The following is a 72,089-nucleotide window of genomic DNA, read 5'->3' as shown; positions in this document are numbered from 1 at the left end:
AATGGAGTTATTTTGGTGAAGTGTTTGAAGCGGCGGGCAGCGGCCCGTGAAGCACAGATAAGACGGCTGCGACTCCCTCACAACACAAAACTGGCGCCGCCTCAGAGGCAAACGCACGGCGACAGCGCACCAAATTAACGCCAGCTGTCGCTCTGCTGCGTCTAACCACACCCTCCTGTACACTTTCCACCAATTAGGAAAAGCTAATAATTTTTACAACAAAAAGTTATACCACTGCCACTGCTATTTGTTTATTACTAACCGGTTTTCGGCTTGTAAGTCACGGTTGATGAGCCTCTCGCTTGTCAGCTTGACATCTCAGGCAGCCAAATTTCTGCCATGTATAATATGCAGAATAATTGAAAGGAAAATTGATCATTTGTTAGATGGCACTGAGTATGGCTTTAGGAAAGGTGAATGTACCAGAGAGATAATTATGACGTTGCGCTTTACGATATAAGCAAGGCCTAAGAAAAATCGTGACACATTCGCAGGATTTGTCACCTAGAAAAAGCTTTATAAAATGTTAAATGGTACAATATGTTTAAAATCCTCAGCAAAATGGGGCTACGATATAACAAAAGACGAATGTTATACAACATGTACAAGAACCAAGAGAGAAGTGCTCGGATTAAAGAGGACGTAAGGTGAGATGCGAGCTCTCTTCTCTACATTTCAACCTGCAGCAATGAAGGAAACAAAAGAGAGTTTCAGGAATGAGATTGAGATTCACAACGAAAGGATATCAGAAATTAGACTGCTATCCTCTCCAAAATTTAGGATGAAGTACAGGGTCTGTTGAATGGATATTCTGCTGAAGGTATTGAGAGTAAACTAAACTAAGGTAAAAGTACAGAAAACAATAGAAATGAGGTTAATGGCATACTTAACATCAAAATTTGGGTCCATCAGCAGACGAGCTGAAAGAATTCTGCTACCTTGGACGCCAGCTCCATGACGGACGAAGCACGGAGGCCATAAGAAACTGTCTAACACAGGCAAAGAGAGCGTTCTACGTCAGAAGTAGTACACTAGTATCAGTCATAATAATTTCTGAAAATGGTCGTATGGAGCACAGAACTGTATCAAAGTAGATCATGGAAAACCAGAGAGGAAGCTAATCGAAGCACTTGAGATAAGATGTTACGGATGGTTGCTGGAATTTTGTGGATTGATAAGATAGTAAAGGCAGTTTTCCGCCGTTATGGCTCTACATAATTGACACTGAAGGGATATTTGGGAAACAATAACTATATGAAGGCACAGGATGATAATACATGCGTCGAGACAAACTAGAGGGAGATACTGAGAGCCAAAATTGAGGGGAAAACATAAACTGGAATATATGTGATAAATAATGGAGGACGTTGGGTAAATACACTGTCATCACTCGTGTTATGTATCAAATACGTTACATTAACATTTATCTTTAACGGTGGGCCATCAACTAGTTAACTATATAGGCCGATTCTGCATTACGCAAAAGACATTTCTACTATATCCTAGTATATACTTAGGATTTTATAATTAAATAATAAATTAAAAAATAACGTTAGATTGAGAATTCGAAGAATTTACCTTAGGATTATTTGATTAGGAAGGGGGAAAAAAGGATTTAACCATCAGTGCCATTCAAAATGCGAGGCCTTGGTAGTGCACTTCGAGCCACTCGTCCTCTGCGTTGTATACTGATTTCTAATCCTGATTGGCTGATTGTAGAGACACATCGCCAAATGAAACTGGAGTCGTTACCTTAAGTCTGTTTTCTCTACTACACTGTTCTAATTACTATTCTATTATAATAGAAGTCCTTCTATAGTACCATGTGTGTAGTTAATGTATTTCATATATATACAGTCTAGTGATCTAGTGATACTACTTCCGTACTACAGCTATTCCAGGTTTAACGTGCTTATTTAAGGTACACCCTGGCACGATTATAGCCAGTTATAGTTGTTGTGTCTAGACAAGACAGCCTAGACACAATGAGAGGAAGCCGAAAGGCACGCGCTTAAACTCACGCAGGCTGGCGTGAGGTCTGAAACAGGATACGTAATGAATGCTATAAAGAAAAGTACGTAGCTTCTGGAATACTTAACTTTAATCCACATTTGTAGAACATCGCTCTTGTACAGATATAATTTCCATTTTTATATACACTGGTAATGGCGCCTTGCTACGTCGTAGCAAATGTAGCTGAAGGCTATGCTAACTATCGTCTCCGCAAATGAGAGCGTATTTGTCAGTGAACCATTGCTATGAACGTCGGCTGTACAACTGGGGCGAGTGCCAGGACGTTTCTCTAGACCTGCCGTGTGGTGGCGCTCGGTCTGCTATCACTGACAGTGGCGACACGCGGGTCCGACGTATACTACCGGACCGCGGCCGATTTAAAAGCTACCACCTAGCAAGTGTGGTGTCTGGCGGTGACACCACAATAGTTTACAGATTTTTCATCTCGGTGTCTCTTGGTTTGGGAGCTGTTCGCCGTCAATGTGTCCCATTTTGCATCCACTGCATCGCTCATTGATTATAAACTGTAGCTGTCAGAGTCAGTATGTTCGTTCTGTTCTGTGTTGCGTACTCCATACGGGTCAGGTTTATCTCGGGTAACTGTCTGTCTGCTTCATCTGTACGGTCTTGTTTATTTATTTATTGTTCCGTGGGACCAAATTAAGGAGAAGTCTCCATGGTCATGGAACGAGTCAATACATGAAATTATAACACGATAGTAGAAACAGATAAAATGAAATATAAGAAACGTATTCAGGCGACAATTCGTAGGTTTAAATAACGAAAATCAATAATGTAACACTGAAATTCGCTTAATTTTTCAGCTCTTCCAGGAGCTCCTCGACAGAATAGAAGGAGTGAGCCACGAGGAAACTCTTCAGTTTAAACTTAAAAGTGTTTGGGCTACTGCTAAGATTTTTGAGTTCTTGTGGTAGCTTATTGAAAATGGATGCAGCAGAATAGTGCACTCATTTCTGCACAAGAGTCAAGGAAGTACATTCCACATGCAGATTTGATTTCTGCCTAGTATTAACTGAGTGAAAGCTGCTAACTCTTGGGAATAAGCTAATATTGCTAACAACAAACGACATTAAAGAAAATGTATACTGTGAGGGCAATGTCAGAATTCCCATACTATTGAATAGGGGTCGACAAGAGGTTCTTGAACTTACACCACATATAGCTAGAACAGCCCGTTCTTGAGCCAAAAAGACCCTTTTTGAATCAGAAGAATTACCCCAAAAAATAATACCATATGTCATAAGCCTATGAAAATATGCGAAGTAGACTACTTTTCGTGTTGAACTGTCACTTATTTCAGATACTGTTCTAATGGTAAATAAAACAGCATTTAGTTTCTGAACAAGATCCTAAACATGGGCTTTCCACAACAGCTTACTATCTATCCGAGCGCCTAGGAACTTGAACTGTTCCGTCTCGCTTACAATATGCCCAGTCTGTCTGATCAAAATATCGGTTCTTGTTGAATTGTGAGTTAGAAACTATAAAAACTGAGTCTTACTGTGATTTAGCATCAAATTATTTTCACAAGCCACGAACTTATTTCATGAACTACATTATTTGATGTTTCAATATTACACACAAGATCCTTCACTACCAAGCTGGTGTCATCAGCAAACAGAAATATTTTTGAATCACCTGTAATACTAGAAGGCATATCATTTATATAAATAAGAAACAGCAGTGGCCCCAGCACCGACCCTTGGGGAACGCCCCACTTAACAGTGCCTCATTGGAACTGAACATCACTACCACTCTCAATATTGCGGAGAATTATCTTCTGCTTTCTGTTCTTAAAGTAAGAGGCGAACCAATTGTAAGTTATTCCCCTTACTCCATAATGGTCCAATTTCTGCAGTAATATTTTGTGGTCAACACAGTCAAAAGCCTTCGTTAAATCAAAGAAAACACCTAGAGTTCGCAACCTTTTATTTAATTCGTCCAAAACCTCACAGAGAAAAGAGAATATAGCATTTTCAGTTGTTAAACCATTTCTAAAACCAAACTGTACATTTGACAGCAAATTATTTGAATTTAAATGCTCCAGTAACCTTGTATATACAACCTTCTCGATAACTTTAGCAAACACCGATGGCGTTGAAATAGGTCTATAATTGTCAACATTATCCCTGTCTTCCTTTTTATAAAGTGGCTTCACTACCGACCACGCCTAAAGGAAAAGTTACAGATATGGCTAAGTACTGGGCTAACATACATTATATCCATGAAAGTTCTTGGTCTTTAGTGATTTAATTATTAACTCAATCTCCCTCTTGTCAGTATCATGGAGGAGCATTTCAGGTAACAGTCTCGGAACACTTTTTTCTACAAGCGCGATATGATTCCCTGTTGGCACTAGGTTTCTATTTAGTTCACCTGCTATATTCAGAAAGTGATTATTAAATACTGTACATATATGCGACTTGTCAGTAACACGGACATCCCACTACGCACTGATTCTATATCCTCGACCTGTCTCTGCAGACCAGCCACTTCCTTTACGACTGACCATATGGTTTTAATTTTATCCTGCATACCACATACTTTTAGCCACCCAGGCTGCCTGTTTGTGGTAGTACCCTGTTTTGAACGTTCTAACGGAAAGCAACTTTCAAAGAGCACGAGAAAAGTCTTGAGGAAAGCATTATTTTTATCGTCTACTGTATCAGCACTATAAACATCTTGCCACTCTTGTTCCTTGATAAGGTTTACAAAGGTCTCTACAGCAACTGGATCAGCTTTCCTAAAAAGTTGATAACTATATTTAACATGTGTTGCAGCACAAAAATCTTTTACAGTTAAAACTTGTGCATCATGATCTGAAAGACCATTCACCTTGTTGCCAACAGAATGCCCTTCTAGTAATGAGGAATGAACAAAAATGTTGTCTATGGTTGTTCTACTGTTCCCTTGCACTCTCGTTGGAAAGAATACGGTTTGCATAAGATTATATGAATTAAGGAGGTCTACCAGCATCCTTTTCCATGCAAAATCACTTATACAATTAATATTGAAGTCACCACATATAAATAACTTTTTTTATTTCCTATAAAGTGAACCAAGTACTAACTTTAGCAAAAATGTTGTGAAATCGGAGTCTGGGGATCTATAAATAACAACAGTTAGAAGTTTAACTACACTAAATTTAACCACACCTGCACAACATTCAAACACCTTTTCAGTGCAGTACTTTGAAACATCAATTGACTCAAATGGGATACCGTTTTTCACATACATGGCAACTCCCCCACACCGCAAAGAGCCCCTAGAAAAGCTGCCAGCCAACCTGTATCCTGGTAAAGGAAGCCTCTGAATTATCTCCTTATTTAAGAAGTGTTCAGATATACCAATAATTTCAGAGTCAACATCTATAAGCAGTTCACTAACTTTATCTCTAATACCTTGTATATTTTGATGAAATATACTAACTCCCTCATTGTTTCTATGAATTCGGCATATAGTATGTGTGACGTATTGTCAGTGTCTCTATTAAGGTCTTTCCATATGTCTGGGTCTCTCATGAAATCGTAGACGTCGTCGTGTATGAAACTTATTTGTTGCGTCTGCATGTGTAGTGTGAAATGGAGAAGTATATGCTCAGGGATTGTTTATTCCCCACAGAAACACTCTATTCGCTACGTTGCATTCGATGAAGGTGCATTTGGTAGGTGCACTGCCCTGTAAAACAGTGTGTCATGTCTTGTCTGTGGTCTGCATGGTGCATTTTCAACCGCTCCCGGATGTCGGGGAAAAGGGAGTAAAGCTACTGCCCCTAACACTAGTTGCCCAGTCACGCTAGCGCACATTCACTCATCACAGTTTTAGGTGGCAGTTATCCCTTAAATCTTTCCCCGTTAATGCCATTACTCTGTTTAGTACTGCGCTGCTCACTTACGGATTGCTAGGTTAACCGGCTGTATTATCTGCACCACGCACAGCGCTACCACTAATGTCACAACGGTTCTGATCGATTTGAGACAGAGTTCGTGGGCCAATGTGCTCGCTGCGAAACATACCACTGATTCGAACATGGCACACTGACACTTTCGTATTGCCCACAGTGAAAGTCTGTGAGTGATTGCGTGGATCCACGCGAGTTTGTGTACAGGTTTCTTGGACTTATCAGTTGTCTATTTTATGTATTGGTTAAACGTCAGTCGTTCGTCAGTCTGTACCCGTAAGTACCTGGTGAGATATTTTCTGTGAATATGTTTATTGTGCCGTTTTATAATCGGGTCTCTCTGTAGTTTTCTTGTCAGTAATATGTAGACTGTCTTGCTCGGAACCACAGTGAGTTTGTTTTTCAGGCACCATCTATCAGTACTGTATAGAATGCCAGTAACTTTGGTTTCCAGTTCTCTTCTTGAGTTTGCTGACACCACAGCAAACTGATCATCGGCATAAGTGACACTCCAATCGATTTCTGATAGGAGTATCTTAATGAAAAGATCCCATAATATTTGCTCATAGATTGAACCCTCCGGGCAGTCTTTTGCGATTCTCTTTATCACTTTCAGCTGCTCTATTACTAGAGTAATCTAATAGACTATTGTACAGAGTTGCCAGTACCTGCAGTTCTCGTAGTCTCGCGTACATCGCGGGTCACCGGAGGTTGTCAAGCACCCAGCGGTGTCTACGGTGATGGCCGGTATGTACTGGCGGCTAACTTTGTGTACTAATTCGAGTGCCAGGTTGATTGCATAGGCAGTAGATTTATTTTCACGGGAACAATATAGCAGTATGCTGAATCCAAGGAGCCGTCTGTGATCTTGTAATCGGCTACGCAGAAGCCGCTTCTGGGCCTTAGCAAGGTGTTGATCAAATAAATTGGCCTACACGACTTGGGACTGGCCGAGACTTTGTATTCCGGTTTACTGATGATTACTGGATTTGGGAACTGTCTGGCTGTAGATACTCTTCCCAGTCGTTGGCTTCATTTATTAGCTGAGATAAGAATAAGGTAATCTGTGGTGTTATTCGTTCAATTCTCCCGGGGTGAATGCCATCCGGGCCTGATGCTTTTTAACGTTTCAGTTTTTCTGTGGTGGGACCACCTCTTCCTGTGCCAAACGCCCGGTGACGGCGCCCGTTGTGTATTGTGTCTGTATTATAACTCTCAAACTGGTCTGGTATGGACCATCTTATTGCAGTTGTCATCGGGAAGGAGCTCGTAAAGCAGAAATTCTGTTGTAATTCTCCATCCTTGGGTGGAGGTTCCGCGATCCCGCTTAAGTGTGGCTAGAGGTGGCTAGAAAAAAAAAGGTGTTTTTACCTTCTGGGCCATCAGTCCGTACGGTGCTTCCCATGAGCTGCCACTTATCTGAATATATTCGTCCCAATGGCGTATCTTTGTTTGCAGTAGCAGGCCCTGGTAATGTTGCTACGCCTCCCTAAGCGGTTCCAGTCGTTTTAGTCTTTCTCTAGCAGTTACTGCCCTCTAGTAGTATCCTCGAATACCGCCGCGCACACTCACAATGTCTCTGAACACTCGGTCCAGGTTGAACCCTTCCCATCTCCTCACACACGCAGTGAGTTCAAGCAGTAAGTGGGGATCAGTCGGTAGGTTTTCACCTTTAAGATCTCTTACTCTTATTGTTCGCTAGTGCGAAAGCATATTGTGCTCCCTTTCGTGTATTATAAAACACTGCACGTCTTGAAAGATATCTCGCTGTTCCAATCTGTTAATGCGCAAGGTCTCCTCTAGGGGGACCATAGTTTTGTTGGATTTTGTGATTATCTCCTTGTTCTGCTTCTGCTTTTTGTGGTCTTTGATCAGTTTGTTCTTCTTATATGTTTGGTTTCGTATTTTGTGTCGCTTGTGGTTTGCTGCATCTGGTTAGGTTGAATCTCTGGCGAAAAATTAATTAGGTGACAGGCACACTTTTAAGACCCAAGCTGAATTACTTTGTGCAGACGGTTAACCAACTACCTGTAGATCATAAAGTGGAGAATCGCGTAATATTAAAAAGGAGATTAACTGAAGGTGTTAACAAAAACAGGTAATAAATGAACACATTAATTTATTCAAATAAAGTCATTAAAATGAAACGTATCTGATTACCTGGCAATGCTGAGTTAATATTACAAAACTGCTCTATATGGATTACTCTAAGTGAACATGCTAGTTCCCAGAGGTACTTTAAAGGTTTTGGGACGTGCTCTATAGAAATAATTGGCATTTAAAAAATGACAAGCGAGTTTTTCACAAAACGATTAGAACGATTGTTTGCATGACTGTTAAACACATGCATTTACCAATGCGCTGGTGGACGTGGGACAGATAACTGCAACGATCTGGCTAAATTCTGGCCAAGGATTGTCCTGAGATGGTGATTCTGCTAACAATGCTCACCGGAAATGAACAGCGTGAGATGTGGAGAGTTCTGCCTCTCTAAGTGACAGGTCGAGGCTCGTGTTACTACCAACACGAACTCTGGACTTTCGGTCAACTACTCGAGTGGAGACCACTGCATCAGCGATGGGTTCAGCGCCAAGTCTCGTGTCGAACTCCCGCCGGTCATCACACTAAGCCGTCCCTCGATGAACTCTCAATTTTCTATCTGCATCGTGCAGCCTGCTCTTTTCTTCCCGCCAAACAAGACATGACCGCCAACCTTTGTTTAAGAATTTTGAGTCTGTCAGTGCTGTAATTGCTTTGTCTGCAAAGATCGCTCCAAGAAAAACGCGCTGCATTAAACTCCAATGACAGTTCGATGCACCCCTCTTTTCCTCCGTCCTCCTGATGCCACAAGCATTTTGACGAATCATGTGCTTTCACGTCCAGCAGCTAGCCTCGCATCACAGGTTCTGAGAAAGTAAAAAACTGTGCTCCAGACTTGGTTCTCATTCTTCGGCATCCGATGTTTCTTTTGAAAAGCACTAGACTCTTATTGGCAGAATGCCCTGTTGCGAACATGGCAGATGACCGGCCTCCCACTGATAAAGTCCTGTCCTTCAGCACTGGGGCCCTGTCGTAAACGAAGTACAGCTCAGGCCTTTAGGAGACTCGGCCGTCGATGCCTTCCGCACGGACGGCACTTCGTGCTGCCTGCCCTGCCTTCCGTGAATGCTAGAGTCCCTGCTCTCTGCTTGGGCCTGTTTCTTTTTTTCTTTATGTTTGATACTGCCTTACTGTCCCAAGGCCACAGTGCATTCTTTTCCTAAGCTCTATCAGAAAACATAGGGAAAGAGGGTTTGTACCGTATTAAATGTAGTTAGAACAAGAAGTTAGTTAGGGGTCAGTACATACAATCACTGCAGTCCAGTTTACATTCCTAAACTATTTATGTAATATTCAACCTCCTCCTCGTCATATTATTTCAATATAATTCTCATGTTACATGAAAAGGGACACGGCAAATGGCTTACTGCTTTTCATAACATCCTCCTAGCTTCGAAATTTCGAGCCAGAGGCGACAATCTTAAAATAAGTAGTAGGACAGTTTGAAGCAAAATTTACCACCCATAATGTGCTGGATTTTGAGAGAACGCCATGTTTTTTCTGAGCGAAACCGACATCAGTAACTGTCAAGATGGTACAATAAGTAACACTGACAACCACAACACGTAAATAAGGATCAAGTGATAAACAGCAACAAACACATTCATCCGCCAGGAAACCACCGTACCGTTCGCTTAATGCTGGCCTGAATGCTGAAGGAAACTCCTGGACAAGTTAATGACCGTACAGACAATAAATAAGGACCGTATTACCAGCTGGTCAAGAACAATACTCACTCTACGAAGGTCAGAGTCAAAATTGCATTATAAAGTAACATCTGTTCAAAAATGATTCAAATGGCTCTAAGCACTATGGAACTTAACATCAGAGGTCATCAGTCCCCCAGACTTAGAACTATTTAAACCTAACTAACCTTAGGACATCACACGCATTCTTGCCCGAGGCAGGATTCGAACCTGCGACCATAGCAGCACCGCGGTTCCGGACTGAAGGGCCGGCCGCGGTGGTCTAGCGGTTCTGGCGCTGCAGTCCGGAACCGCGGGACTGCTACGGTCGCAGGTTCGAATCCTGCCTCGGGCATGGGTGTGTGTGATGTCCTTAGGTTAGTTAGGTTTAAGTAGTTCTAAGTTCTAGGGGACTTATGACCTAAGATGTTGAGTCCCATAGTGCTCAGAGCCAGAGCCGGACTGAAGCGCATAGAACCGCTCGAACACAAAGTAATATCTGTCACTTTGCCTTTCAAGTGTGGTTCCCTGTCCATTCGTTACTTGACAGTCTAAAAATATTTAGTGACAGAAGATCCGCTCATACGAAAGACCTTGCGACAATATTTACTTAGTTATTCAAAAATGTGAGGAAAGTATATGGTATCTGAAAATATATGTTATGATTAAGGTATGAAATTTATTTTAAGTAATTCAAAATATAATTAGCAGTACAAGTGAAAGTTATGAATTGTACATAATACATATTGATACAATAGAACAGAATACATGACAAAAACAGACAAATAGAAGCCCTCAAACATAATGGACCATCCAAAGAACATTTAATGACAATGAATGAGCTTGATCTGAGAAAGGTGTCACTTAATATTTTCACACGAGCTTTGTGGGGTTCAGAGTGACTTGAGGGTTTTCATTGGGGCACAATCTCTAGTGGAATAACAGTGATTAGTTCGTAGCACTTCCGTCTGGTTGTCACTCGTAGTGTGGGTGTCACACATCTGGTGTATGCAGCAACTGCGGTGAATAGCAAGTAGATCATCTTCCAGTTCGCCTAGGCGTAGCCCATAAAGGGTATCACTCGTGTTAGGTGAGACATCACCTACTCAATACTGACGTGGCCCGCCTTTTCCATAGTATCCAATTTATGGCAACATGTGTGTATGTGGCCGTGAACAGCGATCAGTGGTACTTCCCAAAGATCAGTACGCTGTCATCGGTGCTGGCTGTTTAAGTTCTGAGCTTGACTGTCTCATGACAACGTGTTGGTAACCTGCTCCCTTGAGCAGCACAGCAAATAGTCGTCGAGCAGCTTCGACAGTCGTTCCTCGCTATCCAGGGGTTTCGTACGAAGAAGGTATGTTGATCAATGCTGAATGTGACGACAGATAGCATCTGTGTATTCTCACTAAGAGTACAAAAATATGGTAAATTAGTACAATACTGTGTTACGGTGCGGACTGACTAACGAATAAACTCACGTATTAGGAAAAAATGTGAGTTTACATCAAGTTATGTAGAACTTTTATGTGATAGACTAAAAACTGAAGTGATTTCCGCCCGAACAGGCCATGAAGGTCCAACGGTCCGACGGCCGCTATGTCATCCTCAGCCAACAGGCGTCACTGGATGCGGATATGGAAGGGCAAGTGGTTCGCACACCGCTCTCCCGACCGCATGTCTGTTTACGAGACCGGAGCCGCTACTTCTCAATCGAGTAGCTTCTCAGTTTGCCTCACAAGGGCTGAATTCACCCCGCTTGCCAACAGCGCTCGGCAGACCGGATGGTCACCCATCCAAGTTCGAGCCCAGCCCAACAGCGCTTAACTTAAGCTATCTGAAGGGAACTGGTGTTACCACTGCGGCCAGGCCGTTGGCTATGTCATAGTTATCGTTGGAGATGTTGGGGTTGGTACAAAGTTAGTGGGTTACGTTGGTTTATTAATATTAGGCCATATCTTCCCCTCATGTCATGCCTAATTTGTAAGAATCTCAATTATTTGGAAGCTCATTCACTCCACTTAATTATGTAGGTTGTGGAAGTAAACTAAAACATACAATTATTAATAACTATAAAATTTAAGATCTTCGTATACAATGTGAGGTGTTTCCCCCGTATGGTATAATTCCTTTGTATCCTTCTATCATTATTATTCATCTCACCTTCTTACGAAATCCTCTTTGCCAGAGCTTCTCAAACTGCAAGGTTTACCTGTCATCAAAAATCTCACAACACTGAAAACAATAGTTTTACAACAAATTGTGCCAATCAAATTTTTATACCTTTCAATTTCGCATGTGAAGAGGAACTGAAATTCTCACTGTGTTACTCTGTAAACCACATGAAGTACCTATCTCTATATGTGGGTACTCAGTATCACATTTTATTCTCCTCAGTATTGGGTAACCCAGCGCGTTCAAAAATCTATTTATGTCATCCTTCTGTTTCATATTATGTACTACTTGTGCTTCCTACTTACTCTCCTGCATGCTATTAAGCAACAAAAATGAAAACAGGTAATTCCATCGTAGTTTATTATCTCGGATCTCGCAACACTCACAGAGACTACACTTCCTACGACTGACCCGCAAAGATTCTTGAAATGACGTACGTATCGATTGGAGAAAAACATGATTAGTACTTTCACGTTAAACAGCAATTGCGTATCTCTATCCTCACGTTATAATCACAAAAATACCTCACAATTCCCAGAAGGCAACTAACACAGCTTTGGGATCGTTTTATAGATATTCTCTCATATATCATCACGCTAAAATTAAACAGGGTAGTAGAAGAACAGGTTCCCGGCAAAAAGAAGAATAAAAACATACACAATAAACCGTGGCCATGATCAACTTACACTCCACTTAATTTTAAACACTACAGCCTCAACAATTTTAGGTACTTAATCAGCTCAAACTTCATACTTTGGATTACTCAAATTCTATCTCTTGATGTATGTAACATCGGGGGTGAACTCTAAGAACCAGTGTGGGTTCAGGAGGTTTCGTTCCACCTTCGATAATCTTGCCCTCCTGGAGGCGGCTATACAACAAGCTTTCCTCCGCCGTCATCACCTTCTAGGTGTATTTTTCGACATCGAGAAGGCCTACGATACCACTTGGAGGCGTCTCATCCTGGAGCAGCTTCACGAATGGGGTTTTCGTGGTTGTCTTCCTCTTTTTATTCAGTCTTTCCTCTCGCCACGATATTTTAGATACTGAATTGGTGACGTCCTGTCTGATCGCTTTGAGCAGGAGAATGGTGTCCCTCAGGGTAGCGTTTTAAGTGTGACTCTCTTTGCCATCGCTATTAATAGCATTACGTCCATAGTGAAAAGTCCTGTCCAGTGTTCTTTGTTTGTGGATGATTTCTCTTTGTTCTGCTCTTCTTCAAGCCTTGCAACGACAACTCGTCAGTTGCAACTTAACGATTAGGCGTTTGGATGACTGGGCGCAGAAGAGTGGTTTTAAGTTTTCCACCGAGAAGTCTGTATGTGATCTTTTTAACCGTTCTCGTTCGATTTTAACCTTTCCTGAGTTGCGGTTGAGGGACACTATTCTTACTTTTAAAGACACGGTGAGGTTTCTGGGGCTCATTTTCGACTCGAGGCTCACGTGGTTACCTCATCTTAAAGACCTGAAACGGCGGTCGCTTCAGGCTTTAAGTATTTTAAAATGTCTTAGCCACAGTACATGGGGAGCTGACAGGACTTGTCTGCTCCAGTTTTACAGGGCGTTTGTGCGATCTCGGCTCGATTATGGGTGCACGGTGTATGGGTCCGCGAGGCCTTCTTACTTAAAGATTTTGGACGTTGTCCACCATGAAGGGCTTCGGTTGGCCACTGGGGCATTCCGAACTAGCCCCATACCAAGCCTCTGTGCAGAGGCTGGTGAACCGCCACTTCATATGCGGCGACGGTTACTTACAGTGCGCCAGGCGTATAAAACTTTGTCCACACCATACACCCCTGCATACCATACCGTTGCTCAGCCTCCTCTGGCACGATTGTTTCATAACCGGCAACGTGCGACGCAGCCCTATGGGATTCGCGCACAGGGTTGCCTCCGTGCGATGTCTATGGCTGGTCTTCGTGTTTTACGTCGCGGTTGGAGCAGATCTCCACCTTGGCTCCTCCGGAGACCCAAACTTATTTTAGATTTGACTAATTTTAAGACCCCCCCATGAACCATGGACCTTGCTGTTGGTGGGGAGGCTTGCGTGCCTCAGCGATACAGATAGCCGTACCGTAGGTGCAACCACAACGGAGGGGTATCTGTTGAGAGGCCAGACAAACGTGTGGTTCCTGAAGAGGGGCAGCAGCCTTTCCAGTAGTTGCAAGGGCAACAGTCTGGATGATTGACTGATCTGGCCTTGTAACAATAACCAAAACGGCCTTGCTGTGCTGGTACTGCGAACGGCTGAAGGGGAAACTACAGCCGTAATTTTTCCCGAGGACATGCAGCTTTACTGTATGATTAAATGATGATGGCGTCCTCTTGGGTAAAATATTCCGGAGGTAAAATAGTCCCCCATCCGGATCTCCGGGCGGGGACTACTCAAGAGGATGTCGTTATCAGGAGAATGAAAACTGGCGTTCTACGGGTCGGAGCGTGGAATGTCAGATCCCTTAATCGGGCAGGTAGGTTAGAAAATTTAAAAAGGGAAATGGATAGGTTAAAGTTAGATATAGTGGGAATTAGTGAAGTTCGGTGGCAGGAGGAACAAGACTTCTGGTCAGGTGACTACAGGGTTATAAACACAAAATCAAATAGGGGTAATGCAGGAGTAGGTTCAATAATGAATAGGAAAATAGGAATGCGGGTAAGCTACTACAAACAGCATAGTGAACGCATTATTGTGGCCAAGATAGATACGAAGCCCACTCCTACTACAGTAGTACAAGTTTATATGCCAACTAGCTCTGCAGATGACGAAGAAATTGAAGAAATGTATGATGAAATAAAAGAAATTATTCAAATAGTGAAGGGAGACGAAAATTTAATAGTCATGGGTGACTGGAATTCGAGTGTAGGAAAAGGGAGAGAAGGAAACATAGTAGGTGAATATGGATTGGGGCTAAGAAATGAAAGAGGTAGCCGCCTGGTAGAATTTTGCACAGAGCATAACTTAATCATAGCTAACACTTGGTTTAAGAATCATGAAAGGAGGTTGTATACATGGAAGAACCCTGGAGATACTAAAAGGTATCAGATAGATTATATAATGGTAAGACAGAGATTTAGGAACCAGGTTTTAAATTGTAAGACATTTCCAGGGGCAGATGTGGACTCTGACCACAATCTATTGGTTATGACCTGTAGATTAAAACTGAAGAAACTGCAAAAAGGTGGGAATTTAATGAGATGGGACCTGGATAAACTGAAAGAACCAGAGGTTGTACAGAGTTTCAGGGAGAGCATAAGGGAACAATTGACAGGAATGGGGGAAAGAAATACAGTAGAAGGAGAATGGGTAGCTTTGAGGGATGAAGTAGTGAAGGCAGCAGAGGATCAAGTAGGTAAAAAGACGAGGTCTAGTAGAAATCCTTGGGTAACAGAAGAAATATTGAATTTAATTGATGAAAGGAGAAAATATAAAAATGCAGTAAATGAAGCAGGCAAAAAGGAATACAAACGTCTCAAAAATGAGACGACAGGAAGTGCAAAATGGCTAAGCAGGGATGGCTAGAGGACAAATGTAAGGATGTAGAGGCTTATCTCACTAGTGGTAAGATAGATACTGCCTACAGGAAAATTAAAGAGACCTTTGGAGATAAGAGAACGACTTGTATGAATATCAAGAGCTCAGATGGAAACCCAGTTCTAAGCAAGGAAGGGAAAGCAGAAAGGTGGAAGGAGTATATAGAGGGTCTATACAAGGGCGATGTACTTGAGGACAATATTATGGAAATGGAAGAGGATGTAGATGAAGATGAAATGGGAGATACGATACTGCGTGAAGAGTTTGACAGAGCACTGAAAGACCTAAGTCGAAACAAGGCCCCCGGAGTAGACAACATTCCATTGGAACTACTGACGGCCTTGGGAGAGCCAGTCCTGACAAAACTCTACCATCTGGTGAGCAAGATGTATGAAACAGGCGAAATACCCTCAGACTTCAAGAAGAATATAATAATTCCAATCCCAAAGAAAGCAGGTGTTGACAGATGTGAAAATTACCGAACCATCAGTTTAATAAGTCACAGCTGCAAAATACTAACACGAATTCTTTACAGACGAATGGAAAAACTAATAGAAGCCAACCTCGGGGAAGATCAGTTTGGATTCCGTAGAAACACTGGAACACGTGAGGCAATACTGACCTTACGACTTATCTTAGAAGAAAGATTAAGGAAAGGCAAACCTACGTTTCTAGCATTTGTAGACTTAGAGAAAGCTTTTGACAATGTTGACTGGAATACTCTCTTTCAAATTCTAAAGGTGGCAGGGGTAAAATACAGGGAGCGAAAGGCTATTTACAATTTGTACAGAAACCAGATGGCAGTTATAAGAGTCGAGGGACATGAAAGGGAAGCAGTGGTTGGGAAGGGAGTAAGACAGGGTTGTAGCCTCTCCCCGATGTTATTCAATCTGTATATTGAGCAAGCAGTAAAGGAAACAAAAGAAAAATTCGGAGTAGGTATTAAAATCCATGGAGAAGAAATGAAAAGTTTGAGGTTCGCCGATGACTTTGTAATTCTGTCAGAGACAGCAAAGGACTTGGAAGAGCAGTTGAATGGAATGGACAGTGTCTTGAAAGGAGGATATGAGATGAACATCAACAAAAGCAAGACGAGGATAATGGAATGTAGTCGAATTAAGTCGGGTGATGCTGAGGGAATTAGATTAGGAAATGAGACACTTAAAGTAGTAAAGGAGTTTTGCTATATGGGGAGCAAAATAACTGATGATGGTCGAAGTAGAGAGGATATAAAATGTAGACTGGCAATGGCAAGGAAAGCGTTTCTGAAGTAAAGAAATTTGTTAACATCGAGTATAGATTTAAGTGTCAGGAAGTCATTTCTAAAAGTATTTGTATGGAGTGTAGCCATGTATGGAAGTGAAACATGGACGATAAATAGTTTGGACAAGAAGAGAATAGAAGCTTTCGAAATGTGGTGCTACAGAAGAATGCTGAAGATTAGATGGGTAGATCACATAACTAATGAGGCAGTACTGAATAGGATTGGGGAGAAGAGAAGTTTGTGGCACAACTTGACCAGAAGACGGGATCGGTTGGTAGGACATGTTCTGAGGCATCAAGGGATCACCAATTTAGTATTGGAGGGCAGCGCGGAGGGTAAAAATCGTAGAGGGAGACCAAGAGATGAATACACTAAGCAGATTCAGAAGGATGTAGGTTGCAGTAGGTACTGGGAGATGAAGAAGCTTGCACAGGATAGAGTAGCATGGAGAGCTGCATCAAACCAGTCTCAGGACTGAAGACCACAACAACAACAACATAATTTTAAGAAAGATGGCACACCAGATTTTACGTTCCAATCTCTGTTTTTTAACATTTTAGATGTGCATCACGGTTTCACTGTTGGTTTATACTGATGGCTCCAAACAGGAGAATTTCCTTGGCTGTTCTGTGGTGTTCCCTGATCATGTTACCCGGATTCGCCTCCCTGCTGAATATATCGTTTTCGCAGCGGAGCTCCACGCGATCCTGAAGGCACTGGAGCAGATGCATCGTGTTCGGGGCGATCGATTTCTTATCTGCTCCGATTCTCTTAGTGCCTTACAATCACTGCAGAACCTATACCCGACTGAGGAGATGGTCCAGCTGATACATGACCAACTGTACTTGCTCCAACGGCGGGGTAAAGAGGTCTCCTTCTGCTGGGTGCCTGGTCATGTCGGCATATGGGGCAATGAACAGGCCGATCGGGCTGCCAAGGAGGCCTGCAAAGAGCAGGATGTGGTCCAGTGTCCTATCCCCTTGCAGTCAGTCATCGCTGCACTCCACAGGAAGTGCATGGAGATGTGGGAGGACGAATGGCTGGGCCCGCATCTCGTGGTCGTGCGGTATCGTTCTCGCTTCCCACGCCCGGGTTCCCGGGTTCGATTCCCGGCGGGGTCAGGGATTTTCTCTGCCTCATGATGGCTGGGTGTTGTGTGCTGTCCTTAGGTTAGTTAGGTTTAAGTAGTTCTACGTTCTAGGGGACTGATGACCATAGATGTTAAGTCCCATAGTCTCAGAGCCATTTGAACCATTTTGAACGAATGGCTGGCGGTGACGGCCAATAAACTGCGGTCGGGTAAGTCAACCACTCGGCCGTGGCGTTCCTCCTGCCAGTTGCTCAGGCGGGAAGAGGTGGCCCTCACACGTCTTCGGATCGGGCACTGTCCTCTGACGCATAGCTATTTATTACGGCGGGAGCATCCTCCGTTTTGTGATGCTTGTGGTGTGCCAATCTCTGTCCGGCACATTTTAACAGACTGCATTTTATACCGTGATGCAAGGGCAGAAGCACAAGTTTATGGGGATCTGCATGGTGTTTTAGCTAACGATGAGACGTGTGTGTCTAGGGTTTTTAAGTTTTGTGATGTGTCTGGACTCTGGCCTAAACTTTTAGGCTGGAGGTTTTAGTGTATTGCAGAGTGGCTGACTCCTCCCCTTTTTCCTTGCGGTCAGCCAGCCACTTCCATCTGCTACATTGTTTTAGCTCCCTCTACCTTTTTCTTCCTGTGTTGTCCATGTTTTACTGCTGACGCCCTGCTTCAGCCCACGCTTCGGTGTGGGTGAGCACATATTTTTCAATGATTGTTCCCCGTGTTTTATGTTCCGTTTTATGTAAATGTTCTGAGTTTTTTTTTCTTGACACCCGTCTCACTATGATACTGAACGGGCGCTGAAGACCTTGCTGTCGTGCGCCCACCAAACCCTTCTGCTACTACTACTACTCTAAGAACCAGAAGGACTTGTTTTAATGATTTATGTACCATACTTAATCCTAAACAAAACATACCATGCTGCTCTCTTTTCTTTACAATCATTCACCAGTTCAATAATTCCGAGTCTTTGATGTGCCCCAGTCGGTGCCTACCATCCAAAACGGAGCACTTCCATTCCTTTTATCTGCGTTTCTTTTACTCTTTGCTTCATGGCCCCCACAATGGTGCTCGGTCTGTTCGTAGTTTGCTCGAATAAACGTCTTACTGTGACACGTTCGTGGCCTATACCGTTGGGTACCAAATCTGCTTTGTGTTCTTTCTTCCCTCTCTTCAAATTGTATGCGTCACATCCTCCAACCATCCCTTGAATTCACTGATGCTTTCTTCCTTTTGACCGACTAAGGCAACGATGTTTCGTTGGTAGTTTGTCATACACAACCACATGATTTCTGTAGGAGAGGAAGGTTCGTTTAGATACATGTTCTTGTTTGCCAAATCTTCAAGCTATTGGACTGGGTTATCGAAACACGTCTCTTTGTGAGCACGTAAACTTAACATTTCTCATCTAACCTTGTCTTGCATTGAGCGTGACCAGTACATCGATAAAAACTGCTTTCTAAGTGTCGCAAACGACGGACATTTGTCAATAACTCGAAAGAGTCTATCTAGTGCCTCTGTGTCAGGGTGACTCATCACAAAATCTAACAGGCGACGTGCAGACCATTTCGGAGGAAAGCAATTGTCGAACTGTCGAACCCAGGTCACGGTATGTATCTTCTTTGAAGTCTTGGGAAAGATATGCTAACGTGGAGAACTCGTAGTCCGTTTCTTTCTTCTTCGCGACGTATTCTTTCTATCTGCTTCGCAATCGCTGTCTGTTCCCAGCCTACCGACGCCGACAAGACTAACCTTTGTGCCGGTAATTGTTGGTTTCAAGAGTGACAGCTTGGTGTGCGTCCTTACACACGTCGTGGCCGCAGCCTTCTGTGCTAACAGCACCCGCTTTCTTTTCTACCGAACGCACCTAATCTGTTCCGGCTCAAACAACATTCTCGTACCCCTTCTCTACCTCCTCTGCGTTATTGGTTCCCAAATGATTGATTTTGTCCTGCTGTTGTTTTAGTGCAGCTAGCAAGTGCATTTCCCTGTATTGTGTTGTTGACGCTGTGCATGTACTGCTTTGATCCACATGTGCATTTTGCATCGCTTGTGCAACAACTTTATAGTTCCTGATCTCTAATCGATTCATTAACTCTTCTAATTTCATATTAATATAATTTGCAAATCCACCTCCGTCACGTCAGCACGTTTTCCTATCTTTCCCTGCCTCTTGCTTAATTGCTCTCGATCCTTTTGCAGATCAGACATTAGTTCCTGCCCGCGTTCTACGGTTTCAATCCTACACTTTAGATTTTTAACTCATCTCGACTTTCCTTTGCTGTTTTCCTACAATCTTCTTTCGCTTCCACTGCAATCGTTTGGGTTCTTGTACTTCGTTCTTTGCCTCCTGAGCTAGTTTCTTAACTTCTTCTGCCAATTTCCTAATTTCCTTCGTCTGTCTTTTCACTTCCTTGACTTCGTTTCGTATCTTTTCTCCCATATCCCTGCCTTCCTTTCTCATTTGTTGTAACGTTTCTTCCGTATCCTTAATTTCTTCTCTATTCTTCTTGGCCGTATTCTTGACTTCTTCGTTCGTTTGTTTCAAAAAATCTATTGTCATCTTGTGCCTCACTACGTCTATCTGGTGAAGATGTGCGTGAACCCAATGGTGTCTGTGTTCACTGAACTCACTGGCCTCCCACTCTCGATTTCTTCGAAGCTGCGAATCGTAAGTACCACATCGTCGTGTTGTGGCATGGCCTTGCCTTCTTCTCTCCGATAACCAAGGACGGCATCTGCTTCCTGACTGGAGTGATTTGTGGAACTCCACTCGTCACTGAATACTGAAGTTCATCGTGACCACCATTAAACTGCACAATCTCTTTCACCTTCAGAATCTCCTTGAATATATTCGCAATCCCTAACACTGGGCCTCATTCGCGCCATCAGTTGTTACCTGACCATCCTGACAATAAACTCTCTCGTGCGTTTCCTTACAGTGGCTGGGTTGAAAGAATCAGAGGGTGTATTGCTCTCTAATGTTTCCCTTTGTCGTTGGCTCGTCTGCTCCATTCTTCATCCCACCTCATTTGCATCGCCTTTTTAAGTCATTGTATGAAGTCAGTATGCGATACTTGTGGTTGATGTGGTGTTCCTGAAGCTGCCAGTTGGTCGGCCTGCTCCTTGCCACGGACGCCGCTGTGGCCTTTGACCCACCCAGATTGATGTGATTTCTTTTCGATGATTTTGTAGCCCACTGACTTGCTACATAATTTCGTAAACGACGGGGTTGTCGTTTGGCAGTGTAAATTGGTTTATAAATATCATGGCTGCTGCTCGGGAATCAGTTAAGATAACGATTTTGTCTTCAATACAGTTTCCTGGGTACTACTTAAGTGCTTCTAAAATAACTAGTAGCTCTGTCAACATAATAAACATTTCCACAGCTAATTTTAAATTCCCAAAGCCTGTGCTTTATGGTCTATGAATTCACATCCATTGCCATTTGCAATTTTAGCATTGTCTGTATATAGTATTTCGGTAAATAACGTGCAGGTGCTACCAACTGATAGGCGAGCTCCCACTATCACTTTAACCCCTAGCTTCCCAGATCATTTTTTTTGTGTCCTTGTGTCCTTGGTGCGGGCTGACATACCGCTACCGCTATATTTAAATAACCGTAAAAATTGCAATCACCAATTTAAGTGAAACAATTCAGTTTTTTATGTAAAACATTACGTTAATACCACACAAATAATACATTCAAATTAATTTTAAAGATTATTTTCGCGAAAAAAAATACATTTAAACAAAAAATTGCACAAAATTAACATAACATTACATAGGACCGTTGCTATTCACAATGTACATAAATGACCGTGTGGATGACATCGGAAGTTCACTGAGGCTTTTTGCAGATGATGCTGTGGTGTATCGAGAGGTTGTAACAATGGAAAATTGTACTGAATTGCAGGAGGATCTGCAGCGAATTGACGCATGGTGCAGGGAATGGCAATTCAATCTCAATGTAGACAAGTGTAATGTGCTGCGAATACATAGAAAGATAGATCCCTTATCATTTAGCTACAAAATAGCAGGTCAGCAACTGGAAGCAGTTAATTCCATAAATTATCTGGGAGTACGCATTAGGAGTGATTTAAAATGGAATGATCATATAAAGTTGATCGTTGGTAAAGCAGATGCCAGACTGAGATTCATTGAAAGAATCCTAAGGAAATGCAATCCGAAAACAAAGGAAGTAGGTTACAGTACGCTTGTTCGCCCACTGCTTGAATACTGCTGAGCAGTGTGGGATCCGTACCAGATAGGGTTGATAGAAGAGATAGAGAAGATCCAATGGAGAGCAGCGCACTTCGTTACAGGATCATTTAGTAAACGCGAAAGCGTTACGGAGATGATAGATAAACTCCAGTGGAAGACTCTGCAGGAGAGACGCTCAGTAGCTCGGTACGGGCTCTTGTTAAAGTTTCGAGAACATACCTTCACCGAAGAGTCAAGCAGTATATTGTTCCCTCCTACGTATATCTCGCGAAGAGACCATGAGGATAAAATCAGAGAGATTAGAGCCCACACAGAAGCATACCGACAATCCTTCTTTCCACGAACAATACGAGACTGGAATAGAAGGGAGAACCGACAGAGGTACTCAGGGTACCCTCCGCCACACACCGTCAGGTGGCTTGCGGAGTATGGATGTAGATGTAGATGTAGATGTAGATAATGCTACTGCTATAAAAACTCAAATACCCTGCACTCTAAATTTTACTTTTTGGTATATTTTTATTTATTAATATACATGTAATAATAAAAAGTAAGAAACTCCTATAAAACATCCAAAAAATGTAAATTACACAATTATTCATTTGGTTTTTAATTTCCTTCTCAGACGTTTTCTCTGCACTCGCAACAGATTTTTGTAGAGTATTCAAGGCAGAATGGCTTCTTGCGAAAATGGCAAACATAAGGCACCTTCCTCTTCTGTTTTGGGACACAGGTAGAATATGTTTTGCGTTTTTCCAATCGCTCTACAACGACTTCTACTCTTGGTCCTGCTACACCAAATAGCGAATTGATGCACGAAAATGCCTTTCGTTCCCGTAAATCAACTTTATACCAAAAATTTAGATTATTATTAGGCTTTCCTTTGTTTGTTTTTACATTAGTTAGTTTCAATACGCTACTCAAAATATCGTCAGTCATAAGCAGTTTCCAAATAGTGGGAGGATCTGGAGTATTACATACTTGAGCTGGTGGTCACACCGTTTGCACTCGAATATTGTTATGCTGCTGAACACCAAACACCTTGAGAAGAGACTTCGACGAGCAGCGATATTTGTTTCGACCAAATATTTTTTCCAAGAGATGCTTTAGATAAAGATTCAGTATCTACATTACCGTCTTCATCACTTTGACGACATTTTTCATTCAAGAAATTCACAGGTGGCAAAACTAACTCATCTTCATTTTCACTCTCTTCCGATTCTGAATTATGTTCACTTTCAATTTCGTTGTCACTATCTAACCAAACATCAGTTCCGAAACTGTTCTCAAACCATTTTAAAACAGTATTTTTAAAGTCAGGGTACGTAACACGAACATCAGACGTAGAGCTGGCCGCTGAATCCATAACGCAAAGCCTCAGGCGCAGTCTCGGAGACCGCTAGCACGAAAGAAGCAATAATATTATCGGTCCACGTGACTACTGACAAAGCAGGCCACGGCAGCTTCGGGATAGAGCAACTAGACAACGCTGTAATCTCCTACCCCACTCCTGTGCGTTAGCAACAGAGTAACAATAACCGCTAGTGGTCTGTGAGACCGCACCTAGGATGTTAAGGGTTAACATAGGAATCCGAGGAATTTTTTATACGAGTCGGTAGCTAAACCGCGACAACGGTGTAATTGACGGTAGTGACAATGCTACTCATTTTTGTTTCAAATTTGTTAATTATAGCAAAAAGATTTCTTTCAGATTATTCAAACTGCAGTCGTACATTACTTTACTTCGTAGAAATCATTTGTGACTGGATTCAGTGTGTGATAAGAATACTGTAGAAAGCAAAACATTGACTTCACACACTGAACAGCCAAAGAAACTGGTACACGTGCCTAATATCGTGTAGGGCCCCAGCGAACACGCAGAAGTGTCGCAACACGACGCGGCATGGACTCGGCTAATGTTTGAAGTAATGCTGGAGGGAATTGACACCAGGAATCCTGCAGGGCTCTCCATAAATCCGTAAGAGCAAAAGGGGGTGGAGATTTCTTCTGAACAACACGTTGCAAGGCATCCCAGATATGCTCAATAATGTTCATGTCTGGCGAGTTTGGTGGCCAGCAGGAGTGTTTAAACTCAGAAAGTGTTCCTGGAGCCACTCTGTAGCACTTCTGGACGTGTGGGGTGTCGCATTGCCCTCCTGGAATTGCCCAAGTCCGTCGGAATGCACAATGGACATGAATGGATACACGTGACCAGACAGGATGCTTACGTTCGTGTCACCCACCTTTCAGAGTCGTATCTAGACGTATCAGGGGTCCCATATCACTTCAGCCCACACGCCCCACACCATTGCAGAGCCTGCATCAGCTTGAAGAGTCCCCTACTGACATGCAGGGTCCATGGATTCATGAGATTGTCCCCATACCCGAACACGTCCCGCTCTGTACAATTTGAAAAGGGTCTCGTCCGGCCAGGCAGCATGATAACATGATTCCAGTCATCAACAGTCCAATGTTCGCCCCCGGTAGCTGAGTGCTCAGCGCGACAGACTGTCAATCCAAAGGGCCCGGGTTCGATTCCCGGCTGGGTCGGAGATTTTCTCCGCTCAGGGACTGGGTGTTGTGTTGTCCTAATCATCATCATTTCATCCCCATCGACGCGCAAGTCGCCGAAGTGGCGTCAAATCGAAAGACTTGCACCAGGCGAACGGTCTACCCGACGGGAGGCCCTCGTCACACGACATTACATTTCAACAGTGCAATGTCAGTGTTGACGGGCACAGACGAGGCGTCTGAAACTTTGTGTCGTGCAGTCATCAAGGGTACATGAGTGGGCCTTCGGCACCGAAAACCGATATCAAATGGCTCGGAGCACTATGCGACTTAACTTCTGAGGTCATCAGTCGCCTAGAACTTAGAACTAATTAAACCTAACTAACCTAAGGACATCACACACATCCATGCCCGAGGCAGGATTCGAACCTGCGACCGTAGCGGTCGCTCGGTTCCAGACTGTATCGCCTAGAACCGTTCGGCCAATCCGGCCGGCGAAAGCCCATATCGATGATGTTTAATTGAACGGTTCGTGAGCTGACACTTGTGGTCCAGCATTGAAATCTGCAGCTGTTTGCGGAACGGTTGTCACGTTGAACGATTCTGTTCAGTCATCGTTGGTCCCGTTCTTGCAGGATCTTTTTCTGGCAGCAGCGATGTCTGAGATTTGATGTTTTACCGGATTCCTGATATTCACGGTACACTCTTCAAATGGTCGCACGGGAAAATCCTCACTTCATCGCTACCTCGGAGATGCTGGGTCCCATCGCTCGTGCGCTGAGTATAACACCACGTTCAAACTCACTTAAATCTTGATAACCTGTCATTGTAGCAGCAGTAACCGATCTAACAACTGCGGCAGGACAATTGTGTTATATAGGCGTTGCCGACCGCAGCGCCGCATCCTACATATTTACATGTCTCTTTATTTGAATACGCATGTATAATCATAAATCCTGAACGTAAACAATGCACTACGTCGAGATTACTTTCGTAAATTTTCCACAGACAGGTTATCTTACGAACGTCACATGTCAATTGAATTTTTCTTACATTTGACAGTATGCACCGCTGTAAATTATTTGATCCACTGCTGATTAAAGGTAATACTCCCCGTCACGTAATCTTCGCATATTATGTCTTAGTTCTTTGGTGAGATGCTGTAGAAACTGTTTACGTCTTATAGCTTTCCATTTGAGGAATCTGTAAAGTAGTCCAGAGAAGCCAAATATAATGCAAAACACTTGTACGGATCATTTCCGCGAAGCTGCTTCATTACATATTTCATAGCCATCTGTTACAGTGTATCCACTCTATATATCGTCTTGTTATAAAGTTTCATCAGTTTCTGAAAGATGTTTCGAATAATTCCAAGATTCTACACGTGAATGAATTGTACTGAGAACGAGGAAATTTTTATTGTCTTGCCTTGATGAACGGTTGAGGTTGAGCTCCAGCACGGTAGTTTCACATAGTGGTGCTTTTGACAGTCGGTATCTATCTGCTCAATGTGGCCACTAGCCTATCCCCTTCCTCTTCAGTGTAACTGACGTGGAAAAGTTACCTGGTTTAACATTCGTTCCGCTTCTATGGATGCTCTATGACAACGAAAAGCTTGAGCCTTTGGTAGAAACTCATCCTCTCCCAGGTACGGAAATACGATATTTAGTGTCAAAAACTTGATTCCAAACGATTACTAGCATGCATTCTGGAAACCTGCATCTAGACGTGTAGGGAAAGGACAGTCCATTAACTGAGATATTTTGTCCCGAACTGTAAAGCAGGGAGCTATTTTCATTGAAACCATACTAAACTTCTGAGACGAAAGCAAACCTCTATATTTGACAATTTTTCCCATTTAAAAAAAAAAAAAATGGTTCGAATGGCTCTGATCACTATGGGACTTAACATCTTAGGTCATCAGTCCCCTAGAACTTAGAACTACTTAAACCTAACTAACCTAAGCACATCACACACATCCACGCCCGAGGCAGGATTCGAACCTGCGACCGTAGCAGTCACGCGGTTCCGGACTGAAGCGCCTAGAACCGCTCGGCCACACCGGCCGACCCCTGATTACAAAGCGTAAAAATATGATAATGTCTCTAAATTTGTCTCTTGACATTATGTCGCGAAAAAACTGTGTTCCCCGATTTTCCGACCAAAAGTTATGAATTTGTTTCCCTTGGCGCGGAAAAAGCCTCAGACTCAACGAATCAGCAACTCAGACAGAGAAACACACTCTTTTTTGTTTCCAAGTTGGTTATGAGTTTCTGTCTGGTCTCTGTGTATAGTTTAAAATGTTTTAGCGTTGCGTAATTTAGCAGAGGTCGGCAAGTAGAAGCAGCGCTGTGGATTCTGAAGTTACTCTTCAGACTTGGCATCGGTCCTGCTGTCTGGCGGCAAACTACTTCTCTTCATAATCTTACAGGTACATTCTAGATATGATCAAAATCTCACATTCTGTTCCATCTTTCCCGCATTCCCATCGACCGATAAAAAGTGAGGAAAGTAACTGGCGACTACGCTCTGTCGTCCTCTGTTGTATCTAATTTCGTCCCCTCCTGAGTGATATGCTTGTTTGAATGGACGAAATTGTCTTGCTGCTGTAACAGTCATTGGTGTTACTTCTCCAGACACATCAAAAATACATTCCCTTGATTGAAGACTGACTGAAGTATAATGATCACTACTAGTTTCTACTGGTGTTTCAGTTCCATTGCGTTCGGACTCTTGCTTTGGAATTCGTTGCAGATGTTCTAAATATCCCATTCCTTCCCTGTCTGAAAACTTACGAGCCATTGCAACATCTGTGATATCACAAGCAAGCACTTTGGATACAGTGGAACGCAGTAATAAGCTTAAAATCATATAGTGTACCATAACGTCGATCACGTACCACGTGCTCTCATCCAAAATATATGACACAGAAACATTATGCGGTCCAAACAACCGCTGCTGCGGGTCTAGCTATACTGTGAACAATAAAAGCAACGAGAATACCCAAAAGTGTGGAATTTCTCTTGTGTAATCTCGGTTTAAATGAAATAAAAATCAAGAAATATCAAAGTTTCCCGAAAAAATTGTCATTATAGACAGTAACATTTTAAAACGGTAAATTTGGCTTCTTCTGTGGTTCCAGTATTAAAATGACTGCAAGACAAAATGTTTCGTTACAAGATAATCTACCGCCGTTCACAAGAGTTACGATCCTGCGTCGCTGATAAGCACCATTAATAGCGTGGTTTCCCCAAGGTAACAGTCGCTTCGACTGGTCGATGATGGATCACTCAAGAAAATTACGTTGAGAAACAAAAATAGAGAATTTACAGTTTAGGCGAATTTATCATCCCTCTCTCGTTAGAGAATATGTCTAGCAGCTATAAGACGTAAGATTTTTTTGCAACAGAAAAGCACGCATTCTTTCACTGGCTGTCTGTCTGCTGTCGTCTGTTCAGCCACCGTTCTAACGGCTTATCTTTGTTGAGCAGTAATGTGTACTTTTCCGGCTGCGGTGGCTGAGCGGTTCTAGGCGCTTCAGTCCGGAACCGCGTGACTGCTACGGTCGCAGTTTCGAATCCTGCCTCGGGCATGGATGTGTGTGATGTGCTTAGGTTAGTTAGGTTTAAGTAGTTCTAAGTTCTAGGGGACTGATGACCGCAGATGTTAATTCCCATAGTGCTTAGAGCCATTTGAACCATTTGTGTTCTTTAATTGGTTAGAGACCTCTTCCTCATTCAGTCGACTGCTGTTGACGTCCCTTCCTACATCTTCCAACCATTTATTGGAAACTTTAGTTCTGTTGCCCAATGCTTCAAAATGTCTGCTTTACTAGTCAGGTTGCATCCAACCTGAACAGATGTTTATACTTTAATCTTCGTTTCCGTGTTGACTCCTTCATTGATTCTGTCATCTATAATATTTATGTACTTCTTTAAAAAAAGGTTGTCACTAGAATGAAGACAAGCAATATTAATACTTTTCATGTGATTCAAGTTTTAGAACTTATCTTTTGGATTTTTGCGCAATGTATTCTCTAACAAAACCATAAACAAAGATAATCGAGTCCCTAGTTTCTTTGTAGATTTCGTCAACATAAAAATGCCAATTTCTATCTTTTCCACGACGGAATTCCTACTTTCTTTAACTGTTTGCACCTCGGGCACCACCACCGTATTTCTGAGTGCAGAGTAGTTGCTTGTTAATTGTTTATTTTGTTGATTAGTTACTGTTTTCACATGTGACTTGCTTCTAGGGTGCAGGTCTTTTTCAGCGTTCACGCAGACACTATACGCAGATATGTGACGAGTTGCCTGCGCCGCGATAGTTACGGAGCGTTGCACCGGACTACTGCACGGAAGCCAGGTGGCAACTACACAGGCAGGACACTGTTACACGTAGATACGTAGCACGTTACTCAAGTGGGGAAGGCAAGCCGTGGGATTGCAGGGTCAGCAGCCGCCAGGTGTCGGCCTGATGGGTTGCTAACGACTGAAGGCGTCATTAGGCGGCTGCTCCTATTTTCTCCCTCCTCTGTCAACTGGGGCTGTTTGTGAAAACTACGCTGCGCGCTCGGAGCTCGCCCTGCGAACGTCGTGCTTAGCCTCGGCGCCCCTTTCCTGCGTAATTAGTGCAGTAACCAGGAGACAGAGATTTAGGTATTTGTACTGCCAAACGCGGAATACAAACGTCTCAGTAAGATTTGGAAACATTTGAGCTAACGTAGAAGAGTTGTTTGTTTCAACTGCGCTCTATTATAAAACTAGAAATGTTGGAGATCGTGGCAAATTATGCAGAAAATAGTCTCATTCACAATAATAATCAGACAGCTTCATTCAACTTTTTTAATGAAATAATTTCGCTTTAGGCTGTTAAAACATTTATTGCGATTGAAATTTTGACACGTGGATATTTTCAATAGTTTTGAAAGCAATCAGTCGTCAAATATAATACACGTTAAGATGAAACTGACAAAAGTTGGAAATGAAAGTTTCCAAGCTACTTACACTGGTACGTTGTAACCCATTCAATAATATACTGCTGTGACACGGTGTGTAAGAGCAGCTGCATGTGGTGGTGTGAATTTATCTGTTGTTCCTACACCATACACGTTAGAAAACTGGCGAAATAATGATAGAAACACTTACGTTTCAGTCTCGTGTAGCAGGCGTGATATATGGATGATAAAAGTGGCAAAGATATGAATATACAAAGAATATGAGCTATGATGTCCAAAGATGCTAATATGTGGAGTCGCCATTATGCGATTTGTGAAATGTACGTGGAGGAAGGAGAAAAGTGGCAGAAATATGCGTTAAATAAAACCGGAATCCACAAATGATACTGAGAATTTAGATTAAATGTAGGTAGAAAGATGAAGTGATTATCAAGTCACAATAAACAGTACCCACAAAATGCTAACACAGAGAAGGTCTAAAATCACAGATGCAGATGAAAGTAGCGGTCCAAATACGCCAATAAAGCGCGTGTAATACACAAATGTAGGAAAGGAACGGGTGCTAAATAGTAATAAATGTAGTATGGTTTACAATATTTGCCGGGATTAACACGGCTCTGAGTAAATTGTAACAAAAAACACTAGACTATAAGATGTTCCTGAAGCAGTGCGCGAATTTCGTATTTTAAAATGTTGTGGCTGGTCTCTAGGCCTAAGTGTCCCATAAATTTCGATCTCTTCTAAATAATCAAGCTGTCTTCCTTTTCCGATTCTATGGAGAATTTGTAAATACTTTTAAATGTTATGTAACTTGTATTGAGTCTCCCGAATATGGTTCGAAAACGGTGATTTACAACTGTCACTGGTCGTCATCAAATTTCTTCATCCAACTTGCTACACTTGAGATATTCTGCTTCAACGTGATGAAGGTGTTATCAGTGGACCGGTTACCCACAATGTGCTTCACTTTACTGATAGATTTAAATTTCGCATTTACTTTCACAAATGACTACAAGGCACTTTTTTTCTCTGTTTATACGTTTAAACCCAACCACCATGAACCATGGACCTCGCCGTTGGTGGGGTGGCTTACGTGCCTCAGCGATATCCGTAATCCTGGTGCAACCACAACGGACGGTGTCTGTTGAGAGGCCAGACAAACGTGTGGTTCCTGAAGAGGGGGAGCAACCTTTTCAGTAGCCGCAGTGGCAACAGTCTGGATGATTAACGAATCCGGCCTTGTAACATTAAAGGCCTTGCTGTGCTGGTAGCCTACTCTGAAAGGCTGAAACCGAGGGAAACTACAGCTTTAATTTTTCCCGAGGGCATCTACCTCTACTGTATGGTCAAATGATGATGGCATCCTCTTGGATAAAATAAAATGGAGGTAAATTAATTACTCTGGAGGATGTCGTCATCAGAAAAAACAAAACTGGCATCTACGGATCGGAGCGAGGAATGTTAGAACCCTTAATCGCGCAGGCAGGTTAGAAACTTTAAAAAGGGAAATCGATAGGTTGAAGTTACCTTCAATGGATTGGGAATAACAGCCAACCAGTTGCAACATACAAGTTTAATTAATAAACCTGTGTTTTGCAACTGGTTGGTTGTTATTCTCAGTCCACTGCAGCACTTTCACGCACAGTTTCTGAAGTGCAGCCATGTTCAAAATCTTAGATTGAAGTTAAATATAGTGGAAAATAATGAAATTCATTGGCAGAAGGAACAGGACTTCTTGTCAGGTGAATACAGGACTATAAATCCTCGTGTTCTCTTGATGACTGCACGACACAAAGCTTCACGCCTCGTCTGTGACCATCAACACAGACATTGGACTGTTGATGACTGGAATCATGTTATCATGTTCCTGTCCAGACGAGTCTCGTTTCAAATGCAGGAATAAGAAAATACGAATGCGGGTAAGCTTCTATGAACACAATACTGAACACATTGTTGTAGCCAAGATAGACTCACAACCAACACCAACCACACTGTAGGTGAATATGGTCTGGAGAAAAGAATGAAAGAGGAAGCCACCTGGTAGAATTTTGCATAGAGCATAATTTAATCATCACTAACGCTTGGTTTAAGAATAATGAAAGAATGTTATATACTTGGAGGAGACCTGAGAACACCAGAGGGTTTCACACTTATTATACACTGAAGCGCCAAAGAAACTGGTGTAGGCATGCAAACGCTGCGGTCGGCAACGAATATACACTCCTGGAAATGGAAAAAAGAACACATTGACACCGGTGTGTCAGACCCACCATACTTGCTCCGGACACTGCGAGAGGGCTGTACAAGCAATGATCACACGCACGGCACAGCGGACACACCAGGAACCGCGGTGTTGGCCGTCGAATGGCGCTAGCTGCGCAGCATTTGTGCACCGCCGCCGTCAGTGTCAGCCAGTTTGCCGTGGCATACGGAGCTCCATCGCAGTCTTTAACACTGGTAGCATGCCGCGACAGCGTGGACGTGAACCGTATGTGCAGTTGACGGACTTTGAGCGAGGGCGTATAGTGGGCATGCGGGAGGCCGGGTGGACGTACCGCCGAATTGCTCAACACGTGGGGCGTGAGGTCTCAACAGTACATCGATGTTGTCGCCAGTGGTCGGCGGAAGGTGCACGTGCCCGTCGACCTGGGACCGGACCGCAGCGACGCACGGATGCACGCCAAGACCGTAGGATCCTACGCAGTGCCGTAGGGGACCGCACCGCCACTTCCCAGCAAATTAGGGACACTGTTGCTCCTGGGGTATCGGCGAGGACCATTCGCAACCGTCTCCATGAAGCTGGGCTACGGTCCCGCACACCGTTAGGCCGTCTTCCGCTCACGCCCCAACATCGTGCAGCCCGCCTCCAGTGGTGTCGCGACAGGCGTGAATGGAGGGACGAATGGAGACGTGTCGTCTTCAGCGAAGAGAGTCGCTTCTGCCTTGGTGCCAATGATGGTCGTATGCGTGTTTGGCGCCGTGCAGCTGAGCGCCACAATCAGGACTGCATACGACCGAGGCACACAGGGCCAACACCCGGCATCATGGTGTGGGGAGCGATCTCCTACACTGGCCGTACACCACTGGTGATCGTCGAGGGGACACTGAATAGTGCACGGTACATCCAAACCGTCATCGAACCCATCGTTCTACCATTCCTAGACCGGCAAGGGAACTTGCTGTTCCAACAGGACAATGCACGTCCGCATGTATCCCGTGCCACCCAACGTGCTCTAGAAGGTGTAAGTCAACAACCCTGGCCAGCAAGATCTCCGGATCTGTCCCCCATTGAGCATGTTTGGGACTGGATGAAGCGTCGTCTCACGCGGTCTGCACGTCCAGCACGAACGCTGGTCCAACTGAGGCGCCAGGTGGAAATGGCATGGCAAGCCGTTCCACAGGACTACATCCAGCATCTCTACGATCGTCTCCATGGGAGAATAGCAGCCTGCATTGCTGCGAAAGGTGGATATACACTGTACTAGTGCCGACATTGTGCATGCTCTGTTGCCTGTGTCTATGTGCCTGTGGTTCTGTCAGTGTGATCATGTGATGTATCTGACCCCAGGACTGTGTCAATAAAGTTTCCCCTTCCTGGGACAATGAATTCACGGTGTTCTTATTTCAATTTCCAGGAGTGTATAAGACAAGTGCCTGGCACAGTTGTTCGATCGGCTACTGCTGCTGAAATGGCAGGATATCAACATTTAAGTGAGTTTGACCGTGATGTTATAGTTGGCGCACGAGCGATGCCACACAGCATCTTCAAGATAGTTTTGAAGTGGGGATTTTCCCGTACCACCATTTCACGAGTGTACAGTGAATATCAGGAATCCGGTAAAACATCAAATCTCCGCTGCAGCCGGAAAAAGTTCCTACAAGAACGGGACCAACGACGACTGAAGAGAATCGTTCAACGTGACAGAAGAGCAACCCTCCCGCAAACTGCTGCAGATTTCCATGCTGGACCACAAGTGTCAGCTCACGAATCGTTCAATTAAACATCATCGATATGGGCTTTCGGAGCCGAAGGCCCAATAGTGTACCTTTGATGACTGCACGACACAAAGCTTCACGCCTCGTCTGTGCCCATCAACACTGACATTGTACTGTTGACGACTGGAATCATGTTATCATGCTGTCTGGCCGGACGAGTCTCGTTTCAGATTGTATTGAGCGGATGGACGTGTTCGGGTATGGGGACAATCTCATGAATCCATGGACCCTTTCATGTCAGTAGGGGACTCTTCAAGCTGGTGGAGGCTCTGTAATGGTGTGGGGTGTGTGGGTTGAAGTGATTTGGGACCTCTGATACGTCTAGATACGACTCTGACAGGTGGGTGACACGTACGTAAGCATCCTGTCTGGTCACGTGTATCCATTCATGTCCATTGTGCATTCCGACGGACTTGGGCAATTCCAGGAGGACAATGCACACCCCACACGCCCAGAATCGCTACAGAGTGTCTCCAGGAACACTTTCTGAGTTTAAACACTTCCTCTGATCACCAAACGCCCCAGGTATGAACGTTATTGAGCATATGTGGGATGCCTTGCAACGTGCTGTTCAGAAGAGATCTCCATCCTCTCATACTCTTATGGATTTACAGACAGCCCTGCATCATTCATGGCGTCAGTTTCCTTCAGCACTACTTCAGACATCAGCCGAGACCATGCCGCGTCGTGTTGCGACACTTCTGCGTGCTCGGTGGGCCCTACACGATATTAGGCACATGTACCAGTTTCTTTGGTTCTTCAGTGTGTAATGGCAAGGAAGAGATTTCCAAACCAGATTTTAAATTGGAAGACATTTTCAGGGGCAGATGTGGACGAATCGGTAGCTTTGAGAGATGATATAGTGAAGGCGGCGGAGGATGAAATTAGAAAAAAGACAAGACCGGGTAGAAATCCTTGGATAACACAGGAGATACTGAATTTAACCGGTGAAAGGTGAACATATAAAAATGTAGCAAATGAAGCAGGCGAAGTGGAATACAAGCGTATAAAAAACGAGACAGATAGAAGTGAAAAATGGCTAAGCAGGATTGGCTAGAGGACAAATTTAAGGACTGAGAAGCATATTTCACTAGGGGAAAGACAGATACTGTCTACAATAAAATTAGAGGGACCTTCGGAGAAAAGAGAAGCAGCAGAGCTCAGATGGAAATCCATTCCTAAACAAAGAATGGAAAGGTGGAAGGAGTATTGAGAGGGTGTATACAAGGGAGATGAGCTTGATGTCACTTCTGTAGAAGGGGAACGGGACGAAGATGGGGTTGAAATGGGAGAGATGATACTGTGCGAATGATTTGACAGAGCACTGAAAGATCCAAGTCGAAACAAGGCCGCCGGAGTAGACGATATACCGTGAGGCCTGATAGCCTTGGGAGAGACAGCCATGACAAAACTCTTCCATTTGGTGCGGAAGATGTATGAGACAGGCGAAACACCTTCAGACTTCAAGAAGAATTTCGTAATTTCTATTCCAAAGACAGCATTTGCTGAAGATGTGAAAATCACCGAACTACCAGTTTAATAACTCATGGCTGCTAAATATTAACACGAATTCTTTATAGAAGAATGAAAAAACTTCTAGAAGTTGACCTCTAGGAAGGTCAATTTGGTTTACGGAGAAATGTAGGAATACGCTAGGCAATACTAATCCTACGATTTGCCTTACAAGATAGGTTAAGGATAGAGAAACCTACATTTATAGCAGTTGTAGACATGGAGAAAGCTTTTGACAGTTTTGACTCGAATACTATCTTCGAAACTGTGAAGATAATAATGGGTAAAAGACAGAGAGCGAAATGCTATTTACAACTTGTAAAGAAATCAGGCGGCAGTTATGAGAGTCGAGGGGCATAAAAGGAAAGCAGTGGTTGAGAAGGGAGTGAGACAGGGTTGTAGCCTATCCCCGATGTTATTCAATTTGTGTATCGAGCAAGCAATAAAGGAAACCAAAGAAAAATTTGGAGTGGGAATTCAAGTTCAGGGAGAAGACATAAGAATTACGAAGTTTGTCGATGACATCGTAATTCTTTCAGAGACAGCAAGGAAATTGGAATAGCACTTGAACGGAGTGGACAGTGTGTTAACTGGAGGATATAATATGAACACCAGCAAAGGCAAAACAAGACAAACAACGCAGTTGAATTAAATCAGGTGGTCCTGAGGGAATTACATTATGAAACGAGACACTTATACTAGTAGATGAGTTTTCTTATCTGGGCAGCAAAATAGCTGATGATGCGTATAAAAATGTACACTGGCAACAGCCCGAAAAGCACTTCTGAAGAAAAGAAATTTGTTAACATCGAATATCTATTTAAGTGTTAGGAAGTAATTTTTGAAGGTATATGCATGGAGTGTAGCCATGTATGGAAGTGAAACATGGAAGATAAACAATTTAGACAAGAAGGCTATAGAAGATTTTGCAGTGTGGTGCTACATAAGAAAGCTGAAGATTAGATGGGTACAGCACGTAACTATGAGGAGATACTGAATAGCATTGGAGAGAAAAGAAATGTCTGGCACAACCAGACTAGAATAGGGGATCAGTTGATAGGATACATTCTGAGACGTCAAGGGATCACCAATTTAGTACTGGACGAAATTTTTGGTGGTAAAAATTGTTGAGGGAGGCCAATAAATGAATACAGAAGCAGATTCAGAAGAACGTAAGTTGCAGTAATTATTCGGAGATGAGGGAACTTGCACTGGTTCAAATGGCTCTGAGCACTATGGGACTCAACATCTTAGGTCATAAGTCCCCTAGAACTTAGAACTACTTAAACCTAACTAACCTAAGGACATCACACACACCCATGCCCGAGGCAGGATTCGAACCTGCGACCGTAGCAGTCCCGCGGTTCCGTACTGCAGCGCCAGAACCGCTAGACCACCGCGGCCGGCCACTTGCACTGGATATAGTATCGTGGAGAGCTGCGTTAAACCAGTCTCCGGACTGAAAACCTCAGTAACACACGTTTCAACATCCTCTCATAGTTTTCAGTTGCCTTTAGTCAATTGCTTGACAACTTCATTGTTCATTTTTAGTGCCATCCTTTTAACAGTTATACTATTTCAAGCTTTGCTCTAAGTTTAGTTAATTTTTAGTCTCGCACTTACTCTATTTAATTCATCTAGATTCTGTTGAATGCGTGAAATATATTCGCAGTTGCGAATATGGACGACCGTCAGCCGCATAATGGAATGACGACAATGAAAATTTGTGCCGGACCGGAACTCGAAGTCGGATTTCCCGCTTATCACGAGCGGTCTCCTTACCGTTAGGCCATCTGAGTACGACCCAAGGCTACAGCCAAACTTCAAAAAACGTCAACCGTGTTTGTAAACCTGCACTCGAACGTCCATTATGTATATTCCCGTAAGGGGGAGACATTTTAATTGAAGGACGCTTGTCCGTTTCCGACGGATAAGTGCAATATTACAGTGCTTGTCTTATTCAGAAGTACGATTCGAAGACACGCATGCTGCATGTCCGAAGGAACTTTGCATCATACTTCTGAACAACACAGACTCTGCAATATTGTATAGATTGTATTCAAGTTTTATAGTAGTTGAAGCAAAAGAAACTTGGTAATTGCTAGTTGCTGGAACGCAGCGTGACCTTAACATAAGAGTCTCGTGCAGACGTTTACCGGACGGAGTCAAAATTATCGGATACTGAAGGAAGGATAAGGAGGTCACTAAAGACAGAGCCCAAGCTTGCATTAAGGAAAGATTGCGAGGGAAATCGCCGTGATTTAGGGATATCACGAGAAACCTAAATCAGTATCGCGGGATGCGGATATGAGGCGTTGTCCCCCCGAATGCGAGTCCGTTGCGCTAACCATTGCGCTACCTCGTGCGGTTTACCGGATACCGACGTTAGATTTTCTTGCATAGGGAATGTAGCTGTTTTTCGGACTAGGCTTATAATGTTAGACTGTTGTTAAAACTTAATCTCCCGTACCGTATTCACTAACTCATAAATTTCGTTTTACCACTCAACAAGTGTTGCATGGCATTAAATGGTCGAAGTACACCTCGTTTAAATGTGAGGAACTCAGTTAACCATATCAGTGAAGTGCAGGCAGCTGCAATGATGAGGAATGGAATTGTGGTGGAACTAAGCCACTAATATGTGGACGGCCTCATGAAGAAACGTCCAGTTTGAGATAGACAGACTGGAGACTGCGATAATTTACGATCACTATTTCTGAGTCGAGCGAGATCAGGAACAAAATTACGTACAAACAGTTTCAATACAACTTTCTGGGGAAGTACAACTAGCAGTCATCATGGTGAAGCACTAATTTAATTCTGCCCCTCATCAACTGGCTATGGTATATAAAAAATGTCACCCTTTAGTTTCGATGAGTTAGCAGTTCTAGAACCCACTCCTACAAGGTGAAAACTGCATTAGATAGAGCGTTAGACATCGTAGGTAGCTTATACAGAGTGGTCAGTAACAGTCTGAAAATCTTTTAAGAGTGTTGTAGGTGAAGCTGTGCAGATAAATAATTGTTAAGAAAAAAATATTCGATACGTTGCGCCATTTCCGAGTTATTTAGCATTGAAGTTATCCATCAGACCTTGGCGCGTCCAAATTCAAGCACTTCTACGCGCTAAAATGCGGTAATATGCAGACATATGTTGGTCCACTTATTGCAAGGCTCATTGGCAGCTAGAATGTGCCTTTTAGGAAGTACTAAATTTTCGCCAAGTGAGCAAAAGCTACGTTTGCTCAGTTTGAGGAAACCAAAGGAAGAACACGTTTGGCTACACAGCCTCTAGCAGCTGCTTGAATTTGCGCGCTCAAAGACCTGTCTGGCTAACCTCAGTGCTAGATAACTCAGAAACAGCGCAACGCATCGATTTTTTTCGTAATAATTGTTTTTCAGCACACTCTCCCCCGCAAAACTCTTACAAGCTTTTCAAACCGTTTCTGATCGCCCTGTACATGAAAATAAGAGGGTAAAAGTTCAAAAAAATGGCTCTGAACGCTATGGGATTTAACATCTGAGGTCGTCAGTCCCCTAGAACTTAGAACTACTTAAACCTAACTAACCTAAGGACATCATGCACATCCGTGCCCGAGACGGGATTCGAACCTGCGACCGTAGCGGTCGCGCGGTTCCGGACTGAAGCGCTAGAACCGCTTTTTTTTCGATGTCGTTCGTTGCGTTTGGTCGGGGTGGACATCACAAGACATTCGTTCACACGGTGAGCAACCGTGTCGGCAAAACGCTCGGTCAAAACGGCCGGCGGTAAAAGTTCACTGAATTAGCTACAGCACCTATAGATGTGACAACGTACGTAGTTTAAAGGTATAAAAGGTATTTACTGAACAAAGAGAACAAACAGTATGTGTGCTGCATTCCTACGCAGAAATGACATGTTGGTTTCTCTGTACGTCAAATGACACAATGTTGTTGTGTTATATTTTTCCTCAAAGATTTAATACCAAAGATGTATACTAGAAATGTACAACATAGACTACGAATACTTATGGAATGAGCGGTCATGTCCGTAGAACAGGATGTCGCGCACACATACTACCTCTGAAGTCACGCGATTATACTCGTAGTATTCTATAAGGTTTATCCGTTAGTGCTCATCATATTGTGAATGACATTGCATCGCTAGTACAGACAGATCCCGATCAAAAGTACTGCAGATTTTATACGTGCACTTCACAGACATTTTAAAAATTTGCATAATATATCTGGAATGAACTCACCGTATTGTTATGAAGAGATAAATACAAGGGCATTTTGAATGTTTGCTTCAAATGTCATAGTTGACATGCTACTAATTTTGTGTTACCGGAAGAGAAGGGATAGCTAGCGCTATTCCTTAAATTTGTGTTGCACTTTATCTAAATTATGCTGCAGCAGAATCCCTAGTACGCCAAAAAGAATTTGAAGCGATAATATGCAACAAATTAGCGATTTATCACAGAACGAAATATCCTTATGGTATAAAGTCTCGTGATTTTACTTTATGCTGCCATATGTTTAAATCTCCGTTCTTTCTTAAGGAAACCAAAATATTAACCGTAATATACTTATTTCCGACGTCGCAGGTAGTAGTCCTACCGTTTCCTATTGTGACTACTTTAAAATAAGTACAGTGATTTCGAGATCTGTAAGATCCGGAGATAATGACTCAGACATTCGTATATAAATATTATCTGTAGGTGCAAACTGCTCGAAAAGTGTATAGATTTAACGAATTGTCTGAAAGCATATACCCAACCTAGCAAATTTATGTAACATTTGTCTCATAAACAGACGATCTACCTATGCTGTCTTGAGCATTCCACTGTAGCACCAGCTTACAGAAGGTTCTGTTTGTTTCTTGTATGAACTTTTTATCGTCCGCGATTCACTTCTAAACAAGTCTACAGTCGCAACAAATGCATTTAGATAACACTTCCTAATATTTAAATTTATGTTTGTTGCTAACAAATGTTACCTTTGCAGGGATGCTTTTCTTACTATTAACAGTTTGCATTCTACTACATCCTCTCTGCTTAACCCATCGTCAATTACTATGTTGGCCACAGATACTAATTTTATTGTCTCACTTCCTAATGTACAGATTCTAGGCTACACACCTGTCTCACTCCTTTCTCAACTACTTCTTCTTTCACATGCCCTCTTAAAACCACACTCTAGTTTCTGTACAATACCTAGGCACCATCACGTTCCCTGTATTCTATCTGTGCTACTATCAGCATTAGCGTTAACATTGCCAAATGCCTTCTCTAAACCAACAAATGCTATAAACGTATGTTTGATGTCTTCAGTCTACCTTCTAAGGCATGTCGGAGGTTCAGCATTGTTCGCGTGTTCCTACATTTCTCCAGCACCCAAACTTATCTTCCTATGAGGTCAGCTTCTGCCAGTCTTCCCGTTCTTATGCAAATAATTCGTGTCAGTGTTTTGTAACCTTTGCTTATTTAACTGATGGGCAGTTAATATCCACAAAATGGTTCAAATGGCTCTGAGCACTATGGGACTTAACTTCTGAGGTCATCAGTCCCCTAGAACTTAGAACTACTTAAACCTAACTAACCTAAGGACATCACACACATCCATGCCGGAGGCAGGATTCGAACCTGCGACCGTGGCGGTCTCGCGGTTCCAGACTGTAGCGCCAAGAACCGCTCGGCCACTCCGGCCTGCTTAATATCCACATCTTTCAAGATCCCAACTTGCTCAAAACCTCCACGTATCTTTCTCCAGATAGCCACAAGTCCTTACGAGCTGACCCTAGATGTCCAGTAATACTGATACTTCCTTTTCAAGTGAGCTTCAAAGGAAAAGATAAACCTTTCTTGAAATACCTTTGCGATTCGGTGCGTAGGACTTCCTCCTACTTGGTCTATGCAGTGCTATAAATGAAGGCATTCGTCGTAGTAGATATCGTAGCGCACTGGAAACGTTCGGAACTGCGAAGGGTCTAATTATGTTGTTATGACTAGTTATGTGGCCAGCAGACCTGCCTCAAATACTGGTCCAGGATGCAATTACAGTGAGTTTATTGATAAACACTGTGAACTAACTCACCATTTCTCTCTCTCCTCCCCTCACTCTCTCTCTCTGTCTGTCTCATGCTCTCTCTCCACATTATCTGTTAGTTGCATGGGACTCTTCTGGCAGCTGTTAGTGGTCACGGCGTGTTGCAGATACTGGCATGGGTGGGTGGTAGATTGTATCCACACGGGAGGTGAGAGGTGTTGCCGTATGAAAGAGGCAGCTCTCTTCCGGGTGCCGTAGCAGGCCGGTGATCACCTCTGCAGGCAGCGGGCCCTCTCGGCGATCAGCGGCCGTCTGGAGACTCGCTCCTTGCCACGGACACGGTGATATACTCATCTCCGCCTCGCATTTTAATCTTGTTTTTAAATAAAGTGCTATGCCACTAGTGGTGGCAGTAACTGTTCGAAGTGTGTGAATTGCATATACTTCGGATTTCCCATTGTTATATGCAAGTCTACTAGGGGCATCCTTATAGTGACGTCACACAGTAATATTGCAGGGCTAACGCAGAAAACACGAGATATGGGTGAATTTATTAAAAATATCGTACTGTGCACATTGTTTAATGTGGAATATCAATGTATTTTTTAAAATAATAATGCGCTGCAGTACTTTTTAAACATTTAAAATCACATGTGTGTATCTTAGAATGGAAATGTGGATATTTGGAGAACCGCTAAAGTGGTTTGCGACAGACATACTGCCCCATACACATTCTTCATTCCTCAGTGGATGTTTACCAGTGTTTGTTCTTCGGCAGTCAAAAAAAAGAAGTCCTGTTTGGACGTTTTTGGTAATAATGTCGCCATAGTTCACGGTTCCACTTTTACTGCACACAAATCGGAAAGACAGGGATGCCACACTTACCCTTGCCCAGACGTCAGTGCTTATATACCCGCATTGGAGTATTGCTACGTTGCGTATACGCTGCATCAACGTCCTCAAACGAAATCTTTTGATCGTCCCTTAGAATAAAAAACGGAGGGGGGGAGGGGGTGGGGGAAGCTTCATTATTATTGGCCTAGAGGGGGAAAGGAAGGGCTAGGCTTTCCCCCATTTTATCATGCGCAATTGCTTTTGAGGCGTGGGTGGGGAAGTGTCATGGTGGCTGACCTCGACAGGTGCCGGATTCATTTTCTTGCAATGGATCTTGCCGAGGTATAGGCTTGCGTGTCTCAAAGATGTGGATGGCCGTACTGTAGGCGCAACTACAACGGACGGGCTTCTTTAGAAGGGTCAAAATAACCTATTATTCTTGAAGAGGGACAGAAACTTTGTCGGTAGTTGCAGGAGCACAAGTCTGGACGATAGACTGAGCTGGCCTTATACGCTAAGCAACATGGCATCGCTGTGCTGGTATTGGGAATGGCTAAAAGCACGGGGAAACTACACCATTTTTTCCTTGAGGACATGCAGCTCCACTGTATATTCAAATAATGATGGCCAGCTCTTAAGTAAAATGCAGGGTGTCCATAAATGTTTACCTTGGTAACAAAACAATTAAACTGTTTGCTGGATGCAGTAGATGAAATATGGATTATACCGCATGTGCTTATATTCATTATGTTTTGAGCCTTACATAAATATTTAATACAGGTAATATACTTCAGCATTTAAATCACTCCAACCTCTGCACCCCTGGTAATACACAGCTTCTTGGCATACACTCTGCAACATGTCTGGAGTGATTGTGCCAATGGCATCTCTGATGAGTTGTTATAATGTCACAATGTCAGGAACTATTGCTTTGTACGCAATATTTTTCCATTATTCCCAAAGAAAAAATCTAAGAGAGTAATGTCTGGTGATCTCGTGTTCCGTGGAACTGGGCCGTCTCTACCAATCCATCCGTTGGGGAAGGTTTCATTAAGAAAATCCTAACTTCTAGAGCCCAATGAGGGGAGCGCCATCTTGGTGAAAGATGACAGTGTCTTGCACATTCTTTAGCTGTGGAACGGCATAATTCACCAACAAGTCTAGGTAAAACTATCCACTTACATTTCAAGGAAGAAAAATGGGCTAATCCCACGATCTCACATTAACATACAACACACACGCTTCGAAAAATCGTTGTCCTCATCTGAACGGTTGAGCATGCTCACTGCAAATTGTTCACGGCTTTGAGCGATCATCTGGTTGTAATTCCTGAACAATTTGGACCTTGTACGGATAGTGTTTAAGACCTTTGCAGATCACTTTGTGCGCTGTACTCTTTGGTAATTGAAGTTCCCGAGAAGCTTGTCTAATCTATTTCTGTGGTAACCTCGGTTACCTACACCGTCTTCTCCGAAACAGATACCCTGCCGATGCGTGTCCGTTTCTGAACCGACCCCACTGCTAAAAAACTTTCCACTCATGTTCTAATTGACATCAGGTGCTTTCTTTCCATAATGATACACAAAATTTCGCTGCACAGTAATCGGTGATTTGATTTCTGCCAGCCACGCAACACATTGAGCTTTGTCCTGGGGGGAAGCCATTTTTACTCTATCTCACACAGCACTCCTTGTGGCGAAAGTTTTGAATGAGACACAGCTGTACAGAAACGACATGGGTTCCCTGGTAGACTTGTAACAAAAAAGAAACGTTTCCATTGTAAATATAATTAATATTCAATCGTGAAATATGGGTAAACATTTACGGACACCCTATACTGGAAGTATATTCAGGAGGTGCAGTTATCAGGAAAAACAAAACTACAAGTCCACAGATCGGAGCGTGGAATGATAGATCCCTAAATTGGCTAGGGATGTTAGGGACTTGAATGCGGTTAAGCCGTTAGCCGTGCGATCTAGCGCACTGCTTTCCGGGCAGGATTAGTGTCGAGGTCTGGTGTGCCGGCCAGTCTGTGGATGGTTTTTAAGGCGGTTTCCCATCTGCCTCTGCTAGTGCGGGCTGGTTCCCCTTATTCCGCCTCAGCTATAGTACGTCGGCGATTGCTGCGCAAACACGTTCTCCACGTACGTGTACACCATAATTACTCTACCACGCAAACATTGCGGTTACACTCGCCTGGTGTGAGACGTTCCCACGGGGGTCCACTGGTGTCCGAACCGCACAATAACCCTCGGTTCGGTGTGGGGCAGCGGTGGGGTGAGTGGACTGCTGTAATCTGTTGTGGGGTTGTGCACCACTATGGGCTACGACGGGGACGAAGCCTCTCCGTCGTTTCTAGGTCACTAGTTCTATACAATACAATACAATACAAGCCACCATGGGCCGAATAGTGAACAAATTACTGTAACCAAGACATACATGAAGTCAACACCCACTACGGTGGTTCAAGTATATGTGCCGACTAGCTCCGCAGACGATGAAGAGAATGAGTGAATGTGTGATAAGACAAAATAAATTATTCAGGTAGTTAAGGGAGACGAAAATTTAACTGTGGTGGGGGATGAGAAACGCGATAATAAGAAAAAGGAGGCGAGGAAAAGTAGTAGGAAAACATGAGTGCTAAAGGAATCAAAGAGGAACCCACCTGATAGAATTCTGAACAGAGTGTAATTCGGTCATCGCTAACATTTGGCTTAAGAATCCTGTAAGAAGGCTGTAGACATGGGAGTGGCGTAGAGTCACTGGACGGTTTCAGATTGATTACTCAGTGATGAGGCAGGGATTTAGAAGCCAAACTTTATACTATAAAATATTTCCGTGGACAGATGTGGATTATAATTTATTGGTTCTTAACAGCAGCTTAAAACTGAAGAAATAGCGAAAAGATATGAAAGGTAGGAGGTGGGGCCTATATAGAAATAACCTGAGGTTGTTGACAGTTGTCAGAAGGAGTGTTATTCAATGTTTTACTGCAAAAGGGGAAAGAAATAAATAGAAGACAAATATGTACCTTTGAGAGATGAGAGAGTGAAGGCAGCAGCAGACAAATAAGTAAAATTACAAGACCCAGTAGAAATCTTTGATTTTAACGGAAGAAACAATAAAATACTCGTATAATAATGTTGCAAGTGAAGAAGATGGAAATGAAAATACAGATGTTTAAAAAAATTGATTAAGAGGAAGAGCAAAATGAAAAGTATGGACTGACTCAAGGACAAATGTAAGGCTGTAGAGGTGTGTAATATTTGGGAAAAGACAGATTGTGAGGTTCTTCGTATTTTGGACAACATTTTATTAGGATTATGCATTTAATAGGCATAACTCGCTTTCTTGAGCAGCAATGTAGAATGTTATAGCGATGAGTAACAAGTGGTTTCCACGTTCGGTATGCTTGCAACTCAGTGATTCTGAACGACGGCTTTGTATCCCGCCTGGAAGGCGGCGCGTGGGTCTGCTCCTGAAAACTGAAGGGTTGGCCGAATGACGAAAGCGAGTAGTAGCAGGAAAAGCTGTAAATCTCTCGGTATTGCAGTGTGAATTATAGATGTTTACTATAGGCAAAAACAAGTTAATAAATGGTTACATAACTTTGCAATGATGAGAAAAGCCTTAGACCCGTCGTAAGCAGTACATAGTCTCAATAACAAGCCAACACCCTCTGAGGTTGAAGCGATGTTTCCATACCGTCTGCTCTTGATGAAATGGTGAGAATCTGGAGGGCGTTGTCGTCGGTGTCTGTCGTAGTGCCAACTTAAGAACTTTCACCTACGCCGTGGCATCGTAGCTATCGATACCACAGACGGAGGCCCATAAACATTTGAACGCAAAACTAAAACGTTTGCTTCATAGAATATGTGGTGTCTGCCAGACACCACACTTGCTAGGTGGTAGCTTAAATCGGCCGCGGTCCATTAGTACATGTCGGACCCGCGTGTCGCCACTGTGTGATCGCAGACCGAGCGCCACCACACGGCAGGTCTCGAAAGACGTACGAGAACTCGCCCCAGTTGTACGACGACGTTGCTAGCGACTATACTGACGAAGCCTTTGCTCTCATTTGCCGAGAGACAGTTAGAATAGCCTTCAGCTAAGTTAATGGCTACGACTTAGCAAGGCGCCTATTGTCACAGTGCATGTATCTTACGAGTCTCATTTGTATAGTCAAGAGAGATGTACCAAAGGAAGCATTAAAAGTTAAGTATATTCCAAAGCTACGTATTTTCTTTATAGCAGTCATAAAGTATCCTGTTCCAGACTTGACGCCAGTCGGCGTGTGTGTACGCGTGCCTTTCGGCTTCCTTCTCAGTGTGGCGTAGCTCGTTTGTTACGCCACAACAGAATACTAATTGTTAGAGTCCATTTTCGCCACATTAAATGCTAGAGGGAGCATTTATCAACTGGACCTTGTATTTTTTGAGGAAAAAAAAATGAGCTAGATATCAACCCCCGTAATCGATCTCACGCGAAAATTATGCTAATATTGATCAGGTGTGGTCCTCTCAATGTAGAGTTTTTAAACATATGCGCGACCCGCTTCATTGCAGCCACGTAATGCCCGAACGTCAAGTACGGTGCACGGAGTTTAGTAAGAAGTTTGTGTTCGTAATGTCGGTGAACCCACAAGTTGTTGTGCAACACCTCCGGGAGCAGTACGGAATGACTGCTAAACTCCAAATGTCAGAGAACTAGAAATCCTGCAAGTCGTGACCGGTAAGCATTAATATTTGCGCTATTGGACGAACTTCTCCACACGGCAAACAAAGGCACGTGACGCTTTCTTTATGCTTTTCTTTATATCTTTCAGCTTCGTTGCAGATGTCGCAGACAATTGCACAGATGAAGACGTGTTGGATATAGAAGAAAATAGTGAATTGACGTTCGGTGCATGTGTACAAGAGGATGACGACGGCAATAATGAAAAATCGGGAATTTATTGTATGGACTATGGGACCAAACTGCTGAGATCATCGGTCCCTAGGCTTAAACACTATTTAAACTACCATACGCTAATATCAACGAATACGACTTTGCCTTTTGGAAAAGTGGAAAGCCGGCCGCGGTGGTCTCGCGGTTCTAGGCGCGCAGTCCGGAACCGTGCGACTGCTACGGTCGCAGGTTCGAATCGTGCCTCGGGCATGGATGTGAGGTTAGTTAGGTTTAAGTAGTTCTAAGTTCTAGGGGACTGATAACCACAGCAGTTGAGTCCCATAGTGCTCAGAGCCATTTGAAAAGTGGAAATAACGGGAACCTATCTTTAAAAACCGCCAAGAAGAGCTTTAAATTATTAAACCGGGAAAGGGAGCTGTATGTTTCGAATAAATACGTCGAAAACCGTGGTACGCATCGCCAAAAGCTTGCAAAAGGTAATATAATTTGTTTAAATAAATTTAATAGAGCGGTAAGTTCCTAATCTGCGTCGTTTACGTACAGCAGTTGGGCATTCAAGTCGCAGTGGAGGTGGGCCTAAATAATTTCGAGGTATCAGCTGTGTGGGTCTACGCCTTCAAGAACAAATATGTTCCGCAGCTCGTGGTCGTGCGGTAGCGTTCTCGCTTCCCGCGCCCGGGTTCCCGGGTTCGATTCCCGGCGGGGTCAGGGATTTTCTCTGCCTCATGATGACTAGGTGTTGTGTGATGTCCTTAGGTTAGTTAGGTTTAAGGGGTTCCGGAAAGGCTCAAAATCATGAAAAGTTCAATTTTTACTTTTTTGCGTTTTCTGAATCTGCAGATAGATATATAATTTATTCAATTCCGAAGACTACAACTATTTTTAAATTTTTTTTGAAATGTGTTCTACATGGGCGTGACCCACTGTGGCGCTGTTAAACTGCTGTCAAATGGTGTTATTATTAACGTCCGTGTTCATCAGGTACTGAAGCCCTATGGTGATGATGTTGTAGTGCAGAAATTTGAGTGTATTGGACACGTACAGAAGCGAATGGGAACAAGACTTCGGCGACTGAAAGCTTCGTACAAAAAACAAAAACTCAGTGATGGTAAAGGGTTGGATGGGAAGGGAAGGTTAACTGACAGTGTAATTGACAAAATACAGAACTATTATGGAATGGCTATTAGGCAAAATACACAAAGTGTCGACGAAATGAAGAAGGCTGTTTGGGCTCTTTTTTTTCATACTTCTTCAACCGATGAAAATCCCCAACATAGCTTGTGTCCCAAAGAAGAAGACAGTTGGTGTAAATATAACGAAGGATTGCTAACTGGTGAAGTGTACACTCATAAGCATAGTCTGCCTCATGCAATAATGGAGGTGATAAAACCTATTTTCAGAGACTTAGCAGCACCTGAACTGTTGAAAAAGTTTATTCACGGAAAAACTCAAAACCCCAATGAAAGTGTAAATAGTGTTATATGGTCGAGAATCCCCAAGACTGTATTTGTTAGAATAGAAACACTTCACTTTGGTGTGTATGGTACTGTTGCGACTTTCAATGATGGCAACATTGTAAGGTGCAAGGTATTTAGAAATATGGGAATGAAGATAGGTTCTAACATGGTACGAGCGATGCTTGCTTTAGACAAGGAACGCCTTCGGGCTGCAGACAGGGCTGTAAAGAGTCTAGAAATACAAGCAAGAGTAAACAGGAGGAGGAACGCGAGGAAGCTGGAGGAGGAGTTTGCAGAGGATGAAGATAATCCATCCTATGGACCTGGAATGCACTAAAAAGTTAATCCAATCTTTGTCGCTCGATTCCCAAAACTTTTATTTTCTCATCCTAATTACAGGTTTTCTAAGGATCTTCCAAACATATTTGTTTCAAACTTTCAGTAAATGTTACACAGTACCTTCTGCATAATTTAACACAGCCTTTTTCCAAAAAACTGTATATTTTTGAATATATAAATAAAAAATTGCAAAAAAGTTGTGAATTTTCATTACAATTGAAAAAAAATCATCCTTAATAACTGAACTAAAATTTTGTAAAATCCCTGTGTTAAGTTGTAGCCCATATTCCAATAAATAATCTGTAAACTTCCTACCTCAAATACTTTGTGAGGAAAGATGTAATTTATAAGCGTTATTTTAACATTGCAAGTATAGGGCGTTCCGGAGCCCCTTAAGTAGTTCTAAGTTCTAGGGGACTGATGACCATAGCTGTTAAGTCCCATAGTGCTCAGAGCCATTTTTGAACAAATATGGTATTGTGTCACGAAAAGATAACCCATATTACAACAACAAAAAAGCTACGTAACGAAACAGACATAATTACTGCCTGTGAAAAATTCTTCGCCGACACAAAGAGTTGTTACGGAAGCAGTCGGTAAAGAGAATGTTTTCAATATGGATCAGAGTGGGTGTAATTTAGAAATGACGTCAGGTCGAGCTCTTGCGAGAAATGGAACAAAAGATGTCGTCACAAGAGTGCAGTCCATCAGTAAGACGACTCATAACTACAGAATAATGACAACGATATCTGCAGATTGACACTTGCAGTCACCTCTGGTTATTGTTTTAAAACAGTCGACCGGATCGTTTGGACCGCGTGTCAAACAAACTTCGTATCTCGCGGACGATATTGTAGTTGTCGCCTCATCTTGTGAGAAAGTGAACAAGGAACACTTACATAAGAGGCGAGAATAGGTGATTTATAATATCATCAGAGATAATAAAAGATCAGTTTTAATAGTGGACTCGTTTTCTGGTCATTACAGTTTGTCAGTACATGAAGGACACGGAGTAAAAGACAATATCACCAGATGGCACAGGATACTGCCAATCGCTAGACGTATTTGTTTTCCGCGTGTTCAAGGGATTTGTCCGGAGGTTTGCCAACTCGGTACGACTTCTGGGTATCGATGTAATCTTCGGTGAGCGGAACAACATTCTGAAAATGCAGTCGCTTCCTCGCAGGCAGCCATGCGCAACACTGTTTAGCTCAGACTTCCACTGCACGTGGTATCGAAACGGCTGCACCAGCGACCTGCCAGAATACTGTAAACATCCACTGAAATACTCTTTTGACGCTCGTGAAGTGTTATGTTCATTATGTCAAAGTGCACGATTTCTAACGTGTAGCTGGTGTCAAAGATCCCTTTGCTTTGAGCATTTTTATGTCGCGATTCGTAATTGCAGTGCAAACGAATGAAACGGTTTTTCAACATTTACCGTAGCGTATTTTAATTTTTAGTATCATCAATGTACTTTATTTTCTTTGATATGTAAATCTGACACTATTAAAATGGAGTACACTTGCAAGAGATACACTAAATGGGTTGCATTTCATAGTATTATTACCTCCTCCACTTCCCTAGTTCTTCACATGTCACATTTTGGGCGCCTCGCTGCTGTCACTTCATTACTCAGCACTTCGTTTTCGGGCATTACACGGCTACAATGAAGCGGGTCGCGTGACAAACAACCCGAGCGCGCGAATGTTAAAAAGTTATAGTTGAGAGGGCCGTACCTGCGTCGTATCTGCACAATGGCCCAAATTTTAGCATGATATCGATTGCAGGGGTTGCTGTCTAGCTCATATGTTTTTTTTCTCAAGAAAATACAGTGTCGAGTGAATGAAGCTCCTACGTAAGTGTCATTATAGCTTTGGTATTACAGCACTGCTATACAATAAACTATTTATATCAGGGAACAAATGACGATTATTATTCTGCGGACAACGCAAGAATAGTCCGGAAGTCATACGAAGTGTGCTAAAGATTTTACTTATGCGGCAATCTTGTCAGTCGGCGTTAGGATACGATCCCAATCTGTTCTCTGTGTCGCCATAGCTCCCCAATCTCCGTATTTTTTGAAGTTATATTTATTAAACCTTGTCATTGTAAATTATTTTACGGTGTTTGTTAATAAATGCACCATAATGGCATCACTTAGTTATTTATGATAGATTAATTACCTGAATTTCCATATATAGTCGCATAGGTGGGCCGTTTACATCTCCGAACAAATCCAGTATGGTATGAGAACACCCTCAAGGAAGTACAACAGCAATGGCAAGACATAGAAGAGGAGTGGAGGGGCTGTACCAGTACAAATAGAGATGACGATCTCAAGGTCACAAACATGCTTCTGGAATCCCCCGTCCCTCTGCCAATGTCGGGGAATTGAGTGACGTACTTTCGAGATTAGGATGTAACTTCATGTGTGTGACACGTTTAGGACACTTGCGTGTGATACATTCGAGGTCAGGATATTACCTGACACCACACTCACATTTTGCACGACAAAGGAATGAATATGATCTGTCTACTGTCAGAGTTCTAGGGTAGATAGTGATGTAAGACAAGCTCACCCTACTGAAACTTCCCCTTTGAATGTAAAGAAATACTGTGCTGGTAAACTTCTGCGTTATTTGATACTGAAACAGCTGAGTAAAACTGAATGTACTCAGACAGTTTTCTCTTTACTTATTCTGATCATTTCTAAACTGACACACAATATTTTAGCGCAACGCAATATGACTTTTAATAATCCCTACAAAAGAATAGCCCTAACTATCAATAACCTATCCTTCATGAATCACTTACCTCACCAAAATCTTCGTTACTCAAACTACTGGAATACAGCGAGTGCCAATACTGCCAGCTAAATAAAAGATTCTAACTACTGACGGCAGTAACTACTGATAGGCATATATTTAGGAAATGAAAGATTTTGATAGAGAACAAACAATGTATTTACCTTAATAATGTACAAAAGTCATTATATATATGGGCTCCAATTTGTGACATGTAGTTTCACAAATTTCCTTTTTCTGACGGACACACGTCCAGATCGTCCGTTCATATTCACGTCTCAAAACTGTGGCATCTCTCTCCCCATATCCACCACTGTTGGCGGCACACCTCCAACTGCCCAACGCTACGGGCTGTTCACATCCAACTGCCCAACACTACACGAGCGAATATTCCAACAATGAAGCCAACCAGCCACAGACTGCACACAGCGCAGTCAGCGATTTTAATACAGAGCGCTACATGGCGTCACCAACATGAAAACCTAAACAGCTTACTTCCACTAGTTAAAAATGGCATAAATAGTATCACAATTTAGGAGTTATAACTCTTTGACGTTACAATATATGGCTGAATTACTACAATTCAATTATGTCATGGCACAGTCTGCAAAATGACGATAAATATTACGATAATTTAGGGGTTAAGACACTTTGACATTAAAGCACGTGGCTGAGGCACTGCTTAATTACTATAAATTAATGATTTCATAACATTCCGCAAAAAATCGGGAAATATCAAAATAATTTAAGATGTAAAACACTAACATTACAGCATGTAACTGAGTTATTATAATTTAATGACGTCATGGCATATACTGCTCAGTGGTAGTAAATATTCACATAAATTATGATATAAGACACTCTGATGTTACAGTGTGTCACTGGGGCGCTGCTAAATTACTACAAATTAATGACATCATGGTGTTTCCTGTAATCATTCCATCAATGACCATCTTCCATTGCTATTTGCAATTTTTGACCGATATTCTCCAAATCCCCACATGTAAATATGTGATTTAATATATTTAACACTTACTGCAGCGTTTTAAGGAAATACTCCGATATATCTCGTTAAAACGACAAGCAGAATACGATATTTTAACGAATACACCAATATCGCTCATTAAAACAATTAGCACAGTGCAACGAATATCACCAAGTCCTGTTATGTTAATAATGTATGACATCACTATAAGAGAGCCTTAGTGGGTTACAGTAGACTTGTAAATAAGTGCGAAAAAATCCACACACACGACATCGCTAAATTAACACTGTGAACTGTTTCCCCCAATCCAACACCACCACTACCGGTATAAACAAAAAATTAAAAAAAAACGGACAAGTGGGAACAGGACTCACGCTCTGTGGGTTCCATACAAACTTAATTGTGTATGTAGGCTGTTCATCTACAGATACTGATGAGTGACTTCGTGAGCATTAAAATACATGACAAAAGTGGTCATGTATTTGATAAGCTTAAATATCTTTACGGTCAAAGGACCGCACACCTTAGTATTTGACATGAACTGTAACTTGATACCCCTATCTGTTCCTGAGAAAGAGGTGTCTTGGCAGACACATGGCCAAGAAAGTCATCCTATAAGGGTTCCGTTTTTACCGATTGAGGTACAGAGCCCTAAAGATGATGTCACAGCATCTTAAAGAACGATGACATCGCTATAAGGGTTCCATAGACAAGTATAAGTTTATCAGAAACTTGTAAATAATTATGGTAAATCGATCGACACATATGACATCGCTAAATCTACAGAGTGAACAGTCACTGCAACCGTTGTATTGGAACAGGATTAACGAGCACTTTATTAAGATAAACGAAAAATAGGAGGTGTAATCTCACATGCAGTTATATCGCGTGAGTCTCCAGTGAACACTGCCTCAGCGTGTTGCTGACGCCTGCTGGTAAGTATCGTCCCACACAGGAAAGATAGTGGTCAGGCGGTCGGAGCCGAAAAAGCCACACACATACAGCGGCACCGCCGAATAATACGGGCCAGACGCAATAAGAACAGCAGTTCGAGGACAAACACCAAGCAGTCTGTCTCAAAACGACCTAATGTATATGTCTATTACATGAGAATATTTCCAGTAATGAGTCGATATTAAAATCATTACACCGCAAGTGGGTAATCGTCCATCACTGTACTATTCCTTAGTTAGTTTCCTAAAACTAAATCCGTAACTACGAATTCGGCGAATTCCTACGAATTTCACTTGTAGCGAAAAACGTCTATAGATTTTCATCCCTTGTTGAAGACGAAGATATAAATCTAGATTGTCGCACAGATGACAAAATGGTAGATATCGAAATAGACGACAGAGGGATAGAGAAACAATTAAAATCGCTCAAAGGAGGAAAGGCCGCTGGACCTGATGGGATACCAGTTCGATTTTACACCGAGTACGCGAAGGAACTTTGCCCCCCTTCTTGCAGCGGTGTACCGTAGGTCTCTAGAAGAGCGTAGCGTTCCAAAGGATTGGGAAAGGGCACAGGTCATCCCCGTTTTCAAGAAGGGACGTCGAACAGATGTGCAGAACTATAGACCTATATCTCTAACGTCGATCAGTTGTAGAATTTTAGAACACGTATTATGTTCGAGTATAATGACGTTTCTGGAGACGAGAAATCTACTCTGTAGGAGTCAGCATGGGTTTCGAAAAAGACGGTCGTGTGAAACCCAGCTCGCGCTATTAGTCCACGAAACTCAGAGGGCCATAGACACGGGTTCACAGGTAGATGCCGTGTTTCTTGACTTACGCAAGGCGTTCGATACAGTTCCCCACAGTCGTTGAATGAACAAAGTAAGAGCATATGGACTATCAGACCAATTGTGTGATTGGATTGAGGAGTTCCTAGATAACAGAACGCAGCATGTCATTCTCAATGGAGAGAAGTCCTCCGAAGTAAGAGTGATTTCAGGTGTGCCGCAGAGGAGTGTCATAGGACCGTTGCTATTCACAATATACATAAATGACCTGGTGGATGACATCGGAAGTTCACTGAGGCTTTTTGCAGATGATGCTGTGGTGTATCGAGAGGTTGTAACAATGGAAAATTGTACTGAAATGCAGGAGGATCTGCAGCGAATTGACGCATGGTGCAGGGAATGGCAATTCAATCTCAATGTAGACAAGTGTAATGTGCTGCGAATACATAGAAAGATAGATCCCTTATCATTTAGCTACAAAATAGCAGGCCAGCAACTGGAAGCAGTTAATTCCATAAATTATCTGGGAGTACGCATTAGGAGTGATTTAAAATGGAATGATCATATAAAGTTGATCGTCGGTAAAGCAGATGCCAGACTGAGATTCATTGGAAGAATCCTAAGGAAATGCAATCCGAAAATAAAGGAAGTAGGTTACAGTACGCTTGTTCGCCCACTGCTTGAATACTGCTGAGCAGTGTGGGATCCGTACCAGATAGGGTAGATAGAAGAGATAGAGAAGATCCAACGGAGAGCAGCGCGCTTCGTTACAGGATCATTTAGTAATCGCGAAAGCGTTACGGAGATGATAGATAAACTCCAGTGGAAGACTCTGCGGGAGAGACGCTCAGTAGCTCGGTACGGGCTCTTGTTAAAGTTTGGAGAACATACCTTCACCGAAGAGTCAAGCAGTATATTGCTCCCTCCTACGTATATCTCGCGAAGAGACCATGAGGATAAAATCAGAGAGATTAGAACCCACACAGAAGCATACCGACAATCCTTCTTTCCACGAACAATACGAGACTGGAATAGAAGGGAGAACCGATAGAGGTACTCAGGGTACCCTCCGCCACACACCGTCAGGTGGCTTGCGGAGTATGGATGTCGATGTAGATGTAGATGTAGACCAGAGTGTTGACATGTTCCATTCTTTGAATGGTATTCAACAGAACACGTCCTTTTCTATCTTTTCTCTAGAATTGATGTCAGACGGTGTATGTGTTTTCCTTAGTTTCACACCCCATATCAACATAATAGGTATAGACATGTGTGCTTTCACTGAGCCACAAAAGCTGGTCCGCAGCTCGTGGTCGTGCGGTAGCGTTCTCGCTTCCCACGCCCGGGTGCCCGGGTTCGATTCCCGGCGGGGTCAGGGATTTTCTCTGCCTCGTGATGACTGGGTGTTGTGTGATGTCCTTAGGTTAGTTAGGTTTAAGTAGTTCTAAGTTCTAGGGGACTGACGACCACAGATGTTAAGTCCCATAATGCTCAGAGCCATTTGAACCACAAAAGATGTTTTCCAACATGATTCATAAGTGTCCCCCCCCCCCCCCCCCCACAACTAGCTTCCTTGTAAAACTTCCTTTATATCTGAGACTTGCACGATGTTTCTGGGTTCCGTAAGTATTATTATAGTGACATCAGCATAGACACTGAAGGTGAGCCGTCGTGCACAAATATATAGAGCTGACATGTGGCTGCTGACTGCACAGATTAATAGTGAACAGTGTTACTGATAAAGGGCAAGATCGTTGGATCAGCAGTTCTCCTGTGAGGTATCCATTGTTTTGCCCTTTGGAAACCATTTGGTAGCAGTAAACGGATTGTTATTTCCGTAAATCTCAATTGATGTTTAGTAGCCCTAATGTTTGTGCCTAAGGGTGTCTTGAGCAGAATGATGTATTTCTGAAGGAACTTATTTCATCTATGGTGCTCTCTTTGTGCACGTTATACGTCTCTTCTGCCTCAAGGATATCTGTAAGGGGTTGCTTTAAAGCGATCGCTATGCCACAGGTATGATTTTCGGATCCGGACGTAACAACATCATCAGCCTAAAACCTATTATTCTTTGTGGTTTGTTATTCTTGGGTACAAGTTATTATTATTTTGGGCTATATGTCAATGTATAAATGCCCACGGCATTGCTTCTCACTCGGTAGCCTGTGAACGCTTTCTGATGAACGGCTATAAAGTTTCTATAAAATTCATTGGAGAGACCATCTGCTCTGGTGTTCCTGTGTTTTGGCATGATTTTGTCTTTTGTCGGTTTCTTGTTCATCTTTTTCCGATACTGGTTCTGACAAAGTAGTAATACTTTTGGTGTGATAGATATAGGTTTAAACTTGTGACAGCCATGTTGTTTTTCATTTTTTATTTAGTTTGTCGATACCATTTGCACAAGGTTTTTCCAGGTTGAAAAACAGCTCTTGTGGCTCACACGAAATAAATGCTACCAACTGATGCATGACAAGCAGTGTACACAGAAGTCCAACTCTAGCTGTGATAGAATTTAATTTCCAGCATCCTCTAACAACTTTTTTTGGGTGAGGAATGTATTTTATTTTAGTGACTATGGTATGGTGGTCAGATAAACTGATAGAGACAATGCTGTAGCCGTACACATCAATTCCACTTGTGGTGTAGATTCTATTAAGCATTGATTTTGCTAATGCAGAAAAACATGCACAGTGAACACACGTAATAAGTAACAAGTCGTTCAACAAAATCTTTCATGATCAGTACTGCGATTACGTTTCATAGTGGACCACAGTCGACCACAGAAGGGTGTTACACTTTTGAATCCATCACACTTAATATAAAAATGTTGTATTTTCCATCTATATATAGAATTTCGATGAGTATTATACCACGTTAACAAGGTTCTGGATTGAGAAAAATTATGTACCTCAACTTTAATATAGCACTTATGAACGATATCCTCTCAGTGTTGGAGTCTATACTTCTCCTGTCAAACAGTCTTCTTCTTTGGTGGAGTATTGACGTTTGGTACTACCTACCAGTATTAACAAATGTTCCATTGAAAATCTACAATCTTCTGCAGCCTATACACAACAGGTTGATTTTGAATTGCGGTTCTTATGACAAATAGTAAATACTCCAACAGAGCAACGGAATAAGATTTGTAACAGAGGTTGCGACCAAGAGGTAGTTTACAGCGCACCTGCCAGTCCTCTGTTTTAGTAGAGTAATGCTAGTAATTCTGCATGCAGTACAACCACACGCACTTACCAAAAATTTTCCATTAAAACCTACAGTCTTCTATGATTATACACAACCTGCTAAAATATAACACTTATGTATATACATATCTCATTTGCATTATAAATCCTCTCCTGGGAGATATATAATTAAAATATTGTAGACAGACAGAGTATAATTTATGGTATTTACACAGCCATGACTATCTGGAGGGTATATTTCTACACCAGTCACCTTTTGTGTGCTCTTACTAAAGCAGAATGGCAGCAGCACTACATATATGTTTTTGTCTTCGAAAGGAGCTAATCCTCGGCCAGTTCTACTTTGTAGGAGAGTGTATTTGTTGCACTGTGCTAAATGTTCAACATTAAAACGATAGCATGCTGACAAGCACACGTGGGTTGCCAATGGATAGCATTGCTGGGTGGCTCTGATGATTCAGCAGAGTCAACTCTGATCTATTGCAGAGTAATGTGATGTGAGTGGTATTGATACAAGCATCATCTTGTGTCATCTCAGAGGAACTGTGATGAGTATCTCTAATGCAGTGTAACCTATGCAGAATATCCAAGACATCAACATATCATCTACATCCCTCATGTCCAAAGTACAATGCAAATTAATATACATATAGTAAAACTGGGAAAATGTGTAAAATTCTGATAATTGGTTTAAAATTAGCCAAATTCCAATCAGTAGTATTAAATGCTAATTAAGTCATGTGGGTAAAATGTGTGCAGCCATTACAACCTGGCCAGTTAGAGGCATGATTATATAACTTTTATATGCATTCATTTGAATCAATTTCTGAAACTTACAGTACTGTAATGGAGGTAACCTGATTTTCTGCTTTATAATCTAGCACTGCAACAGCTGAGCTGTAACTTATACATATCTTTACAACACTTATGGATGTATTTTATCCAACAGATCATCTACACTATGCATGACAGTTCATTTGTATCTAGAGTATTGCTGTGTGGTACTGGCTCCCGCCATTAATGGATACCCCACTAAAACTACGGAATATACACACCTCACTGTTCTTGAAATGCAATTTGCTTTTGATTAATAGCCAGTGCTCCACTAGAGCAATGGAATCGTTTCTGTAACATAGACGCCCATATAGTTTCCAAGCGAATAATTAAAACTATAGACAGAGAAAGCATATTTTATGACGTTTTCTCAGTCCTGATTGTATGGAAAGAGTGTTAAGTCTAGCAACTGCATCCATAAAAAGGTATCAACTGAATGTATCTATTCTCAGGAATAATTATGGTAATATGCATGATAGTAAATTATAAATGTGAGGTACCTTTAAAACAACGTAACAATAATAATACTAATAGTAATTTATTACATTACTGGCCGTGCACAAAATTTTAATTCATGCTCATTTTTCTTCCTGTTCCATCAAACCTTTTGCCATTTGGAAAAAATTTGTCACATAATTGTTTTTATACATTAAACTCAGCATGAATGTAAGTTTAGCCCTGCAGCTAAGCATTCGTCCAGCTCAGAACATACACACTAGTGATGTTGCATTATGCTTATCACATTATCTTTGAATACATTTTTCACATTTTCCACACTTTCCATTTTTTCTCAATATACTATATATAAATGTACAAGAATATTTGTCCTCTTATTGCTTTCCCCATCAAGTTTCTTTAGCATCCAACGATAGTTTGGATTCCACAAAAGACAAATTGCTATGTGTGTGTCCTCAAGTTGCACTTCTTATCACGTCTGACCCATGTTCACTGGTGGTTGTGCTTCGTCTCTGCAGATTTGCTGGCTGCGACATGCCGATCGCTGTCTTTCTTGTGTGGAAAGATATTTAACAGCACGCGAGGGCAGCGGCAATGTTGGCTTCAGACTCGTGGGGATATAATTGCGTGTGGGCTACAAATAGCAGTTTTCGTTTGTTTCAAACAAAGTTATGGTGAATATCTACTGTGTAAATTTAGCAGTGAATGTTTTAGGACATTTATTTACAAGTCTAATATGATCTTATGCTCCTCTAGGTCAACCTTTTAGGGACGTCAATGTTTTTTCAGATTCTATGTCTGTATTTTTTTCGTCATTATTTACGAGGTTACTACAATTCCATAAGGCAGTCTTACAGTGATGTCATACATTAATAACCCAGGGAAAAGAATTGGTACGTATTTGTTGCACCGTGTTAATTATTTTAAAGAGGAATATGAGAGCATTTGTTAAAATATTGTACACTGGTAATTGCTTAAATGTGACACATCGGAGTATCTTCTTAAAATAATGTGCTGCAGTAACTGTCAAACATTTAAAGTCACGTATTCAAACATAGCTTGGAATGGAATGTGGTTATTTGGAGAACATTAGCAAAAACATTCAACAAATTGTAAACAGCAATCGGTGGTGAATATACAATGGAGTTCTTACAGAAAATGTCACACTGTCATTAGTTTACAGTAATTCAGCAGCACCCAGTCGTAGACAGTAATCTCTAAGTGTCGTAACATCGTAAAATATGTTATATTTACCTACATTTTGCAAAATATAGCCGATCAGTATAATGCCAGAGTGTCTTATGTCTTAAGTTATATTAATATTTACTGCCATTTTGCAGAATATGGCGTGACATCATTAAATTATCGAAATTCAACCATGCCACAGTCACACACTGTTATTTTAGAGTGTCTTAGGTCGTGAATTAGGGTAATATGTACCGCCATTTTATAAGTATGGTGACTCTGCTGTTTATGCTCCTCCCTCTGACCATGGTGGACATAGCATAAATGACAAGGCTTTTGCAATTGCTGAGGACAGAGGGGGGATTGGGAGGGGCAGAATTGGGAGCTTGATTGCTACTGGCCTAGAGGGGCAAAGGAGGGAAGGGAGAGTATTCCCCTATTTTAGCAAACGCAGTTTCCCTAGTGCCACGGGTGGACACGTGTCATGACCTCGACATGTGCCGGTTTCACTTTTCTACCAACTTTTACTCGTACAAGTGCCCAAGATGTATGGATTTCTCGGGGGCAGAGGGCTGGGGAGGGGGTACTTTCTTTCCAGCAGAAGTGACCTTGAGATAAGATCCTTATCTGGCACGTATGACTACTGATACCCTACTCTCGCATATTTTTACCTTTTTAAACAACGGAAATACCCTGTATCAGAATCATGATGATGATGATGATGTTTTGGTTTGTGGGGCGCTGAACTGCGCGGTTATCAGCGCCCGTACAATATCCCAACCTTTGCTCAGTCCAATTTCGCCACTTTCATGAATGATGATGAAATGATGAGGACAACACAAACACCCAGTCATCTCGAGGCAGGTGAAAATCCCTGACCCCGCCAGGAATCGAACCCGGGACCCCGTGCTCGGGAAACGAGAACGCAACCGCGAGACCACGAGCTGAGGACGAATCATCATGGAATCTGTAGACAGAGATCTTGGGGAACTGAGCTCCTTCTGTTTGTTCATGAGAGAGAGAGGCCCACTGACACTGGGGACCAGGATGACACCATGTTCCTTCACTTGTGAAAGGCATTTGATACAATTCCGTACTGTCACTGAGCGAAAAACATAAGAGCTTGTGAAATATCAGAACACATTTTTGAGTGGATTCAGTAATTCTTGGCAGACGGAACTCTCAACACGTCGTTATATTTGGGACGAAACAATTAGCTGTAAAACTGTATACGGAAGCACACCAAAGAGTATTTTCTACGGCCTGAAGTGTTGACTACTTGTATAAATGATCCGTTGGATAAGGTTGGAAGCCTGCTCACAAATGGTGTCATTGTCTATGGGAAAACTGCAACAAATTACTGAAAGTCCTGGAGAAAGTCTACGGTCGACACTTGGCGCAGGGATTTGCAATTTACCCTTAACGAAAAATAAATTTAATGTATAGTGCGTAACAGGTTGTAAAACCCATTACTGCTCTATTACCCTAATGACGGTAACTCATTTCCAGGCAACCGTTAAAGGTAAAGGTGTATTCGACCAGAAAGATCAAAAATGGAAAGACCAAATAAAAGTAGACGTAGGAAACGCAAATTCTAGTGCGAAATTCAACGGAAGAACCCTAATGCAATGTAACTCACTCGTGAATGAACGTACTCACCGTTTCTTGAACGTTGCTCATCAGTGTAGGATACTTAACAGGTAGGACTGATGCAGGAGAAAAGCAGACACCAGACGCAGATTGATCCGAAGAATCTTAAGGAAAGGTAACCCCTCCGCGAAAGAAGTGGCTTATAAGGCGCTTGTTCGCCCGATTCTTGAGGATTGTTCATCTATCTGGGATCCCTATGAAGTTGGACTGATAGAGCAGATAGAGAAGATCCAACGAAGTGCGGCGCGTTTCGTTACAGGATCGTTTAGCTGGCGAGAGAGCGTTACGGAGATGCCAAACAAACTCCACTGGCAGACGTTACAAGAGAGGCGTTGTGCATCACGGAGAGATTTACTACTGCAATTTCGGGATAGCACTTTCCAGGAGTTGGACAACATATTACTTCCCCCCACATACATCTCGCATATTGACCACGAGAAGAAAATTCGAGAAATTAGAGCCAATACAGAGGCTTCTTACCGACAACCATTCTTCCCACGCACTATTCGCTAGTGCAACAGGGTTGTAGGGATCAGATAGTGGTACCGAAAGTACGCTCCGCCACACACCATTAGATGTCTTGTGGAGTATGGTGTAGATATAGATGAAGATGAGCAGATGGAGACGATCCAGAGAATAGAATATCGGCATATTTCATCACAGGTTCGATTAGCAAGCACCGAGTCTTACAGAGATGCTTAAAAAAAATTAAAAAAATAATAAAATAAAAGAAAAAACTTCAGGGGCAAACGCAACAGGGCAGTCATTGTGCAACACAGAGAGCTTTCCAGAATGAGATTTTCACTCTGCAGCGGAGTGTGCGCTGATATGAAACTTCCTGGCAGATTAAAAATTGTGAGAGCGAACGATCCAAGAAGAGTCAGGTAGCATGTAGCTCCCTCCTACATATAGTCATGAAACGACTGTGACAGGAAAATAGTGGAATTAGAGTTCATGCAAAGGGTGAACGCACCTTTCGAGAATGGAACAGAAATTCGGGGACGATGATTGTGGTACCTGCCGATACAAACCGTATCATGTCTGGGGAAGTTCGTATGTGCAATGATTTTTATTTGTTTGAAGTTCGCACTATACTGTGATGGACTGAAAATTGCATAGTTAACTTTTTGTAGACTTATGGCTTATAAACTTAACACACACTCAATGAAATATCTGGTGGTATTATTAACAAATGAAAGATTAGTTATTAAAAAGGCATTTGCTCAGAAGATGAATGTCAGCCTGCTGTAGGCTACACACGAAAAAAAGAACATCATCAAAGTTTACTTATTAGCAAATAAGTTTTGAAGTTGCTTGTACAGCAGAAAAATGCGACTATTAGAAAAAAAAGTAGAAAGACACTGAAAGCTCGAAACGGTGCGAGCGTGAGAGGTACAAAAAGCTTATATCTGAAATGAAATATTACAGAGTGAAGTTGAAAAGTTATCTTTGGACAAACAGAGAATGTTTTCACGCCAGTACACGCGTTTTGCTTTCTGATATGCTTCACAGAGATGCTCCGACGGGCCGTGAGTAAATACAAAGTTTTATTTACAACATTTGTTCCAAGAGAGTGTTTACTCCAGTTGTGTGCCGAAGTTACACAGAAAACTTTTTACGCTAATGAGACATAGCTGTTCTTCCAGCGAAATAAAGCAAGTATTTTAGCGTGTTGCGACGCAGTGGAGAGTGTATACCGGATTCTACAGGCGAGCCAAGGATGGAAGCAGCCACAGTGTAGGCTGTAAGCATAACAAAATGCAGCTGCCAGTCTCCGAGGAAAGCCGCCCGTCTTGTTTACGGCTTACACACCGAGCGTCTCTCACCACTCCACAATATTACGCCAAAATCCACGATCTGTCGTTGATGGTTTAATTTTCTGTAGATTTTTGACAGAAATGCGACTCATGATACCGAAGTGTTTGGATCGTTAAATACTGTTGTTCTTGGAACATTCCTTGCAACAACTGGGTAAGAAGTCATTATTCAGTTTTATATACCAAATCTCCATATTGCATTCTATTCGAGGATATCATCATAAAAGAGAATCATTCGACCAGTAATGTAGAAACCTAATTTGGTTTTTGTTTCTTCTCACGAATTCAGTAAGCAAACTTAAACTGCCAATATGAATCGGAAGATACTAAAAATATTATTCACATCATGCCTTTTGCGCGAGTAAACATTACGGAACTTCATACACTACTGCCATTAAACTCACTGGTTTGCAAGGCAAATCGCTTAACGTGCCGCCCTAAAACGACTGAAAGGATGCTAACTCTCCAACGACAACTACTACTTATATTTGATCTATACCTTTCTTTCCAAACTGGTAAGCAATTTGAGGCTGTTTCCATCATTCTTGAGCGATATTCACGAATGATACGGTGAGTATTTGCACTACCTTATTACCTTACTCGTACGTATTTATTTAAACTGATTTGCGATATGTTTTGCTTTTCACCTAAGCTCTTGTAATTAGAGAAACCTGAGTTTCGAATAAAAATAATGTGCTGCGAGGAATGGTACCAGTGGTTCTAGTACCACAGTCTTTGCCTGCGCTGTGGAAACCAGCAATAATATTGACGCGATGGTCAACTGGACATAGGGAGGGCAGTATAAGTGACGGCGTAGTTTTCCTGACCGCCAAAATGTCCAAAAAAGGCTTCACGTAATCTGCCAACCTATCTCAAGGAGAGTGTAGGGAACTGTCGATCGAAATTAGAGTGTCACATAGGGCTTTCTACCCAACTGCCACATCATGCCATACTGTCAGTCGTGCTAATCTTTCCCTTTAATTTCTACAGCCATCCATAACAAAAATATGGAAATATGTCAAACGCTGCACGTGCGACAAACAAATGCAATACGGAGACTATTTACTTTCTGTCTTTGTCACTCCCTCCCCCCCCCCCCCCCTCCCCCGCCCCCAAATCCCCAATCTCTCACTCTCGTTCTTTAGTTACGCGCGCGCGCGTGTGTGTGTGTGTGTTTATACTTTGTTCAAAACAACACTAACCCTAGTATCAAGCCGGCCGCGGTGGTCTAGCGGTTCTGGCGCTGCAGTCCGGAACCGCGGGACTGCTACGGTCGCAGGTTCGAATCCTGCCTCGGGCATGGGTGTGTGTGATGTCCTTAGGTTAGTTAGGTTTAAGTAGTTCTAAGTTCTAGGGGACTTATGACCTAAGATGTTGAGTCCCATAGTGCTCAGAGCCATTTGAACCATTTTGAACCCTAGTATAAACAAACGCCCGCTCAACGATTAGTGTACATCCACCGTGTGATCTAATACGCTGGAAATTCGGTAGGTCCTAATTATGTATTGGGTACTTTGATGTTATTCTGGTACTAATGATACACCGACGCATCGTAAAGCATGGAATATGTTTAGAGTTTTTGTTATTCGGCAAGTAAAATGATAACCTACGGTATGTACTTCGTATCTCAAATCTCGTTGGATAGTCGCCTTGTCTGCCTCGCCAGTCATGCACATATGATGTTAACAGGCACGTGGAAAACTGTTGAAATTCGGCGAGAAACAAGTTAAAGTTTTCGAGAACTTTTTGAGAGCGTTGCCGACACAGTACACTTCAAAAGTTATTTATGAGTTTACCGGGTTTGTGTGTCGAGTGTACTAGGTGTATGGAAAGAAGAACAGAGAACTGTTCACTCCTGACGGTAGCTATTTCTTCTGTGACTTCAGTGTTTGGTTGTATGGTGATGTGTCTACAACACACTTTTAAGGGGCTCCGGAAAGGCTCAAAATCATGAAAAGTTCAATCTTTACTTTTTTGCGTTTTCTGAATCTGCAGACTATTACCTTTTAATAGATATATAATTTATTCAATTCCGAAGACTACAACTATTTTTAAATTTTTTTTGAAATGTGTTCTACATGGGCGTGACCCACTGTGGCGCTGTTAAACTGCTGTCAAATGGTGTTATTATTAACGTCCGTGTTCATCAGGTACATTTTAGTGATGTGAGATAAAGTATGTGTTGTGGCTAACCTGTGATGGTTCAATATATATCGCTGGTGTGATTGTAGATTGTTTCATGTTTATTTACTCTGTCGTTATCTCGAAAATATTCGTAATTAATTCTGTTTCTTGAGTCTCTGTTTTGTTGAAGTATAATAATGAGTAAAAGTAAAGTTATTAGAAATCCTCTGAAGGCTTTTAAGAACAGGAGAAATGTTGGAAAGCCAAAGGTATGTGTTATTACTGTAAACAATAAAGACGATGAAAATCCCCAACATAGCTTGTGTCCCAAAGAAGAAGACAGTTGGTGTAAATATAACAAAGGATTGCTAACTGGTGAAGTGTACACTCATAAGCATAGTCTGCCTCATGCAATAATGGAGGTGATAAAACCTATTTTCAGAGACTTAGCAGCACCTGAACTGTTGAAAAAGTGTATTCACGGAAAAACTCAAAACCCCAATGCAAGTGTAAATAGTGTTATATGGTCGAGAATCCCCAAGACTGTATTTGTTGGAATAGAAACACTTCACTTTGGTGTGTATGATGCTGTTGCGACTTTCAATGATGGCAACATTGTAAGGTGCAAGGTATTTAGAAATATGGGAATGAAGATAGGTTCTAACATGGTACGAGCGATGCTTGCTTTAGACAAGGAACGCCTTCGGGCTGCAGACAGGGCTGTAAAGAGTCTAGAAATACAAGCAAGAGTAAACAGGAGGAGGAACAAGAGGAAGCTGGAGGAGGAGTTTGCAGAGGATGAAGATAATCCATCCTATGGACCTGGAATGCACTAAAAAGTTAATCCAATCTTTGTCGCTCGATTCCCAAAACTTTTATTTTCTCATACTAATTACATGTTTTCTAAGGATCTTCCGAACATATTTGTTTCAAACTTTCAGTAAATGTTACACAGTACCTTCTGCATAATTTAACACAGCCTTTTTCCAAAAAACTGTATATTTTTGAATATATAAATAAAAAATTGCAAAAAAATGTTGTGAATTTTCATTACAATTGAAAAAAAATCATCTTTAATAACCGAACTAAAATTTTGTAAAATCCCTGTGTTAAGTTGTAGCCCATATTCCAATAAATAATCTGTAAAAAGTTCAACTTACTACCTCAAATACTTTGTGAGGAAAGATGTAATTTATAAGCGTTATTTTAACATTGCAAGTATAGGGCGTTCCGGAGCCCCTTAAACCAAGCATGCCTCATACGGATAACACACTTCGTCTGCGAAAAGCCTTGCAGCTAGTTTTCTCGCTTAATTTATGTTTTCCACCCGATCCCTTGCGAAGCTTTACCTTACAAAAACTCTATCTTTCTACGAAGTGCTGTAAATAGTATTTGAAATTTTAGTGTTTGGTCGCTATTCGTGGTTTTTACGAATTACGTTGACGTTAGTTGTTCCATTGTTATCATTTGTTCACTACGTAACTCAACGTGACGCGGGTCCCAGCATATCATTTGTTCGTTCTGTAACGCAATATGACGCCGGTCGGAGCAATAGGCGAGGACAGCGAAGCTACCAGGTTAAATGCGCCGCTAGGGCACGTGCGTGCCGCTAGGCAGCAGCACAGCCGCATTACTCGTATAGGCAGTGACCACTGATGTTATTGTCTCTGATTAGCTGAACTCACAGCGCGCCATATTTGAACCAGTTATGCAGTTACTTCGTCTGTTTTACTGTTTACGGGGCTGCTTTAGGTAGTTTTTTCGCTCTGAAAGCTGATTCAGTTGGTGCAAACACGGTAAGTCTCCTTATACTATTTCATGCCTTCTATAGTTCATTTAACGTCATTTAACATCAATAAATGATCATGATGTTAGTCGAATCTGTAGGCAATTCTATTTACCCAGCAGTTTTTTTCGTTCAAGATGATCTAATAACTGTAACTACTATGGATTATGTAATTTGAACGACTTTCACGAGGAATGCCAGGTTTGTTCCTCTGTAGATTCTAAGCACAGAAGGTAAGGTGATTTAAAGGTGATAGTGTTTCAGTGAAATTCAGAAATGCGGCAACAGTGAACAGTGGCAGTGGCATTTATCTGAGAAGTAGGGAATAGAACAGTCGCCTTGCAGAATAAATAAATAAATAAATAAAAATAAAAAAAATTCCTTTTTGTGTGATGCAAGTAATCTGCCTTGTAATTTGACGTTAGTAATGTTCATACTTTAATATTACTTTAGTAACGTATAAACTATAATATTTCGCACTGTACATTGTTCTCAAGGACGTACTGATGCTTCAGTGTACAATTTGTATAAAAATTCTTCGAACTGTAATCTTTGTGGTGCCTCGTTACAGTTATTTCCCGTCGTCTTCACGAAACACTGGAGCTCAGAAATGACATATGTTATGTTATAGGATGGTGTCTTGCGAGACTGGGTTCCTTTTAACCTATGGTAGTGCTTCCTTCAATGCGATGACAAAATTTTTTAGCATTTTGTAACACATACTCCCGTTGCTTTTTGTCACCAAAGGGAGAGTTTCCTATATGACGTAGATATTGATTCAGCTGCCCCTATAGATGTCATTTTATGGAATCCGCAATATTATATCTGGCCTTCCAAAACCACGCACGATATTTTCATATTATCTCGCTCGCTACGCGCAAACTATTAGTTCTACAGGAAAAATGAATGGGACGTTTTTGTAGGAAAATTAATGAAGTTAAATTTTGTTCAGTGATACGTTTCACCGAAGGCACGGTTGTCGAGTCATTCAAGAGAAACGTACAAAAGTGACCTTCATACGCACCTCTAGCCCCACACTCTTCCCCTATCAGTCAGGAATTGTAGTATGTCGTTCGTGTCACTTCCTGCTATCACTGTACAAAAATTTCTGACTATACAAACTATCCAACGTATTCAATCTTTTCTCTTCTCTATTGACTGGGCTACTTCGTGACCAGCAGAGTCAGCTAATTCGTTAACATTGCTAAAACTAACTGCGTTGATAATTCTATCCAAACTTAGCCCTTCCAAGCACAGTAGTTTCGTAGTCATGAGGCCTGACGAATAAAGCGATGTAAGTTATTATTTTATGCTATTAAAATTCACAACACTGTTAGGTAAAATTTACACAACGTCAGTTTTACAATTTTGAAGTGCTCGACTAACCCGGTGGCGCAATAAGGCCAGTCAGTGAAGACCAAAAAAGGTCGAATGTGGTAAATAATTCGTGCAGTTGCAAATTTTTGTACAGTGGTAGGAGGGAGTGCCATGAACAACACACTAGAAAACACTAGGGGATCAGTGTGAGAGTGCAGGTGTGTTTGGAGGTAACTTTTATATTTTTTTCATGAGTAACTGGAGAACTAAGGCCTCTGGCGAAAACAGATCACAGTATTAAATCTGGCTTCATTAAATATCCTATAAAAAAAAGTCCTGTTCATTTTTTTTTCAGTAGGACTAATAGTTCGCGCGTAGTGAGCGAGAGAATATGAAAATCTCGGCGTGGTTTTTGCAAGTCAGATATAACATTACAGGTTGCAGAAAACGACATCGTTAGGGGCAGCTGAATCACCCTGCACGGGGAGTGAGATGAGGATTCTACAGACTAGAGAGAGTCTTTAAATTGTATGTTATTGACATTCGTGAGGCAAATACATTTTATGGAATTTGGCGATTAGTTATGTAAATGTTCCACGACAGCCTTATTTTAGTCTATAGAATCTGGACAGTCATTTTCCTATTTTGAATTGTGACTTTTATTTAGGCATCGAAAAATATGCAGGGTGAATGAGACTTCTTCCGACAAAATTTCAGAGGTGTTCAGGTATGTTTATTGAATATTTTGGCACAAGTGCCCCATGGTCTCCTGTAACACACTGCAAAGTAATTGAATTTAGTTTGATTTCATACTACCACTGGTATTTTTATCGGCATTGCATTGAAAATATCTGCATAACACTACAAATTTGTACATTATAAGTTGTATGTCTTGTCTGGAAAGAAACTAATCTCGTTCCCGCATTGTACTTGATATTGCTGAAAGAAATAGCCATTTTACTCTTCGCTCTGAGGCTTGCAAAAGGTACTGCTCGATTCGGTCTCGGGGTTGTTTTTCTGGTAGCGCTAATTGTGCGTTAACTGTAATACACTGCTGTAAGGCTAAGTTTATTGACGAAGAGTTGCAAAAGCAGCAGATGCAGTAGTGCTGGGATGTGGTGTCGTTGCTGTGGTAACGGTCTATATAGCATCGTTTTGCAGTTCTTCTATTGCATTCAACGAAACCATACACGAGGTTCATGTCGATGAACTTAAATGTAGTTAATCTGTAACAAGGTACCAGAGACTATGGGTTCCTTACGCCAGAACACTCAAATAAATTTGCCTGAACAATCTCCAAACGTTTGTCGGTGGAGTTCTCTGATTCATATTGCAAATATGTTTGATTCTGAAATTCGACAACTGTTAAATTGCTTATTCGGTTTTGTATGCTTTAGGTATTCCAATTGCCAGTACTGGAAAATGTTTTCTGGATTTTCACAGTATAGATGCAGAATTATTAGTTACAAATACAAGAGACGGGAAGAGAAATTCAAAACTTAGTGCCTATTAATTTCAACGTGTTTTTCGCCTTTATCGGAGAGAAAACTTTAAGCCGCTTAAACGTCTCTGAAATAAAACAGAAGAAAATTAATTTTTCTGTTTGGTTTGTTGTTCCCACAACGTCTAAACATGATTATGTATGCATAAGGTTTTACTATCCCTGCCGTTTATCGAACATATGTACTGTTTGTGAGCACTGTTCCCTTCATTCGTATATTTATATGAGTCCGAAATCGGTAGATGTGATGTCTATGGACAGACAAGCAACTGATTACAATTTCAGAAAAATCGGAAGATTAATTCAAGAGAAAGAGCTACACAAATTGAACAAGTCAATAACATGTTGATCCACATCTAGCCCTTACGCAATCAGTTATTTGGCTTTGCTTTGACAGAATTGTGGGATGTCCTCCTGAGGAATTTCGTGTCAAATTCTGTCCAATTGGCGCTTTAGATCATCAAAATCCTGAGTTGTTTGGAGGGTCTTGCCCGTAATGCTGCAAACGTTCTCAGTTGGGGAGAGATCCAGCGACTTTTCTGGCCAAAGAAGCGTTTGGAAAGCACGAAGACAAGCATTAGAAACTCTCGCCGTGTGAGGGCGGACATTATCTTGTTGAAATGTAAGCCCAGGATAGCTTGCTATGAAGGCACCAATACAGGGTGTAAAATATCGTCGACGTACCGTTGTGCTGTAAGTGTGCAACGAATGAGTCACTCTTCGAATTGAGCTCCGGTGACCAGCGAAAGATATGTCTGGAGACGCCCTGGTCAACGGTGGGATACCAACATGACTGTCGCCTGCCATACAGCCCGACAACCAGGAGTTATGGCCTGGGTTGCCATTACTTTTGATAGCAAGACGCCTTTGGTTGTCATCCACGGCAAGCGAATTTCAATTAATATATTGCCCCTGTACAGGAATATACATAATGGATGTACTAGTAAAAGTTGTAGACACATAGTCGACGACATATGGAAGTCTGGGCGCTCGGATAGCCTAATTGTATAAAAAAATTTGTGTCGGGGATATGTGACGATGGAGTGAAAGGAAGGAATATAAGTTGTGTTGAAGAATGACAATGGTTACAAAGGCGGCGATTGGAATTGCGGCATGTATTTGCAGGATATAATTTCTTTATTGTTATGTACATTTTGATAGGAAACGCAGGAACGATCCGAATTTCAAGCAGAAATTGGGGGAGAGGAGGAGGCCAGAACAGCAGCTTGCAAGTAAGGGTCCAAATTTCCAGATCTAAAAGCCAGGGACGACGTTCAAAGATGGTTCTTGCAGGAGTTCCAACTTGACGAAGAGCTTCTGGCGGCTTGTGACGTAGATGCTGGAGTGGAGCACTTGGGTAACGTAGTGCTGTGTGTGGGCAGCCAAACCAGCTGCTGCAGGTGTTGCAGCAGACACTGCCGTCACAAGTGTTCCACTTGCTGCTTCACCAGCTCCCAGTTGTGGGTCAGAAACTTGTTGCGTTGAACGGAATGAATATGCCAACCGTGCATGGCGTTGTAGATGACCTTGAGCAAGCACATTCGTTACGTCATGTCTTGTGAAATGGCTATTTGTTGATGTACTATGAGGCACAAGATGCCATTTGGCTTACTAATTCCTGTGGATTACCGCAGTCAAATCTTTCTTAAATCTGCCTGTCTTGATTGACGGATAAATAACAAAGAAGCACATTTCTTGGTAGCAATTCACTGAATCAGGATGAATATGGCATAAGAAATAATTTCAAAATCAAATTTTTGATATTGATCTCAGAAATCCTCGTCTGCTCAGAGACTTATTTTGAATGTTTTGATCGTACCTTTTATTATTTTAAAGTAACACTTTAACTGAGTAAGTGATTATGGGAGATCGATAAGTGGAGCGATATATCAATGTAATTAAGAAATTAAGTTAAAAATAATTGTTAAATTCATTAATTGTTAATCAGTTTAACTGTTAATAAAATGTTACACTGTATTGTTTTCCTCAAAAAATTTAAATTAATAAAAAAAAACGAAGTAAAAAGATTTACGACGATCGCTCACGATAAGCGGGAAATCCGGAATTGAGTCCTGGTCCGACACAAAATTCCACTGTCGTCATTCCATTATAAAGCTTCAAAATATTTCATAGCAGCT

Source organism: Schistocerca nitens, chromosome 3, assembly GCF_023898315.1.
Source record: "Schistocerca nitens isolate TAMUIC-IGC-003100 chromosome 3, iqSchNite1.1, whole genome shotgun sequence".
NCBI lineage: Eukaryota > Metazoa > Arthropoda > Insecta > Orthoptera > Acrididae > Schistocerca > Schistocerca nitens.
The sequence above is the reverse complement of the archived record's forward strand: the minus strand, read 5'-3'. Positions refer to the sequence as shown.